General features: G+C 44.9%; 1 long non-coding RNA gene across 1 annotated transcript; it reads left to right on the top strand.

The window, feature by feature from the left end:
• Positions 1-18,161: 18,161 nt before the first annotated feature.
• On the top strand, positions 18,162-30,303 carry LOC138528732 (uncharacterized). The gene is made up of 2 exons (XR_011284215.1): positions 18,162-19,002; positions 28,645-30,303. It is a non-coding gene; the product is annotated as an uncharacterized lncRNA (long non-coding RNA).
• Positions 30,304-72,089: the final 41,786 nt, after the last annotated feature.

Below are 72,089 nucleotides of genomic sequence, written 5' to 3'. Positions count from 1 at the left end.
CAAGCTACCCTTTGTCCATAAGGGCCTTTGATGAACTAAATGCAGGACGGGGGGAGAAAAATGAGTCCCAAGGGATGCTAATCCAGACTGGGGAGATGTGGAGACTGAGCTACCGCCGCCCACCATCTCATCCCAGAACCAACAGCAAGAAAATCCCCTGGTTCAAACCCATCCTGGTGACTGCCTCCAAAAAGGGGGGAGGGGGGTGGCCCAGAACTGGAACCAGGGGAACCCACAATGGCTCTGATTTCCAGTTGCCAACTTTTTCTTTCAGATCCCCAAGACTCTCCACAGAATTCTGCCCAAATCTCTTCTCTTGCAATGTCCAAAACCAGAAAGTTAGCCCACCAGTTGTCCAAAAATGTGCATTATCTGTTCCCCCTTGAGGAGAAGGAGGGAAGATACTATGCCCCGGTACAAGTACAGGGGCAGGGTACAATTTTGGCACTGGTGGACACTGGATCCCAAGCTACCCTTCTGTCCAAAAGGGCCTTTGAGGAACTAAATGCAGGAAGGGGGGAGAATTACCAAATTCCTCTCACCTCTCTTCCTGGACAACTGCAGAACTTTGACGGGAAGGAAATTCCTGTTGAGGGGACTGCAGATTTGGACATCAAAATTGGGCGACACAAGGTGAAACACTAGGTCATAGTAGTGATTCCAGAGGGCACCCCTTGTTTACTAGGGAATGACCTCCTGAGAAGGTTGTCACCCCTAATAGATTGTGTAAACAAGGTCCTCTGGACCCAGACTAGCCGACCAATAAAATTAAAACAGAGTGTCAACCATGTTAGTTTAAACGGCACCTACACATGGTTGAACAAAAATCAGACCAAGTAGAATTTCCCTTCCAGAACAACCAAATTCCAGACGTGACAGTAATAGTAGTATGACAACAGACTGGTGATGGGGGGTCCTCTCTATTTCTGAAAATCAACCTTCCTTCCAGTTTAAGGTGGTATTCCACACTGGAAGGAAACAGTCTGAAATTCTTCACTAATCCACAATCAGAAACTCCCACTCCTATAGTCCAGAAAGATGTGAAATCAGCTCAGAGCCTGGCTGATATTCAGCAAATTGGAGATCAGTTGTTCATCCCTGTTCAGTTAAATGATGGGAAGGACTCTGTCCTCGCTCGAGTGTGTGTGAACAACAGTAAGAGCTTCATCAGCGAAGCCATGTTCCGCCAACTCCCAAAAGATCCAGCCATTCCCACATTCAAACTGATAGACAAATGGGAAATGGACCTGGAAGCACCTAATTCCAAACATCTCCTGCCAAGCAGGTGTATGCTCAAAATCTCCATTGGCAACAAGAGCATAGTCCATGACTGTTGGGTCGTGCGAGACGTCACTGCCACCTTTTACTTAGGCAGAGACATTCTCAATCGCTTCGCCATTAGTTTGGACCTAATAAACTTCAAAGCTTGGTCCCGATTAGCGGATAATCCCATGGGCTTTTATGATCCAGAAAAAGCATTTAGGTCAGCTCAATTGCTACCTTATGCAGTTGAAATTCAGATTAAAGAGGAAGTCACCATCTCAGAAAGGACCCGACAATTCTCCCTGGAAGTGAAAGTTAAAAGAGGACAAAAATTGAAAAACGCTGATGCTTATATTCATCTAAATGCTTCTCTCCAACAACAAAGGTTAGGGGTAAACCCAACACCATTAGTCAACATAGAACATGACACCATTCCAATAGAGGTGGATAACAGCGACTTACAGAGTATTACTCTAGCCGCAGGCACCATCATTGGAATGGCGGTTGATGACCGACATTTCTCCATTGATTTAGGAAATGAACTGTTAGGACAAATCCCCAAGGACTGTTTTGACAGTGACAGTGATGACAATACAACACCAGACAGGATTTTCACCCGGCATGGGGGGAACTTCCTGGTGTACACTTCTTGCCCTTATGGTAAGGAAGATGTGACTTGTGACTTCAGAGGGGATGAGGTGATTTTCCAGGTCCATGAGGGCTGCCTTTCCCACCTGAAGCCTCCAGTCCAAATCAGCACTCTGACCAGGGACTTCTCCACCCAGCTGGAGGAGGCCGCTGAGATAGCAAAACCAGAAGTCTCTCCAGGCTTCAGGCAGATGGTGGAAGAGAGAGTCAACCTGGCTGATGCCTGCGTGACTCTGGAACAGAAGCAAAAGTTGAAAAAAGTTTTCTTGGATTTCCAAGATCTCTTTGCGGTAGACTCATATGACTGTGGTCGCACCGACATCCACACAAAAACAATTCCCACGGACCCTGGCATGACTCCAGTGTTTGTGAAGCAATATTGCTTGCCTCTCGCATCCATGGAGTCCCTTACTGAAATAATTAAGAACCTCCAGTCCCGGGGAATAATCCGTCCAGTACACAGCACCTTCAATAATCCGGTGCTGGGAATATTGAAGCCAAACGACCAGTGGAGACTCTGCGCCGACCTTAGGGAGCTCAACAAACGGGTCCATACTTCCCGATGGCCTCTGCCCTACATTGACCCAGGGCTGGCCCAGATTCAGGGGTCACAGGTATTCACAGCAATGGACCTGACCAATGGATACTGGACCGTGCCTGTCAGTAGGGAGGACCAATACAAACTGGCTTTTACCTTTGGGGGCCAGCAGAACACATGGACCGGACTCCCTTCGGATACCTCAACTCCGTCAATCAATTCAACATTTTCCTACATAAGGCCATGCCCGACCTGGGTGCGAGGGGTAACCTGGCTTATGTAGATGATGTCCTCATCAAAAGTTCATCTGTGGAGGAACACATAGCGGAGATCCGTTATGTTCTGACACAGTTGATGGCCGCCGGAGCAAAACTTTCCTTTCAGAAAGCACAGTGGTGTAGAACCTGTGTTAATTTCTTGGGGCATGAGATTACTCCTCAGGGTCTCTGTCCCCATGAAAAGAAAGTGGAAGCACTTCAGAAACTGAAGGATCCCACAACTCTGCCGGAACTAAGGAGCCTCCTTGGACTGACTAATTACAGCAGAAAGTTCATTGAGGGCTACGCAGAGATCACCAGACCCCTGATTCATCTCTTGAAGGGGGGGGTCAAGTGGGAATGGGGTCCAGAACAATCCGAGGCAGTAAGACAACTCAAGAGAAGCCTCTCACAAGCGCCTTGCCTAGCTTACCCTGTCAGAAACAAGGAGTTCTTCCTGGAGACAGGGTTCTCTAATACGTGCTTGACGGCAGTATTATACCAAAAGCATGACAAGGTCAATAAAGTAATCTCCTATGCGAGCAAAACTTTATCCTCTGTGGAGGAAAAATTCAACGATTGTGAGAAGGCACTCCTGGCAACGGTGTGGGCATTGAAGAATTACAGCCCGTTTATCCAGGGGAACACATCATAGTGGAGACTCCACACCAGCCTCTGCAATATCTCCAAAGTGACAGAATCCGGGCCGGAAATGTGAGTAATGCCCGAATTACTTCCTGGTTTCTGTCAATGCAAGGCTTTCCTGTCGAGGTCAGATAAGGCCAAAACAAGAAGAGTCCCCTCACGCAAGGTCTGGCTGACTTGCATGATTGTGCCTGAGAAAACTGTCTCGAGGACGAAAGTCTAAAAATCAAGGACAACATGGAGGCATACCTTAATTCCCCACACAAAGTCTTTGAAGAAGACAAGTGTGAGGGAATGCCCACTGCCTATGTGGATGGATGCTCTTACCATGTTGACAACAACGGGGAGAAAGAACTGGTGGCCGGCGTAGGGAATGCATGGGTGAATGAGTCCCCAGAACCCTCCGCTGGATACAAAATTGGTCCCCGAAGTAGTCAGGTGGCAGAATTGATGGCTGTGCATCAAGCCATCCTCACTGCTGTCCAACATCAACTCCACGAAGTTGTCATAATCACAGATTCGGATTATGTACGGAACGGGTTTGTGGAGCACCTGGTTAATTGGAAAACCAGAGGCATGTTATGTGCTAATAACAAACCCCTGAAACATGAGAAGCTAATCCAAAATATTGATGATCTGGTCACATCGAATGGGATGACCATCTGCTGGAAAAAGATCAAGGGTCATTCCAAAGTAGAGGGACCAGGCAAAACTGGAAATGACTTAGCTGATCAGCTGGCCAAAACCGGGGCCATCCAAGGGGATCTAGTAGAAATAGAGTCCCTGTTGGGGGAAATCCAGGTCACTGCTATCACTAGGTCCCAGACAAATGCTCACAATGATCTTTCAACTGCACAATGGAGTAAGGAGACCCCTGATGCTGATTTAATTACAGCTCAGAAGGGGGATCCAATAATTGGTAAGTTTTACCAACACACTGAGGACCCTGAGAACTTTCCCCTGACAGATACCGATTACATTGGGAAGGAGGACCTTAGAGTGTTCATGAAATGTCCAAAGATGTTCTGAATCCAAAACGGTTTGTTGGTAAGGAAATCCCAAGCTGGCCATGATCAGTGGGTGGTTCCTACCTCATTCCGAAGCCTGATGTTAAGTCACGCCCATGATGCGGCAACCGCCGGTCATAGGGGGTTTCGCACAACACTGGAAATCTTAATAGAGGTTGCATACTGCCCACACATGGGGCAGGACCTCGACCAATATTTGAAGGGGTGTCTTGTGTGTGCACAGTTTCAGCCATCATCTCTCACACACTGTGCACCTCTCCAAAAGTGGGGGATGACACTGCCATGGTCAGATTTGCAAATCGACTTCGTAGGCCCTGTAATTCGCTTGTCTAGAGGAAACAAGTACATGTTGACCGTTACATGCTTGTTTACCAAGTGGGTGGAATGTCTCCCAGCCCCAAACTGCAAGGCAGAAACAGCAGCTGCCCTGATGATTAACCACATCTTTTCCCGTTTTGGTCTACCTCAAAGGATTGAGTCGGACAGAGGTAGCCACTTCACCAGTGAAGTAATGACAAAGATGTGGGAGATACTGGGGGTTAAAAGGAAGCTACATATTGGTTACCGGCCAGCTTCTTCTGAGCAGTAGAGAGATACAACCGAACCATTGTGAGCATATTAAAAAAGTTTGTGGCAGATTCTGGGCCAAGTTGCGATATCAGATTACCTCTGGTCCTAATGGCCATCAGATCTACCCCTTCATCTGCAACTAAAATGCCACCATTTGAGTTGATGACCAGACGCAAGATGGTTCTTCCCCAGCATCTGCTCGACAGGACCCAAGAGCAGACACTGATAAATGCCTCCACAACTCATGAGTATGTGGAGAATTTAAGGAAAATCATTCAGCATGCTTTTGCCTATGCTCAGCGGAATCTAGAAAGATCAGCTGAGAGTATGAAAACGCACATTTGAAAACCAGCAGGAAGGAATATGATGTGGGAGACCGGTTCTATCTATACAATTTCCAAAGAAACTGGGCCAAACAGCGAAAATGTTTGCCTACATGGAAGGGACCCTTTGAAATTATAGACAAGATCTCCCCTGTTGCCTACAAAATCTGCATCCCCAAAGGTAATCTGGCGGAAGGGGAGGATAAGTGGGTCCATATTAATCAGATGAAGTGTTGCCATCCCAGGCACACTCTGCAACAACTGGAGGAATCCACTGGAATCCCAGAGGGGGCCGCTCCAGAGAAATTCAGTTCCAACCCTAAAATATTCCACGTATAGCATATAAAATTCTGTGATTCTTGAATATATATGTTCTTGTCTCCTAATAAAAAAAAATGTATATGATCATATCTTCTGATTTATAAAATGTATATGTTCGCCACACCATTAATAGTGGTGGAAAAATGTCTAGGAATGTGTATTGCCGCTTTGCTTTATCATCCTAGGAGAGATGAAACCATGGAGACTGACCAAGGAGAACGACCCAGGGACCAGGAGCAAAGATCCGAGGGGCCCGGGGTACCGCCCAATATTCCCATCAGGACCGGCGAGGAGAACCGATCGATCCAACCGGATGGAGGAAAAGATGCAGAACTGTGCCATCTACAAAATTGGGAGAAGATGATGCGGACATACCAGCGTGTGGATCAAAACATTCTTTGCACCCGACTCCTCCTCGACTCAAATTCAAAGTGCAGTCGGGCGGGGGGGTTTGTCAAGGGTTTTGACCCATGTTGAATTATTAGACAGGGTAGATGTGGGGATGAGCTGTCGCCGTCCATCATTCTATCCCAGAACAAAACTAAATCAATAGACTGGGTGGATGTGGGGATGAGCTGTTGCCGCCCATCATTCCATCCCAGAACCAGGAAAACCGCGCGGTTGTGCGCACACCATAATGGTTGTCTAACCTGCCACCCACCAGTGCCAGCATGAGGGACTGGAAGCGCCAGGGGTGAAAGGTGGTGTCAAAGGAAAAATAACAGTGTTGTTAGACTAAAAGCGCCTTAAAATCACTTTTGTTTTCCTGAATGCAAGCTCAAAGTGCCGATTTCAAACATTGCAGGAAATTAAAAAATCTCAATGAACACCAGCAGACATTTGGCAGAATGTATTCTTGTGTGCATACAAAATCTGGAAAGATGGAGAGCCCAAAACAATGTTTATAACGAAACTGGCTGAGCTGTGGATGTCAGCAGCTTAAGTGAAATTGGACTAAAACCACTAAAATCGAAATGTTTAAATTAAATGAGTGACCTACTTTTGAGTGTCACATAGTTTGCAACTGTTAAATGTCATGGTTCTGAACTTAGAATCAGCATTCTAGCTGCATGTGTAAAAATTGTAAGTTTGATTTAAACTGGGAACAAACAGGACATTTAGCTGAAGCTTGGCTTAAAGAAATTGAATTCTGCCTGACAACTACCCCCGACAGGAGTTGAACTGGCTCAACAACTCTTCCCAGGCCTGGCTGCATCCTGCTGCCCCCACCAAAAGGAGATCACACCTCTCTGATTAAATTAAGGGAGGGGTACCTTCAGACTGCAGGAAGTTGAACAAAGCCCTGTCCTGGGCTCAGGCACATGTTATATTTAGGGGGTCATAAAATGGCTTCCCCTTTTGAGAAACTGGGAGGGGCAGTGTCTGTGAGAGCCAGCTGAGCTTGGGGGAAGTGGATAAACCAGTTATTCCACCATGTGATGTGGGAAGCCACACCCCTTTTTTGACCAGGGCATAATTTTAAAAAGATAGATAACTCATAGTGCGGACTGGTCAAAATTATATAAATAATATCATTATTCTTGGGATTTTTCCGTGCACATTTTAAAAGGCGTTAGGACTCTGTACCATGTTCTGAGGCAGAACCCCGCTATTTATTGATATTGCAGACGCTATTTATTGATCATTGGCCAATTCCTCCTCTCTCCCTTGATTGGGGGAAGGAAATGTGAGTCAGAGTGATGTTGTAGGTTTTATGTTCTGAGGATCCTTCCCCTGTCAAATTGCACACAAATCTATATTTGATCCAAATACACATTTATCTATGTACCATTTTTCTAATATTATAGTTCCAGTTAATATATTTTCTGTAGTACCAAACCATCCGATCCCTGTCTTTGTACGATGTCGTGTCCACTTTTGACAGAATTCTGCCCCTTTTCATCCAGATAACGACCTTTAAACCTTTCCTGATTTGACACAACTGTACACCCCCCTTCTACACATATTCCACTAGCAATGTCCAAAACCAGAAAATTAGCCCACCAGTTGTCCAAAAAAGTGCATTATCTGTGCCCCCTTGAGGAGAAGGAGGGAAGATACTATGCCCCGGTACAAGTACAGGGGCAGGGTACAATTTTGGCACTGGTGGACACTGGATCCCAAGCTACCCTTTGTCCATAAGGGCCTTTGATGAACTAAATGCAGGACGGGGGGAGAAAAATGAGTCCCAAGGGATGCTAATCCAGACTGGGGAGATGTGGAGACTGAGCTACCGCCGCCCACCATCTCATCCCAGAACCAACAGCAAGAAAATCCCCTGGTTCAAACCCATCCTGGTGACTGCCTCCAAAAAGGGGGGAGGGGGGTGGCCCAGAACTGGAACCAGGGGAACCCACAATGGCTCTGATTTCCAGTTGCCAACTTTTTCTTTCAGATCCCCAAGACTCTCCACAGAATTCTGCCCAAATCTCTTCTCTTGCAATGTCCAAAACCAGAAAGTTAGCCCACCAGTTGTCCAAAAATGTGCATTATCTGTTCCCCCTTGAGGAGAAGGAGGGAAGATACTATGCCCCGGTACAAGTACAGGGGCAGGGTCCAATTTTGGCACTGGTGGACACTGGATCCCAAGCTACCCTTCTGTCCAAAAGGGCCTTTGAGGAACTAAATGCAGGAAGGGGGGAGAATTACCGAATTCCTCTCACCTCTCTTCCTGGACAACTGCAGAACTTTGACGGGAAGGAAATTCCTGTTGAGGGGACTGCAGATTTGGACATCAAAATTGGGCGACACAAGGTGAAACACTAGGTCATAGTAGTGATTCCAGAGGGCACCCCTTGTTTACTAGGGAATGACCTCCTGAGAAGGTTGTCACCCCTAATAGATTGTGTAAACAAGGTCCTCTGGACCCAGACTAGCCGACCAATAAAATTAAAACAGAGTGTCAACCATGTTAGTTTAAACGGCACCTACACATGGTTGAACAAAAATCAGACCAAGTAGAATATCCCTTCCAGAACAACCAAATTCCAGACGTGACAGTAATAGTAGTATGACAACAGACTGGTGATGGGGGGTCCTCTCTATTTCTGAAAATCAACCTTCCTTCCAGTTTAAGGTGGTATTCCACACTGGAAGGAAACAGTCTGAAATTCTTCACTAATCCACAATCAGAAACTCCCACTCCTATAGTCCAGAAAGATGTGAAATCAGCTCAGAGCCTGGCTTATATTCAGCAAATTGGAGATCAGTTGTTCATCCCTGTTCAGTTAAATGATGGGAAGGACTCTGTCCTCGCTCGAGTGTGTGTGAACAACAGTAAGAGCTTCATCAGCGAAGCCATGTTCCGCCAACTCCCAAAAGATCCAGCCATTCCCACATTCAAACTGATAGACAAATGGGAAATGGACCTGGAAGCACCTAATTCCAAACATCTCCTGCCAAGCAGGTGTATGCTCAAAATCTCCATTGGCAAAAAGAGCATAGTCCATAACTGTTGGGTCGTGCGAGACGTCACTGCCGCCTTTTACTTAGGCAGAGACATTCTCAATCGCTTCGCCATTAGTTTGGACCTAATAAACTTCAAAGCTTGGTCCCGATTAGCGGATAATCCCATGGGCTTTTATGATCCAGAAAAAGCATTTAGGTCATCTCAATTGCTACCTTATGCAGTTGAAATTCAGATTAAAGAGGAAGTCACCATCTCAGAAAGGACCCGACAATTCTCCCTGGAAGTGAAAGTTAAAAGAGGACAAAAATTGAAAAACGCTGATGCTTATATTCATCTAAATGCTTCTCTCCAACAACAAAGGTTAGGGGTAAACCCAACACCATTAGTCAACATAGAACATGACACCATTCCAATAGAGGTGGATAACAGCGACTTACAGAGTATTACTCTAGCCGCAGGCACCATCATTGGAATGGCGGTTGATGACCGACATTTCTCCATTGATTTAGGAAATGAACTGTTAGGACAAATCCCCAAGGACTGTTTTGACAGTGACAGTGATGACAATACAACACCAGACAGGATTTTCACCCGGCATGGGGGGAACTTCCTGGTGTACACTTCTTGCCCTTATGGTAAGGAAGATGTGACTTGTGACTTCAGAGGGGATGAGGTGATTTTCCAGGTCCATGAGGGCTGCCTTTCCCACCTGAAGCCTCCAGTCCAAATCAGCACTCTGACCAGGGACTTCTCCACCCAGCTGGAGGAGGCCGCTGAGATAGCAAAACCAGAAGTCTCTCCAGGCTTCAGGCAGATGGTGGAAGAGAGAGTCAACCTGGCTGATGCCTGCGTGACTCTGGAACAGAAGCAAAAGTTGAAAAAAGTTTTCTTGGATTTCCAAGATCTCTTTGCGGTAGACTCATATGACTCTGGTCGCACCGACATCCACACAAAAACAATTCCCACGGACCCTGGCATGACTCCAGTGTTTGTGAAGCAATATTGCTTGCCTCTCGCATCCATGGAGTCCCTTACTGAAATAATTAAGAACCTCGAGTCCCGGGGAATAATCCGTCCAGTACACAGCACCTTCAATAATCCGGTGCTGGGAATATTGAAGCCAAACGACCAGTGGAGACTCTGCGCCGACCTTAGGGAGCTCAACAAACGGGTCCATACTTCCCGATGGCCTCTGCCCTACATTGACCCAGGGCTGGCCCAGATTCAGGGGTCACAGGTATTCACAGCAATGGACCTGACCAATGGATACTGGACCGTGCCTGTCAGTAGGGAGGACCAATACAAACTGGCTTTTACCTTTGGGGGCCAGCAGAACACATGGACCGGACTCCCTTCGGATACCTCAACTCCGTCAATCAATTCAACATTTTCCTACATAAGGTCATGCCCGACCTGGGTGCGAGGGGTAACCTGGCTTATGTAGATGATGTCCTCATCAAAAGTTCATCTGTGGAGGAACACATAGCGGAGATCCGTTATGTTCTGACACAGTTGATGGCCGCCGGAGCAAAACTTTCCTTTCAGAAAGCACAGTGGTGTAGAACCTGTGTTAATTTCTTGGGGCATGAGATTACTCCTCAGGGTCTCTGTCCCCATGAAAAGAAAGTGGAAGCACTTCAGAAACTGAAGGATCCCACAACTCTGCGGGAACTAAGGAGCCTCCTTGGACTGACTAATTACAGCAGAAAGTTCATTGAGGGCTACGCAGAGATCACCAGACCCCTGATTCATCTCTTGAAGGGGGGGTCAAGTGGGAATGGGGTCCAGAACAATCCGAGGCAGTAAGACAACTCAAGAGAAGCCTCTCACAAGCGCCTTGCCTAGCTTACCCTGTCAGAAACAAGGAGTTCTTCCTGGAGACAGGGTTCTCTAATACGTGCTTGACGGCAGTATTATACCAAAAGCATGACAAGGTCAATAAAGTAATCTCCTATGCGAGCAAAACTTTATCCTCTGTGGAGGAAAAATTCAACGATTGTGAGAAGGCACTCCTGGCAACGGTGTGGGCATTGAAGAATTACAGCCCGTTTATCCAGGGGAACACATCATAGTGGAGACTCCACACCAGCCTCTGCAATATCTCCAAAGTGACAGAATCCGGGCCGGAAATGTGAGTAATGCCCGAATTACTTCCTGGTTTCTGTCAATGCAAGGCTTTCCTGTCGAGGTCAGATAAGGCCAAAACAAGAAGAGTCCCCTCACGCAAGGTCTGGCTGACTTGCATGATTGTGCCTGAGAAAACTGTCTCGAGGACGAAAGTCTAAAAATCAAGGACAACATGGAGGCATACCTTAATTCCCCACACAAAGTCTTTGAAGAAGACAAGTGTGAGGGAATGCCCACTGTCTATGTGGATGGATGCTCTTACCATGTTGACAACAACGGGGAGAAAGAACTGGTGGCCGGCGTAGGGAATGCATGGGTGAATGAGTCCCCAGAACCCTCCGCTGGATACAAAATTGGTCCCCGAAGTAGTCAGGTGGCAGAATTGATGGCTGTGCATCAAGCCATCCTCACTGCTGTCCAACATCAACTCCACGAAGTTGTCATAATCACAGATTCGGATTATGTACGGGACGGGTTCGTGGAGCACCTGGTTAATTGGAAAACCAGAGGCATGTTATGTGCTAATAACAAACCCCTGAAACATGAGAAGCTAATCCAAAATATTGATGATCTGGTCACATCGAATGGGATGACCATCTGCTGGAAAAAGATCAAGGGTCATTCCAAAGTAGAGGGACCAGGCAAAACTGGAAATGACTTAGCTGATCAGCTGGCCAAAACCGGGGCCATCCAAGGGGATCTAGTAGAAATAGAGTCCCTGTTGGGGGAAATCCAGGTCACTGCTATCACTAGGTCCCAGACAAATGCTCACAATGATCTTTCAACTGCACAATGGAGTAAGGAGACCCCTGATGCTGATTTAATTACAGCTCAGAAGGGGGATCCAATAATTGGTAAGTTTTACCAACACACTGAGGACCCTGAGAACTTTCCCCTGACAGATACCGATTACATTGGGAAGGAGGACCTTAGAGTGTTCATGAAATGTCCAAAGATGTTCTGAATCCAAAACGGTTTGTTGGTAAGGAAATCCCAAGCTGGCCATGATCAGTGGGTGGTTCCTACCTCATTCCGAAGCCTGATGTTAAGTCACGCCCATGATGCGGCAACCGCCGGTCATAGGGGGTTTCGCACAACACTGGAAATCTTAATAGAGGTTGCATACTGCCCACACATGGGGCAGGACCTCGACCAATATTTGAAGGGGTGTCTTGTGTGTGCACAGTTTCAGCCATCATCTCTCACACACTGTGCACCTCTCCAAAAGTGGGGGATGACACTGCCATGGTCAGATTTGCAAATCGACTTCGTAGGCCCTGTAATTCGCTTGTCTAGAGGAAACAAGTACATGTTGACCGTTACATGCTTGTTTACCAAGTGGGTGGAATGTCTCCCAGCCCCAAACTGCAAGGCAGAAACAGCAGCTGCCCTGATGATTAACCACATCTTTTCCCGTTTTGGTCTACCTCAAAGGATTGAGTCGGACAGAGGTAGCCACTTCACCAGTGAAGTAATGACAAAGATGTGGGAGATACTGGGGGTTAAAAGGAAGCTACATATTGGTTACCGGCCAGCTTCTTCTGAGCAGTAGAGAGATACAACCGAACCATTGTGAGCATATTAAAAAAGTTTGTGGCAGATTCTGGGCCAAGTTGGGATATCAGATTACCTCTGGTCCTAATGGCCATCAGATCTACCCCTTCATCTGCAACTAAAATGCCACCATTTGAGTTGATGACCGGACGCAAGATGGTTCTTCCCCAGCATCTGCTCGACAGGACCCAAGAGCAGACACTGATAAATGCCTCCACAACTCATGAGTATGTGGAGAATTTAAGGAAAATCATTCAGCATGCTTTTGCCTATGCTCAGCGGAATCTAGAAAGATCAGCTGAGAGTATGAAAACGCACATTTGAAAACCAGCAGGAAGGAATATGATGTGGGAGACCGGTTCTATCTATACAATTTCCAAAGAAACTGGGCCAAACAGCGAAAATGTTTGCCTACATGGAAGGGACCCTTTGAAATTATAGACAAGATCTCCCCTGTTGCCTACAAAATCTGCATCCCCAAAGGTAATCTGGCGGAAGGGGAGAATAAGTGGGTCCATATTAATCAGATGAAGTGTTGCCATCCCAGGCACACTCTGCAACAACTGGAGGAATCCACTGGAATCCCAGAGGGGGCCGCTCCAGAGAAATTCAGTTCCAACCCTAAAATATTCCACGTATAGCATATAAAATTCTGTGATTCTTGAATATATATGTTCTTGTCTCCTAATAAAAAAAAATGTATATGATCATATCTTCTGATTTATAAAATGTATATGTTCGCCACACCATTAATAGTGGTGGAAAAATGTCTAGGAATGTGTATTGCCGCTTTGCTTTATCATCCTAGGAGAGATGAAACCATGGAGACTGACCAAGGAGAACGACCCAGGGACCAGGAGCAAAGATCCGAGGGGCCCGGGGTACCGCCCAATATTCCCATCAGGACCGGCGAGGAGAACCGATCGATCCAACCGGATGGAGGAAAAGATGCAGAACTGTGCCATCTACAAAATTGGGAGAAGATGATGCGGACATACCAGCGTGTGGATCAAAACATTCTTTGCACCCGACTCCTCCTCGACTCAAATTCAAAGTGCAGTCGGGCGGGGGGGTTTGTCAAGGGTTTTGACCCATGTTGAATTATTAGACAGGGTAGATGTGGGGATGAGCTGTCGCCGTCCATCATTCTATCCCAGAACAAAACTAAATCAATAGACTGGGTGGATGTGGGGATGAGCTGTTGCCGCCCATCATTCCATCCCAGAACCAGGAAAACCGCGCGGTTGTGCGCACACCATAATGGTTGTCTAACCTGCCACCCACCAGTGCCAGCATGAGGGACTGGAAGCGCCAGGGGTGAAAGGTGGTGTCAAAGGAAAAATAACAGTGTTGTTAGACTAAAAGCGCCTTAAAATCACTTTTGTTTTCCTGAATGCAAGCTCAAAGTGCCGATTTCAAACATTGCAGGAAATTAAAAAATCTCAATGAACACCAGCAGACATTTGGCAGAATGTATTCTTGTGTGCATACAAAATCTGGAAAGATGGAGAGCCCAAAACAATGTTTATAACGAAACTGGCTGAGCTGTAGATGTCAGCAGCTTAAGTGAAATTGGACTAAAACCACTAAAATCGAAATGTTTAAATTAAATGAGTGACCTACTTTTGAGTGTCACATAGTTTGCAACTGTTAAATGTCATGGTTCTGAACTTAGAATCAGCATTCTAGCTGCATGTGTAAAAATTGTAAGTTTGATTTAAACTGGGAACAAACAGGACATTTAGCTGAAGCTTGGCTTAAAGAAATTGAATTCTGCCTGACAACTACCCCCGACAGGAGTTGAACTGGCTCAACAACTCTTCCCAGGCCTGGCTGCATCCTGCTGCCCCCACCAAAAGGAGATCACACCTCTCTGATTAAATTAAGGGAGGGGTACCTTCAGACTGCAGGAAGTTGAACAAAGCCCTGTCCTGGGCTCAGGCACATGTTATATTTAGGGGGTCGTAAAATGGCTTCCTCTTTTGAGAAACTGGGAGGGGCAGTGTCTGTGAGAGCCAGCTGAGCTTGGGGGAAGTGGATAAACCAGTTATTCCACCATGTGATGTGGGAAGCCACACCCCTTTTTTGACCAGGGCATAATTTTAAAAAGATAGATAACTCATAGTGCGGACTGGTCAAAATTATATAAATAATATCATTATTCTTGGGATTTTTCCGTGCACATTTTAAAAGGCGTTAGGACTCTGTACCATGTTCTGAGGCAGAACCCCGCTATTTATTGATATTGCAGACGCTATTTATTGATCATTGGCCAATTCCTCCTCTCTCCCTTGATTGGGGGAAGGAAATGTGAGTCAGAGTGATGTTGTAGGTTTTATGTTCTGAGGATCCTTCCCCTGTCAAATTGCACACAAATCTATATTTGATCCAAACACACATTTATCTATGTACCATCATTTTTCTAATATTATAGTTCCAGTTAATATATTTTCTGTAGTACCAAACCATCCGATCCCTGTCTTTGTACGATGTCGTGTCCACTTTTGACAGAATTCTGCCCCTTTTCATCCAGATAACGACCTTTAAACCTTTCCTGATTTGACACAACTGTACACCCCCCTTCTACACATATTCCACTAGCAATGTCCAAAACCAGAAAATTAGCCCACCAGTTGTCCAAAAAAGTGCATTATCTGTGCCCCCTTGAGGAGAAGGAGGGAAGATACTATGCCCCGGTACAAGTACAGGGGCAGGGTACAATTCTGGCACTGGTGGACACTGGATCCCAAGCTACCCTTTGTCCATAAGGGCCTTTGATGAAATAAATGCAGGACGGGGGGAGAAAAATGAGTCCCAAGGGATGCTAATCCAGACTTGGGAGATGTGGAGACTGAGCTACCGCCGCCCACCATCTCATCCCAGAACCAACAGCAAGAAAATCCCCTGGTTCAAACCCATCCTGGTGACTGCCTCCAAAAAGGGGGGAGGGGGGTGGCCCAGAACTGGAACCAGGGGAACCCACAATGGCTCTGATTTCCAGTTGCCAATTTTTTCTTTCAGATCCCCAAGACTCTCCACAGAATTCTGCCCAAATCTCTTCTCTTGCAATGTCCAAAACCAGAAAGTTAGCCCACCAGTTGTCCAAAAATGTGCATTATCTGTTCCCCCTTGAGGAGAAGGAGGGAAGATACTATGCCCCGGTACAAGTACAGGGGCAGGGTACAATTTTGGCACTGGTGGACACTGGATCCCAAGCTACCCTTCTGTCCAAAAGGGCCTTTGAGGAACTAAATGCAGGAAGGGGGGAGAATTACCGAATTCCTCTCACCTCTCTTCCTGGACAACTGCAGAACTTTGACGGGAAGGAAATTCCTGTTGAGGGGACTGCAGATTTGGACATCAAAATTGGGCGACACAAGGTGAAACACTAGGTCATAGTAGTGATTCCAGAGGGCACCCCTTGTTTACTAGGGAATGACCTCCTGAGAAGGTTGTCACCCCTAATAGATTGTGTAAACAAGGTCCTCTGGACCCAGACTAGCCGACCAATAAAATTAAAACAGAGTGTCAACCATGTTAGTTTAAACGGCACCTACACATGGTTGAACAAAAATCAGACCAAGTAGAATTTCCCTTCCAGAACAACCAAATTCCAGACGTGACAGTAATAGTAGTATGACAACAGACTGGTGATGGGGGGTCCTCTCTATTTCTGAAAATCAACCTTCCTTCCAGTTTAAGGTGGTATTCCACACTGGAAGGAAACAGTCTGAAATTCTTCACTAATCCACAATCAGAAACTCCCACACCTATAGTCCAGAAAGATGTGAAATCAGCTCAGAGCCTGGCTGATATTCAGCAAATTGGAGATCAGTTGTTCATCCCTGTTCAGTTAAATGATGGGAAGGACTCTGTCCTCGCTCGAGTGTGTGTGAACAACAGTAAGAGCTTCATCAGCGAAGCCATGTTCCGCCAACTCCCAAAAGATCCAGCCATTCCCACATTCAAACTGATAGACAAATGGGAAATGGACCTGGAAGCACCTAATTCCAAACATCTCCTGCCAAGCAGGTGTATGCTCAAAATCTCCATTGGCAACAAGAGCATAGTCCATAACTGTTGGGTCGTGCGAGACGTCACTGCCGCCTTTTACTTAGGCAGAGACATTCTCAATCGCTTCGCCATTAGTTTGGACCTAATAAACTTCAAAGCTTGGTCCCGATTAGCGGATAATCCCATGGGCTTTTATGATCCAGAAAAAGCATTTAGGTCAGCTCAATTGCTACCTTATGCAGTTGAAATTCAGATTAAAGAGGAAGTCACCATCTCAGAAAGGACCCGACAATTCTCCCTGGAAGTGAAAGTTAAAAGAGGACAAAAATTGAAAAACGGTGATGCTTATATTCATCTAAATGCTTCTCTCCAAAAACAAAGGTTAGGGGTAAACCCAACACCATTAGTCAACATAGAACATGACACCATTCCAATAGAGGTGGATAACAGCGACTTACAGAGTATTACTCTAGCCGCAGGCACCATCATTGGAATGGCGGTTGATGACCGACATTTCTCCATTGATTTAGGAAATGAACTGTTAGGACAAATCCCCAAGGACTGTTTTGACAGTGACAGTGATGACAATACAACACCAGACAGGATTTTCACCCGGCATGGGGGGAACTTCCTGGTGTACACTTCTTGCCCTTATGGTAAGGAAGATGTGACTTGTGACTTCAGAGGGGATGAGGTGATTTTCCAGGTCCATGAGGGCTGCCTTTCCCACCTGAAGCCTCCAGTCCAAATCAGCACTCTGACCAGGGACTTCTCCACCCAGCTGGAGGAGGCCGCTGAGATAGCAAAACCAGAAGTCTCTCCAGGCTTCAGGCAGATGGTGGAAGAGAGAGTCAACCTGGCTGATGCCTGCGTGACTCTGGAACAGAAGCAAAAGTTGAAAAAAGTTTTCTTGGATTTCCAAGATCTCTTTGCGGTAGACTCATATGACTGTGGTCGCACCGACATCCACACAAAAACAATTCCCACGGACCCTGGCATGACTCCAGTGTTTGTGAAGCAATATTGCTTGCCTCTCGCATCCATGGAGTCCCTTACTGAAATAATTAAGAACCTCGAGTCCCGGGGAATAATCCGTCCAGTACACAGCACCTTCAATAATCCGGTGCTGGGAATATTGAAGCCAAACGACCAGTGGAGACTCTGCGCCGACCTTAGGGAGCTCAACAAACGGGTCCATACTTCCCGATGGCCTCTGCCCTACATTGACCCTGGGCTGGCCCAGATTCAGGGGTCACAGGTATTCACAGCAATGGACCTGACCAATGGATACTGGACCGTGCCTGTCAGTAGGGAGGACCAATACAAACTGGCTTTTACCTTTGGGGGCCAGCAGAACACATGGACCGGACTCCCTTCGGATACCTCAACTCCGTCAATCAATTCAACATTTTCCTACATAAGGCCATGCCCGACCTGGGTGCAAGGGGTTGTAAGGATATTTGGCATGTTACAGCACAAGTAGCATTACAGCACTACTGCACAAGTAGCATTACAGCACTACTGCACAAGTAGCATTTTTTTTTTTTTGCAGCACCACCACAAGGGTGCGGTGCATTGCTATATGGGTTAGCAGATTAACAAGGAAAGACAGGCTATTCAGTCAAAAAACGATTTTAATATATAAGATGCAAAGCTATTTTACAGTTAAAAGCACACGTGTTCATTTAAAAATGCACACTATTTTTCACCTGAAATGCCTATATTGCTAGAGACACATTTGAAAATTAACAGCTAACATATTAACAATTAACCTGACTAATAAAACCTTATTTTAATATAACCCACTAATAAAATGTGTTCTCTACTGCAGAATTAGGCATACTTTGAAAACCATTTAAATGAGTGTGCAGATTTTTCTCTTCTCTGCCTGATTATCCGTGTTGTTGTGCACAGTAACGGCAGGAAGGAGGAAGTCAGATTTGCAACAATTGCAAATGTATAAGCGAAGCTATTGTTGAAAAGTAGGAGGATGAGAGATGATGGATTTCATTGGAACACGTCATAAAGAGGGCTGAGAGGAAAGTTTTAGTGGGCAGTAGCAGGGAAAAAGACAGGCAGACATCTTTCTGCACTACTGGGGAGAAGACCTGGCTGTGGGGGTGTCCTGCTGCAGTCGAGACTGGGGAAAGCTGAAAGAATTACCTTTCCACTGGCAGAGGCAGTCCTATCTGAAAAAGCTGAGAATTCCAGGCAATGACCCCGGCTTGAGAAGGCAAGCGTTCCTTTTTATTGGAGTTACGCCAAGAGAGCCACATTCACAGAGAGAAGAATCTGAACAGATAAGGTAATTACCTAACTGGGGGAGCTGTGTGTGTGCACGAAAGTATGCAGTCAGTTTAGAAAAATGAAAGTCCCGTGCGTGTCTTTATCAAGTGCTAATGTTGCAATTTAAGTTCTGTTCTCCGCCACTATAATTGCAGTGTGTCATTGAAAATGCTTTGATTGTTCCCTTTTATTGCTGTAAAAAATGAGATCATGCCTAAATGTAAATTTTATAATACAGAAAATATTTGAAAACAGACGGGTGGTTTATTTTCTATTTACCATTACAATGCCAATGATGTGGGGAGATTTTTAAACAGTGCAATGGTCATTTTAAGACAGATGTGTGTATGTCAGAATCAGTATGAATAATTGTGAATGACTGTAGTATAACTTGTTGGAGGTACATGAGCCAACGGGAAGAGAGACTCTCTGAACATAGCTCCCTACCGTATATAAGGTAGTGGAAATTACCACAAGACTACCACATATAGCTCTCTGTCGTAAATAAGTCAGTGAGTTTGCCCATGGTGGCGCACCAACACTATCCCTGGAAATTGTGGTTTCCCTAGAATGCAGGTCTGAGGTCTCTCTAGTGATCACACGAAAAATCTAAGCGAAGATAAGGGATTCTGGACATTGGGGCCACAAATAAAACAAGGGAATTATGCTCACCAAAATACCACCAACCACGTATACCAAATATGCAGGTCTGGGTGCTGAAATAATGCATGTCCATTGTATTATTGTTGCACATGGCCAAATCTGAATACAAAGAGTGATTATTGCTAAGTTATTTCTCGGCGGTAATAAAATACCGTCAGGCCCCAAATCTCCACAAAATACCCTACACATTTATGGTGCGTTGCAGGCCGGGAAAGTGATCATAGAGTACCTACTGGGCGTGGCAAGCGTGTCTCACACTGCCATTTGCACATTAAAGGGAACCCATTTTATAATAGCAGTGTGCCACTAAAAACGAATTTCAGAATGTCACAAAGGGAAACCACATTCTCAGATCTAGTGCAATATTTAGAGGCAAAGTTATTTGCACATGGGAATTGGTCTTCGAACAGTACCTTAGAATGGAGTAACCGCATTCAGGGTGAGGTGCAGAAAGAAAAACTAGACAATATTTTTGCAGAAGGCAGCATAATTCAGGTCTGCCTTACAAGATTATTGAATGCAGCCGATAAAAGTGCAGAGAAAGACTGTTTAATACGGCTATGCGGCAAAATATGGTTTATTTTAAACAAGTCACTGCGAATGCAAGAGAATGATACTCAGCTAATTAACAGGTTAAAGACTGAATTAGATGGGGCAAGTAAAAATCAGGAAATGTTGAGAGCAGAATTGGATGTATGCCAAAAAGACATGCAATTAAAATGCAGAGACTTTGATACTCAGTTATCCAAAAGCAAGAAACAATTTGAAGATAGTGAGCAAGAATTGACACACTTAAAAGCCTTAGTGGATCACATTAGGCAGGATAAAGATGAGGTTGTTTCAGAAATGCAGATTTTACAAAAAGAACATTGCGAAAAAGAAGGTGATCTCCAGAGTGTAGAACAAGAAATGATTAAAATGATTCAAGAAAGAGACAAAAGAAATAAAGAGTTCAATGAATGCCAAATTCAAATGTGTGACATGCAGGAGGCAATTAATAAAATGAGTGATGAAAATAATTATTTGCATGATGAAGCCAACAGACTCCTTAAAAAGTGTAAGGACTTAGAACAGCAAATGTGCATTCCCAGGTCACAGGAGAGGCGGCAGGGTACCACATTCAATGGAGTGGAGGTGAATTCTAGCTCTGCCCAAAGAGCTAGTGCCCCAGTGACTGGGCCGGTGACTGAACTTGGTTGCAGCGCCCTTGGGGGATTTGATACTCCCATTGGGGGCAGCCACCAATCTCATACACCTGAAAACAGGATTGAATCACAAAATAGTGCAATTCCATGCATTGCAACAAGTAGCCCCATAAAAATAATGAAATCCATTAAAGCCCTGATCAAACCATTTAAAAAGGGAGGTGAATGCTGCATTGAGGATCACTTAGAAGCGGTGCATGACATTTTTAAAGCGCTCCAGATACCTAAGGAACAGTACAGACAATATTTTCATTTAACTTTAGATGCCCCGACGGCCAGCATCATAAGGGGATTAAATGAACAGCAGAATATGACATGGCTGGAGTTTGAAAAAGAAATTAGGCGTCATTTTTCTCCTTTTCAGTCATTGCAAGAGGCAAAGAAAGTTGCGTACACTATTACTGCTGGACCTAATACATCACCTCGCCAATTTTTACAAGACTTAAAAAGAGCATTCTCTCGCTTTGATGTATCTTTTGACTCAAATTCCAATGAGTTTAAAACCGCATACTTCTATGGGCTACAGAAAGACATCATATCCCAATTGGTCCGTGAATTTGACCGTGACAAGTCCCTTGAATGGATTGTACATCAAAGCACCAAGCTATATGAGGTACTCTATTGTCAGGGTAGAGAAAGTGATAAAATGAAAGATACTAGGCCTAAATCTAAAGAACCCTCAGCCACAGTAATGGAAATCAGGTCAGCCAAAATGTCCCTTGAGTCTGCTCAAAGCCAAGGTAAAAATAATGTGACACCTGAACAAAGGGGTAATCAACAAAGATCGCCATTGCCTGTACCAATGTTCCAATCACATGATCCTAGTAATAGAGAGAGCTACATCAGCCCTAGATATTTAGGAGATAGACCCCGGGTAAGATACCGGTCTGATATGGCAGGTATGAACAATAACCAGAGACAAAATCAAGATCAAAGAAATGATGGTCCCTACCAGTCATTGGGGACACAGAGCAGATTTGATCCCAGCACCATGATATATGGTAATCAGGATAGGCCCCGATATGTGGATCGATTTACTGATAATGGAAATCAATATAGGGGCCAGTACCCACAATCTGAGAGACAGGACATGAGGCAAAACGTGAACTACAGTCCACGCCAGTACAATGATTCCCCACCAGGGGACTATAATCAAAGGATGGGTGCAAACCGCTCCCCTCCACAAATGAATCAAGAATTCAGAAACCATCCCAACCGGTATCAATCACCTGAGAGGTATCAGAATAGATCCAATCAGGGGGAAAACAACCAATATCGACCTAGGCCACAGAAAGAGGATCCTAGAGAGGTGGAAAGGTTCCAATGCCTTGAGGCCCAAGTGAAAATGTTAGCTGAGCAAATAGGAAAGCTCTATACAGCGCAAAAACAACCTTCCAAAGAGGGGGCTGATGGCCATAGCAATGACCGGGGGGCTTCCGAAAAGTGACTAAGTACTCATGATAACTGCAGTGCCAAAATGACAGATTGCTCTGATATAACTTTGCATAACGACTCTGAGATGACTAATGGATTAAAAATGAAAGTACCAGTAAATGAAATTGTGACAGAAAGTGCAAATACTTCTAAAAAAGAGGTACGGTTTAACTTAGAGCTAAATAAAACAGTAAAGATTTGCACAAATGAAAAAGAAACATTAGGAATTCCAAAAGAACAAAGGGACAGATTTAAGAAAAATGACTCATGCATGGGGAATACCAGTGAACAGGGAGTAAATGGGGATGCCATAGCTCCTTCCCTGGGCAAGCAAAACAATTACCAAACACAGACAGAAAAAGGAAATACTCACAAGGAGGGTACAAGTCAATCACCTGAAAAATTCTTTGAGCCACATATTTTTGAAGAGGCTGAAAGGGCTGGTATTACACTAAATGATCACAAATGCACAGAATTAAAAAATGACAAATTGCTGAATGATGTTGTGACACATGTTCAGTTGGAAGGTTGTAATGTGGTCTCTGATGTTACCCAGATGGATGGGCGAACGGTGGCCACACTCCAAAAAACCTCTGAACATGGAGAAATGAATAAAATATCTCGCACAGAAATGGGTAAAAAGGAGGGAAAAATGTCTTTTCATTTACCAATGTGCTTAGCCAAAAGTGAAAAAGGCCTGAGAAAGGTGAGCCCTGAAATCAGTAAGAATTCACATTTCTTATGTGTATTAGAGGAAGTTGAGGACAGATATTATGCACCCATCACTGTAGAAGAAAAATGCCACACCTTTGCTATGATTGACACTGGCGCACAGGCCACAATTATGTCCAAGGAGCTGGTAAAGAGTATCAATGAAGGGAGGCCTCCACAGAGTCAGATCACAGTGAAGGCAAATCAAGGCCCAGTGCATAACTTTAATGGGGAGGAGGTGCCCATCATAGGTGTAACTGAGGTTGACATAAAAATAGGAAAGCACAGAATGAAACAAGAGGTATTGATCACATCTATTTGTGAAATTCCATTTCTGATGGGGACAGATTGCCTGAAAAGATTGTCTCCTCTCATAGATGGGGTGAATGGAGTGCTGTGGTCCTTAACCAAAAAACCATTGAGGCCTAAGAAACTAAAATCACAAAACAGCAATATAAAAGAATGTCACACCGTTGCCAAAACAAAGGATGCTGTGGAGGTATATCTACAGAATAGCTGCATACCTAGTGTCACTGTTATATTAAGGTGTCAAGACAAAGATCAGAGCGACAATGAAAAACTACCTGTACAAATATACTTGGACCCAAGGAAAGATTGGCAGACTGCCATAGACGAACACACATTACGTTTCTATTTAAAAGAGAATACATGCAAACAGAATATTGTTCCTAAAACAGATTCAGAAAAACACATTACCACTCTGGCAGAGATACACATGGAAGATGAGCAACCATGGGTTCACGCTGGTATAAATGATTATCTTAAAACAATAAAAGCCACTTTAGCGCTTGAACATGAAAGGAGTTTCATTAATGAGAAATTGTTGCAAAAAATTATGGAGAGGGAAGAAATCCCGAAATTTAGGATTAAAAACCAATATGTTTCTGGGTTGGACAGTCCAAACTTTGAAAACCGAATTACAGGCAGATGCATGCTTAAAATTAGCATTGGGCAGAAAGCAATTTACCATAATGTATGGATAGTGAGTGGAGCACAAAATGAATTTTACATGGGCAATGACATCATGCACAGAATGTGTATGGTGTTAGATTTCCTTAATCAAAAAATATGGTCGCGCCTAGGTGGGCCGGCGCCTGAATTTGAAGACAAAAGAAGGGCTTATCATTGTGCACAACTAGTTCCTTATGCAGTCGAATTACAGATGAGGAAAAATACTATTATTCCTGCATTTACAAAACAGTTTGCAATAACACTGAAATGCAAAAATGGACAGCAGATGAAAGGCTCTGATGCATTTGTATGCCTGAATGAATCCATAAAACAGCAAGGCCTGGATTATGAATACATTCCATTGGTAGACATTGGTGAGGGATCTGTAAAAATCATGGTGAATAATAAAGGTTGTCAGGATATTCATTTAGAGGAAAACTCCCCATTAGGAATGGCCATACAAAAATCACATTATACGGCAGATTTAAATAACATGGTGATTGGGAATATTCCTGAAAAATATGTAGATGCCAAGGGCGAGTTGCCAGAACACCTGGACTCTCAGCCCAAAGGAATGTTTAAAATTCATTCTGTGTATCCTTATGATTCAAATGAGACAGTGTGCTGCCATCAAGAGGATTGCATAATATTTAATTTAAATGAAAATGAAACAGGAAATCAGCCCATTGAAGTGGAAGCTGATATGCCAAAATATTTGAAAGTGGCAGCTCTACAAAAAGACACAGCCACACAGTTAGAGGAAAGCGCTGAGATTCCTTTACCAGAAGAGTTTCCAGAATTTTCCAGAATGGTAGAAGAGCAGATCTCCTTAGCGGATGCATGTAACAGCGATGAGGATCGACGCACTCTGAGGGAAATATTTATGGAGTTCAAGGATGTATTTGCAAAAGATGCTTATGATTGTGGTTTAACTGATTTACATGTGGCCACACTACCTGAAGGTTGTAGCAGAAATCCAGTGTTTGTACGCCAGTATAGACTACCGCTGGCATGTTTAGAATCATTGGCAGAGATTATTAAAAATTTGGAATCACGGGGAATAATTAGGCCCATTCATAGCACATCCAATACGCCTATTTTAGGTGTGTTAAAGCCAAATGGTCAATGGCGGCTGTGTGCAGACTTAAGAGAGTTAAATAAAAGAGTACCAGTATCTAGATGGCCACTACCATTCATTGATCAGGGCCTAGCTCAGATACATGGTTCAAATGTATTTACCACGTTAGATCTCACATCTGGATATTGGTGTGTGCCATTGGCAGAGGAGATACAACACCTATTTTCCTTTACATTTGACAGGACTCAATATGCCTGGCTTAGAGCTCCGTTCGGGTACATCAATAGTGGGAGTGAATTTGGCATATTTTTGAGAAAGGCCATGCCGGATGCAGCGGAAAGAGGGACAATAGTTTATGTGGATGATGTCTTGATAAAAAATGAAAACCTTAAAAGCCATTTTGATGAAATAAGACATGTGCTTGGCCAATTGCAGAAAGCAGGCGCCAAAGTATCTTTGCAAAAAGCACAATGGTGCAAGAAAAAAGTGAACTTTCTAGGGCATGAAGTGACTGAACATGGGCTAAATCCACAAAGGAAGAAAATAGAGGCCATACAAAGATTAAAAGATCCTAAAAATGTGAAAGGAGTAAAAAGTTTATTAGGGATGACAGGCTATAACAGAAAGTTCATTGAGAATTATGCAGAAATCACTCAACCATTGACTAAACTGCTTAAACTAAATACTCCCTGGAAATGGGGAAGAGAGCAGTCTGATGCAGTGGCTAGATTGAAGGAATGTCTTGTAAAGGCACCATGTTTAGCATACCCCATAAAGGACAGGGATTTCTTTATAGAAATAGGCTTTTCTGAACATTGTATGTCAGCAGTGTTATCACAAAAACACGATTTGAATCACAAAACCATTGCATATGCAAGTAAGGCATTTTCCCAAGTTGAAATGAAATTTAATGAATGCGAAAAGGCCCTATTAACCACTGTGTGGGCGCTACAACATTTCCGCCCCATTGTTCAGGGAGAAAAGGTGATTATTGAAACAAATCATCAACCTTTGCAATTTTTAGAGAGTAAAAGAATTAGATCAGGCAATCTAGCGCAATCCAGAATCACTTCATGGACGCTGGCATTACAAGGTTTTCCCGTAGAAGTAAGATATGGACAAAATAAAAAGAGCCCAATTGCTCAAGGGTTAGCTGACTTACATGACTGTGCAGCTGAACAAATAACAAATGAAATGGATGTGGAAGCTAGTTTGCAGGAGTTTGAACAATCACCACACAAAGCTTTTGATGAAAAAACATGCAAGGATTTGCCAACTGTATATGTGGATGGTTGTGCTTTTCACATTGAAAATGACAGTAATAAACAATTAGTGGCAGGAATAGGAAATGTCTGGTTGAAATGTGAAGGCGTTCCTAGTATAGGGATGAGGATTGGAGATAGGAGCAGTCAGGTAGCGGAATTGGCAGCCATCTATAAAGCAATTGCTACTGCAGTTGATAAAAAGTTCAGTGAAATTGTCCTGGTGACTGATTCTGACTATGCACGGAATAGCTTTGTGGAGTATTTGCCTGGTTGGAAAGCAAGAGGCATGATTACATACAACAAAAAGCCACTTAAACATGGAAAAATGATACAAGCCATAGACAAATTGGTGTCAGAAAATAATTTAACAATATACTGGAGAAAAATTCGTGGGCATTTAAAAACACCAGGAGAGGATAAGGAGGGAAATGATAAGGCAGACCATCTGGCTAAGATTGGGGCTGTGATGGGAGAATTGCTACCTATTGATTATTTAATGGGTGAAATACAAATTGATGCAGTCACACGTTCTAAAGCACCAAAGGAGGTAGATCAACCGGTGGTGCAGTGGAGTCATGACACGCCAGACCAAGATTTGATTGAGGCACAAAAGAATGATCAAATTTTGGGAATCTATTATAATCATTTGATAGATCCTGAAAAAAATCCTTTAACAGAAAATGATTGTATGGGAAAAGAAGAGTTGAGGGTGTTATTAAAGAACAAAACACGAATTAGATTACAGGATGGACTCATGATTAGAGAGTCCATAACAGGGCAAATACAGTGGGTAGTACCCCTTTCATTCAGAGGACTAATGCTACACCATGCACATGATGCCATAACTGCAGGCCATAGAGGTTCACAAAAGACATTAGAAATACTAAAAGATTATGCTTACTGGCCACATATGTCCCAAGATGTGGAATTATATACTAGAGGATGTCTAGTATGCGCCCAATTTAAACCTGCTTCACCAATGCATAGAGCACCATTGATGAAAAGAGGCCTAACTCTCCCATGGTCAGATTTGCAAATAGACTATGTAGGTCCTTTAAAAAGGTCGAGCAGGGGACACCGCTATATTCTGAGTGTGGTATGTTTGATGTCAAAATGGATTGAGTGCATTCCCGCACCAGATTGTAGTGCGCAAACAGCAGCCACATTGCTGGTGAACCATGTGTTCTCAAGGTTTGGGTTGCCACAAAGAATTGAGTCAGACAGAGGAAGTCATTTCACAAGTACTCTAATGAGCAAGGTATGGCAAATACTAGGTGTGAAAAGGAAACTACATATCGCATATCGGGCGGCGTCTTCAGGTACAGTTGAAAGAAGCAATAGGTCTGTTGTGGACATTTTAAAGAAATTTGTGGCAGAAGCAGGTTCCAGCTGGGATTTGCGTTTACCATTGGTTTTGATGGCAATCAGGTCGACTCCTGCCAAAGCAACAGGTGTTAGCCCCCATGAGGTCTTAACAGGTAGGAAAATGGTGTTACCACAACACCTACTATACAGAACACATGAGCAAACTCTAGTGAGTGCATCCACAGTTCATGAATATATTGATGAAATGAGGAGGCATTTGCAACATGCATTTGCTTTTGTGCAGAGAAATCTGGAAAGAGCTGCTGACAGTGCTAAGTCATATTATGACAAAAAGACATCAGTAAAGGAATACAATGTAGGGGATCAGGTGTACAAGTTTCATTTTGGAAAAAGTAAACAGAAAAATTCTAAATTTCTGGCAGCCTGGCAGGGGCCATTTCAAATTATAGATAAAGTCTCTCCTGTAGTGTATAAAATTTTGAAAAATGAAGGTGAAACAGCAATAGAGCAGTTTGTCCATGTAAATCAAATCAAACCATGCCATCCCAGACATGAGATCAGGCAGCTTGAGCATGTGGAAACGGATAGAGTCCATTGAGAAAATAAATGGGTGTAATCAGGAGGCAGTGACAAAGAAGTTAAAAAAAAAAAAGTTGATTGTTATGATGGCACATAAACACTGTAATATATGTGAAAATATATAATATAAATAAATAAATAAATAAATATATAATATAAATAAATAAATAAATAAATATATAATATAAATAAATAAATAAATAAATGCACATATAACGGAAGCTCGTGGTTGGTGTACAGAGAGAAAGTGTATTAAATATTGAATGCTGTTTTATATGTGTTTGTTTTCTTTTAACTTGTGTTTAATTTCAGAAAAAAGAAAAAAAAAAAAAGAAGTATTTTTACCAAGCATGTTTTATTTTTGGCAAAAAGGTGGAAATTAGTATTGTGCTATGTACTTAATCTGTTTATTTTCTATTTTGATTTAGACAATTAACATTATTTGATCGGAGGTTCCGGGATCAGAGGCCACGGGAGACGATGGAGTCCTGGAGTCCCCTGGATGAAGACCAAAAGATGCCTGCCTCCAGGTGGAGGTGAAGACAAAATAACCGGAATACCAAAAGAGATGAATACTGTGGATTCAAGATTGCCAAGATGAAAGAGTACTCGAATGAACCGAATAACATCGCTGGTCGGGACATACCAAAAGAGACAAAGCAAAAGTTCCGGCATATGAAGTTCCACGTATTTATTATTTTAATTATTTATTTTAACTTGTTATATTACTTATTTGTTTTAGTTAGTTGTTTTATTTCATTGTTTTTAATTGACTTGGAAAATTTAAACTTAAAGTAATGCCACTTCCACTGAGAAGGCAAATGTGGAACATTTTATGAACTGATGGACTCAGATGAAATGTTAATTGCAAATTTTCATTGATGCACATGAATATTCATTTTGTTGGATTGCTATATTGTAAAAATAAAAATAGAACAAGTTGTTTTTAGGAATTGGCTTGGATTATAGCCAAGTTCTAAAAACAAAAGGAGGGTATATGTAAGGATATTTGGCATGTTACAGCACAAGTAGCATTACAGCACTACTGCACAAGTAGCATTACAGCACTACTGCACAAGTAGCATTTTTTTTTTTTTGCAGCACCACCACAAGGGTGCGGTGCATTGCTATATGGGTTAGCAGATTAACAAGGAAAGACAGGCTATTCAGTCAAAAAACGATTTTAATATATAAGATGCAAAGCTATTTTACAGTTAAAAGCACACGTGTTCATTTAAAAATGCACACTATTTTTCACCTGAAATGCCTATATTGCTAGAGACACATTTGAAAATTAACAGCTAACATATTAACAATTAACCTGACTAATAAAACCTTATTTTAATATAACCCACTAATAAAATGTGTTCTCTACTGCAGAATTAGGCATACTTTGAAAACCATTTAAATGAGTGTGCAGATTTTTCTCTTCTCTGCCTGATTATCCGTGTTGTTGTGCACAGTAACGGCAGGAAGGAGGAAGTCAGATTTGCAACAATTGCAAATGTATAAGCGAAGCTATTGTTGAAAAGTAGGAGGATGAGAGATGATGGATTTCATTGGAACACGTCATAAAGAGGGCTGAGAGGAAAGTTTTAGTGGGCAGTAGCAGGGAAAAAGACAGGCAGACATCTTTCTGCACTACTGGGGAGAAGACCTGGCTGTGGGGGTGTCCTGCTGCAGTCGAGACTGGGGAAAGCTGAAAGAATTACCTTTCCACTGGCAGAGGCAGTCCTATCTGAAAAAGCTGAGAATTCCAGGCAATGACCCCGGCTTGAGAAGGCAAGCGTTCCTTTTTATTGGAGTTACGCCAAGAGAGCCACATTCACAGAGAGAAGAATCTGAACAGATAAGGTAATTACCTAACTGGGGGAGCTGTGTGTGTGCACGAAAGTATGCAGTCAGTTTAGAAAAATGAAAGTCCCGTGCGTGTCTTTATCAAGTGCTAATGTTGCAATTTAAGTTCTGTTCTCCGCCACTATAATTGCAGTGTGTCATTGAAAATGCTTTGATTGTTCCCTTTTATTGCTGTAAAAAATGAGATCATGCCTAAATGTAAATTTTATAATACAGAAAATATTTGAAAACAGACGGGTGGTTTATTTTCTATTTACCATTACAATGCCAATGATGTGGGGAGATTTTTAAACAGTGCAATGGTCATTTTAAGACAGATGTGTGTATGTCAGAATCAGTATGAATAATTGTGAATGACTGTAGTATAACTTGTTGGAGGTACATGAGCCAACGGGAAGAGAGACTCTCTGAACATAGCTCCCTACCGTATATAAGGTAGTGGAAATTACCACAAGACTACCACATATAGCTCTCTGTCGTAAATAAGTCAGTGAGTTTGCCCATGGTGGCGCACCAACACTATCCCTGGAAATTGTGGTTTCCCTAGAATGCAGGTCTGAGGTCTCTCTAGTGATCACACGAAAAATCTAAGCGAAGATAAGGGATTCTGGACATTGGGGCCACAAATAAAACAAGGGAATTATGCTCACCAAAATACCACCAACCACGTATACCAAATATGCAGGTCTGGGTGCTGAAATAATGCATGTCCATTGTATTATTGTTGCACATGGCCAAATCTGAATACAAAGAGTGATTATTGCTAAGTTATTTCTCGGCGGTAATAAAATACCGTCAGGCCCCAAATCTCCACAAAATACCCTACAGGTAACCTGGCTTATGTAGATGATGTCCTCATCAAAAGTTCATCTGTGGAGGAACACATAGCGGAGATCCGTTATGTTCTGACACAGTTGATGGCCGCCGGAGCAAAACTTTCCTTTCAGAAAGCACAGTGGTGTAGAACCTGTGTTAATTTCTTGGGGCATGAGATTACTCCTCAGGGTCTCTGTCCCCATGAAAAGAAAGTGGAAGCACTTCAGAAACTGAAGGATCCCACAACTCTGCGGGAACTAAGGAGCCTCCTTGGACTGACTAATTACAGCAGAAAGTTCATTGAGGGCTACGCAGAGATCACCAGACCCCTGATTCATATCTTGAAGGGGGGAGTCAAGTGGGAATGGGGTCCAGAACAATCCGAGGCAGTAAGACAACTCAAGAGAAGCCTCTCACAAGCGCCTTGCCTAGCTTACCCTGTCAGAAACAAGGAGTTCTTCCTGGAGACAGGGTTCTCTAATACGTGCTTGACGGCAGTATTATACCAAAAGCATGACAAGGTCAATAAAGTAATCTCCTATGCGAGCAAAACTTTATCCTCTGTGGAGGAAAAATTCAACGATTGTGAGAAGGCACTCCTGGCAACGGTGTGGGCATTGAAGAATTACAGCCCGTTTATCCAGGGGAACACATCATAGTGGAGACTCCACACCAGCCTCTGCAATATCTCCAAAGTGACAGAATCCGGGCCGGAAATGTGAGTAATGCCCGAATTACTTCCTGGTTTCTGTCAATGCAAGGCTTTCCTGTCGAGGTCAGATAAGGCCAAAACAAGAAGAGTCCCCTCACGCAAGGTCTGGCTGACTTGCATGATTGTGCCTGAGAAAACTGTCTCGAGGACGAAAGTCTAAAAATCAAGGACAACATGGAGGCATACCTTAATTCCCCACACAAAGTCTTTGAAGAAGACAAGTGTGAGGGAATGCCCACTGTCTATGTGGATGGATGCTCTTACCATGTTGACAACAACGGGGAGAAAGAACTGGTGGCCGGCGTAGGGAATGCATGGGTGAATGAGTCCCCAGAACCCTCCGCTGGATACAAAATTGGTCCCCGAAGTAGTCAGGTGGCAGAATTGATGGCTGTGCATCAAGCCATCCTCACTGCTGTCCAACATCAACTCCACGAAGTTGTCATAATCACAGATTCGGATTATGTACGGAACGGGTTCGTGGAGCACCTGGTTAATTGGAAAACCAGAGGCATGTTATGTGCTAATAACAAACCCCTGAAACATGAGAAGCTAATCCAAAATATTGATGATCTGGTCACATCGAATGGGATGACCATCTGCTGGAAAAAGATCAAGGGTCATTCCAAAGTAGAGGGACCAGGCAAAACTGGAAATGACTTAGCTGATCAGCTGGCCAAAACCGGGGCCATCCAAGGGGATCTAGTAGAAATAGAGTCCCTGTTGGGGGAAATCCAGGTCACTGCTATCACTAGGTCCCAGACAAATGCTCACAATGATCTTTCAACTGCACAATGGAGTAAGGAGACCCCTGATGCTGATTTAATTACAGCTCAGAAGGGGGATCCAATAATTGGTAAGTTTTACCAACACACTGAGGACCCTGAGAACTTTCCCCTGACAGATACCGATTACATTGGGAAGGAGGACCTTAGAGTGTTCATGAAATGTCCAAAGATGTTCTGAATCCAAAACGGTTTGTTGGTAAGGAAATCCCAAGCTGGCCATGATCAGTGGGTGGTTCCTACCTCATTCCGAAGCCTGATGTTAAGTCACGCCCATGATGCGGCAACCGCCGGTCATAGGGGGTTTCGCACAACACTGGAAATCTTAATAGAGGTTGCATACTGCCCACACATGGGGCAGGACCTCGACCAATATTTGAAGGGGTGTCTTGTGTGTGCACAGTTTCAGCCATCATCTCTCACACACTGTGCACCTCTCCAAAAGTGGGGGATGACACTGCCATGGTCAGATTTGCAAATCGACTTCGTAGGCCCTGTAATTCGCTTGTCTAGAGGAAACAAGTACATGTTGACCGTTACATGCTTGTTTACCAAGTGGGTGGAATGTCTCCCAGCCCCAAACTGCAAGGCAGAAACAGCAGCTGCCCTGATGATTAACCACATCTTTTCCCGTTTTGGTCTACCTCAAAGGATTGAGTCGGACAGAGGTAGCCACTTCACCAGTGAAGTAATGACAAAGATGTGGGAGATACTGGGGGTTAAAAGGAAGCTACATATTGGTTACCGGCCAGCTTCTTCTGAGCAGTAGAGAGATACAACCGAACCATTGTGAGCATATTAAAAAAGTTTGTGGCAGATTCTGGGCCAAGTTGGGATATCAGATTACCTCTGGTCCTAATGGCCATCAGATCTACCCCTTCATCTGCAACTAAAATGCCACCATTTGAGTTGATGACCGGACGCAAGATGGTTCTTCCCCAGCATCTGCTCGACAGGACCCAAGAGCAGACACTGATAAATGCCTCCACAACTCATGAGTATGTGGAGAATTTAAGGAAAATCATTCAGCATGCTTTTACCTATGCTCAGCGGAATCTAGAAAGATCAGCTGAGAGTATGAAAACGCACATTTGAAAACCAGCAGGAAGGAATATGATGTGGGAGACCGGTTCTATCTATACAATTTCCAAAGAAACTGGGCCAAACAGCGAAAATGTTTGCCTACATGGAAGGGACCCTTTGAAATTATAGACAAGATCTCCCCTGTTGCCTACAAAATCTGCATCCCCAAAGGTAATCTGGCGGAAGGGGAGGATAAGTGGGTCCATATTAATCAGATGAAGTGTTGCCATCCCAGGCACACTCTGCAACAACTGGAGGAATCCACTGGAATCCCAGAGGGGGCCACTCCAGAGAAATTCAGTTCCAACCCTAAAATATTCCACGTATAGCATATAAAATTCTGTGATTCTTGAATATATATGTTCTTGTCTCCTAATAAAAAAAAATGTATATGATCATATCTTCTGATTTATAAAATGTATATGTTCGCCACACCATTAATAGTGGTGGAAAAATGTCTAGGAATGTGTATTGCCGCTTTGCTTTATCATCCTAGGAGAGATGAAACCATGGAGACTGACCAAGGAGAACGACCCAGGGACCAGGAGCAAAGATCCGAGGGGCCCGGGGTACCGCCCAATATTCCCATCAGGACCGGCGAGGAGAACCGATCGATCCAACCGGATGGAGGAAAAGATGCAGAACTGTGCCATCTACAAAATTGGGAGAAGATGATGCGGACATACCAGCGTGTGGATCAAAACATTCTTTGCACCCGACTCCTCCTCGACTCAAATTCAAAGTGCAGTCGGGCGGGGGGGTTTGTCAAGGGTTTTGACCCATGTTGAATTATTAGACAGGGTAGATGTGGGGATGAGCTGTCGCCGTCCATCATTCTATCCCAGAACAAAACTAAATCAATAGACTGGGTGGATGTGGGGATGAGCTGTTGCCGCCCATCATTCCATCCCAGAACCAGGAAAACCGCGCGGTTGTGCGCACACCATAATGGTTGTCTAACCTGCCACCCACCAGTGCCAGCATGAGGGACTGGAAGCGCCAGGGGTGAAAGGTGGTGTCAAAGGAAAAATAACAGTGTTGTTAGACTAAAAGCGCCTTAAAATCACTTTTGTTTTCCTGAATGCAAGCTCAAAGTGCCGATTTCAAACATTGCAGGAAATTAAAAAATCTCAATGAACACCAGCAGACATTTGGCAGAATGTATTCTTGTGTGCATACAAAATCTGGAAAGATGGAGAGCCCAAAACAATGTTTATAACGAAACTGGCTGAGCTGTGGATGTCAGCAGCTTAAGTGAAATTGGACTAAAACCACTAAAATCGAAATGTTTAAATTAAATGAGTGACCTACTTTTGAGTGTCACATAGTTTGCAACTGTTAAATGTCATGGTTCTGAACTTAGAATCAGCATTCTAGCTGCATGTGTAAAAATTGTAAGTTTGATTTAAACTGGGAACAAACAGGACATTTAGCTGAAGCTTGGCTTAAAGAAATTGAATTCTGCCTGACAACTACCCCCGACAGGAGTTGAACTGGCTCAACAACTCTTCCCAGGCCTGGCTGCATCCTGCTGCCCCCACCAAAAGGAGATCACACCTCTCTGATTAAATTAAGGGAGGGGTACCTTCAGACTGCAGGAAGTTGAACAAAGCCCTGTCCTGGGCTCAGGCACATGTTATATTTAGGGGGTCGTAAAATGGCTTCCTCTTTTGAGAAACTGGGAGGGGCAGTGTCTGTGAGAGCCAGCTGAGCTTGGGGGAAGTGGATAAACCAGTTATTCCACCATGTGATGTGGGAAGCCACACCCCTTTTTTGACCAGGGCATAATTTTAAAAAGATAGATAACTCATAGTGCGGACTGGTCAAAATGATATAAATAATATCATTATTCTTGGGATTTTTCCGTGCACATTTTAAAAGGCGTTAGGACTCTGTACCATGTTCTGAGGCAGAACCCCGCTATTTATTGATATTGCAGACACTGTGTTTAAGCTAGACAAATGAACATTTACTGGAATATGTGTAGAAGGGGGGTGTACAGTTGTGTCAAATCTGGAAAGGTTTAAAGGTCGTTATCTGGATGAAAAGGGGCAGAATTCTGTCAAAAGTGGACACGACATCGTACAAAGACAGGGATCGGATGGTTTGGTACTACAGAAAATATATTAACTGGAACTATAATATTAGAAAAATGGTACATAGATAAATGTGTGTTTGGATCAAATATAGATTTGTGTGCAATTTGACAGGGGAAGGATCCTCAGAACATAAAACCTACAACATCACTCTGACTCACATTTCCTTCCCCCAATCAAGGGAGAGAGGAGGAATTGGCCAATGATAAGTGAGAGGGGCAGGTTTAGTTATGAGCAACGCACACACCCACTTTCTAAAGACATAAAAAGGACCACTGAAAGACAGGCAGGAGATTCACTTTCCACTTTCTTGCGGGACGCTTTGCCGGGAGACTCCAGACTTCAAATCCATCAACCTCCAGAGACCAGAGATCCAGAGAGACCAGAGATCCAGAGAGATCAGAGATCCAGAGAGACCAGAACTGTGCAGTGCTGAGAGCAGAACCAGAGACCAGACCGCTGTGAAGAACCGCTAGCAGAAGTCCAGCCAATCCTGACCCGATCGGTGACGAAGCCATTCCTGTCCAAAAGATAGTGTGAGTACTCCAGGACTGTGCCAGACTAATCTCTTAGTTTAAAATAATCTAATTAAAATTATTTTAACCTATTTAGAACTACCTCATAGGAATCGTGTGTGTCATTCTGTCCTTTTTAAAGCTGAAAACTGTCACTTTGAACTTTTAAATTTCAAATCCGAAAACTACCTTCACAAAATCGTCCGTATCTCCGGAAACGTTTGTGCTAGTAGCGAACCTACAAACGACTTGCTACTCCTTATAGTTCCTCCGTAATTACGCTCGACGCGCGCGATTAAATTTGCCGCTATTTGACATTTTGCACAATTTCAGCCACGTGTAAAAATCAGCAGCTCCTTGCTTTCCTTTGCTAAAATTTGTTTTAACCTGCTAGTTACTCATAGAGCATTGCTAAATTGAGCCTGGACTAATATAATCTAGATATCACCCACCCTGAACCTCTAGAGGGAATTAAAAGCATTTTTAGCATCATTTCACTTCATTGTTGTCACATTCAAAGCATTTTGGTCCTGTGTTTCAAATTTCTACCTGTTTTCCTCTAAGCTTGCTAGGAGGGAACTGAATTATATTGTTTGTATTCCTGAGAACTGTATGCTCTCCTTTTCATCTCCTTACATTGCATCGGGGGGGGGGGGGTGAATTGTTCAAGAAAAAGTGATCATATTATCTTTTGGTTGAAAACATATCAAGTTATTTTCTGTACTGTATTTCATTCATCATTGTGTTTCCTTGAACCATATAAAGCATTCTTTCCCACCTTATTCTTCTGTTCCTATTCACAAGTAACCAAGAACTGTGCTACTGTAGGATTACCTCTTGCTGATTACTGCACATATTCACAAGTGTACTATCCATTATCAATTTATTTATAGAAGTGTGATATATATATATTGTTTAATTTTTCAAATAAACCTTTTACATTTGCAAAACAAGCCTACTGCTTGGCTCAGTGGGGTCAAGGGGGATTCTAAGAGAGGGGTGTTATACAAGGGTTCATCATCCAGATTATAACTGTAAAAATACATAAATAAAGGCTTCCCTTGGGCATCCCAGACAAGGCACTGACTTAGTGGGATTGCTTGATTGGAGTCACTTACACCATGTATTCATCACGTCCCATTGTCAACGTGACTGGGACGTGGCCCAGATCCAGAGTTTTCCTGCAATGCGGCAGTAAAGGAATATATAGACAGCAGGTGCAGCACTCCTCAACATCCGATGTAGATGTATCATCTTTTGAGTAGCTGTTGCCCTTTTGCTAATGTGTTGTGTCTTGTCCTTCTTGGCCTGTTTTTGCTGGAACTTGGATTGCTGCTTGGATTTCCCTTATTGGACTTGTTTGCCATCTGCAATGGATCTTTGTTTTTTTGAATCTCTGCCTGTCTTCTTCGATTACTGTTGGAACATCATTTTGGATAATGCCTATTGGAATTATGTGTTGCTCAGACTTTTAGAACCAAGACCTTGGATCCCATTTGACCTTTGTTTTTTTTGTTTTTTTTGCCTTCCTTAGATGTTTCCTTTCTCCATTACTTGCTACCTTTGTGCCGCCTGGTTATTAGCAGCAGCGTATTGTGACTTTCTGCATTCATCTGGCAACGTAGCGGCAGGTGTTTACTGGCCGATGGGCTGACATTGCACTTGTATGAGGTCTACTGTGTTCCTTAGATTCAGTTGATTCATTCTACAGGTTGTAGAAGGCAATTGGGAGTCTGGAGAGAGGCAGTGGATTAATCGGGGGCTATATATTTATTGATGTGAATTGTTTTTCTCTTTTCCTCCCTGTACAGCCTGGGAGAGTCCCCCTGACCCCCTCTTCGGCCTTTTCACCTGAGCCTGTAGCCATCATGTCTTATCATTCATGATTGCTGCGCTCTCGAGAGGAAAGACTGATAAGGGGAGCCACTGACTCAGGCTTTTCCATGTGATAGAGGCAGTGGGTTCTTGATGCATAAGGACAACAGCTAAGGAGAGCCATAACATGTTTTTCCCCCTCCCCCTATCAAGGGTAAGATTTGTGCTTTGAAGGGAGTTGTTTCCCAGTCACCTTCAATTGAAAAAAGTGCGATAATACAAGTACCAGAATCCTTAGAGACATCAATGTGAATTAACCTGAAACACCTGAAAAGGAAATGTAACTAGACACGCCTGAAAAGGAAAAGAAACACAGCCTCCCTGATGATTGATGGAGTCAAGAAAACATTTGGAGGAGTAGACAATTTGTTGCTACAGCAGGAAAACTTGACTTGGAACCAAAGTGCACGCCATGCCATCATTCTTAACACTATGTTCCAGGAGTCCCGGGTTTAAGAGGCTGCAGCACCAGGGCCATCATGCCTCACTATGGAGAGCCATAAACATGGTTTTTGGCCTTCCCCTTATCAAGAGTAAGATGTGTGCTTTGGAGGGAGTTGTTTCCCAGTCACCTGCAATTGAAAAAAGTGTGATAATACAAGTACCAGAATCCTTAGAGACATCAATGTGAATTAACCTGAAAGACCTGAAAAGGAAATGTAACTAGACACACCTGAAAAGGAAAAGAAACACAGCCTCCCTGATGATTGATGGAGTCAAGAAAACGTTTGGAGGAGAAGACAATTTATGCAATGGAGATCAATATTGACATGTTGCCACTCATAATGAGCAAAAACATGTTTTTACAGTTACACATAAAGAACCAAAAAAAGTTATAAGCATGAATGAAATAACAATACAACTTAATACACAGTAGCACAATATGAATTTACCACAAACATCCTAAAACACAGGAGCATCATCACTAACAATAACATAACGTGAAGATGAGGAAGCAATAGCATTCATTTCATGAGTAGGGGTAAACATATATGAGTATATATCAAATTCTTGTACATCTACGCTGTAATTACCAAATGATATGGGAAACATTTTGACAATTATATCCTTGGCAATACATAGTATCCACACATCCACACATTTTGTATTTTCACTAAAATCATGATTTGAAAAGTTAACGTCTGTTTGCTCTGTAAATAGACATTTAACAATGCAATGTTTTATCTTGTGTCTAGTCTGTCCTTGATTTCTTGCAATTCACTCTTGTGTTATCCTTCCAATTGCTCATTCATGGTGTTTACTGCTGCACATCATGTATTTGTTTAAAACAATGACAAGAATGCACATTAACCATTTGCATATTAAATAATTGTTACATATTGTTTTTGTTTCCTTTCATGAACCATATCTTAAACCTATTGTACTAATCAATTGCTTTGTAAAGTATGGAATAGGTTTCCAAATGTAAGGCCAAAACGTGTTCACACTATGAGATTACATGTTGTGTTATCTGGAAACTGACCTGAAAATCTATGGGTGGTAGACAGGGGGTGCCCTTTTGACCTTTATGTACTTAGAAATTGCCTGGAATAGCATCAATCAGAGATCTACAGTACCTATGCCATGCCAAAACCCCCACAGGAGCTGGAATAATGGTGCCTTTTCATCCACCCAAGATATCAGGTGCCTCAAAAGAACATCTCAAAGGATTCTGGAGGATGACTCTTTTAGGGATAAAGGTCAATAATAGACAGGGTTCTGTTCCCTTCTTAAAACTCGGGTACACCCCAGATGAAGTGGGTCATAATTATATAGACTGGGGAATAATATCTGCAGGTCCTCCAATCAACTGTAGACATACATTCAACGATTTAGACTGATGTGTCTCAGTTGAATAAAGAGGGTTTTTTTCTAAGTAAAATAATTATTCCATTGTCAGACCACTTTGGAAATATCACTACTTAAATGTCCCATCTTATAAAACCAGGTTCTGGACATTTAAGAAATATACCTTTTTATGTTCTTATGATATGTGTTGTGTATGAGCCAATCGTGGAGATGATAAACCCACCCGATATGAAGAGGCTGACTGAGAATCCTTCCCATTTCTCATCTATTTGATGTGCAGCATGAAGGAAGGCTAATTCTATGAAGAGAAACACACTGCGGTAAGATGGAGGGGGGAGGGTCATGGCCAGATGTGCCTTATTTTAGTAGTGTTTATCAGGTGACTTTGCATATAAACAATATGGACTTTGTACATTGAGAGTTAAGGAAAGGGATTATGAAATAACAATGCTGGTACACACACACCTGTCAAATAAATTAATATGTTCAGAAGTACAAACAATTTGTATGAAGAGTGACCGTGTCCTTTCAGTATAATATTTTAAAATAACATTCGGTATGAAATTCCATACCTGACAGCAAGTGCCCCAGCAAGATGCCTCGGACTGTCAACGCACAACAACAAAGCATGTACTGAAGGGCAGACACCCATCTAAATGCTTTGTGTTTCACATGTCATAATTTAGACATTGCAAACAGGATAACCCGGCCAAAGGCCACTGGCCATCACGACCAGACTTCAAGGTGTGATGATCAGGGTGATTGATTCTCAGCAGCCATACTTCTGATTGCCACCCATGGAGTGGCACTGATGCTGAAGGAGCAGTCTAATGTTCCCCGATACCACAATGCTCCAAACCACGTTTGTGAGTGAGCTGTGTGACTACTCATGCGTTTTGTAAATGGCGTACTACTGCATATTGTAAATATACAATAATCTACTTGGTACAATATTATATTTAATGTCTCAATGTAATTTCATTCTTTTATTTTTCAGAATGCAGATGGACTGGGGGAAACTATATCACAAGTGACAGATCAACGTGTTCATGGAAAAACAACTCAAATGCAGCCTCTAGTTCCGCTAAACAAGGTCTTTTTTACAATGCTGTGTATGTCTACAGTTGAGTTCAGTGAGTGCACCTACTCGTAAATATCCTCATCCCAGATACGTCGGGTGTGTTTACTTCCCGTGGAACTGCATTGTATGTTTCTAAAGTGTATGCTGTTTGTGCTTAATTATTCACGAATTTCTGGTGAATGGAAAGCATGCTTGAGGACAAGCATAGCATTTAAATAAATACACAATATGTTCATGCTCATATACAAATGCTATTCAGGTTATCTATGAAAGGGCTTGTAGAATGCTGACTGCAGTGGAAACAAAAGGACGTAGGGATACAAGCTTAGGTTAAGGTACAACAGTTCTTATGCCAGGGACAGAGAGTGTAGTAGTTTTCGGGGAGTGTATCAACTACTGCCCTGCTCTGTAGTGGGCATCAGTACATGACTTGCACTGCAATTATGCCAATGTAACGAAGGAGGCAGGATCACGGTTGAACTTGTGTTTGCAGCACTAGATACACCCAAAATGAAATATATGTGTTCAAATTGGCTGGGAATGACGTTCTAAATGTCCCTCAAAAGGGACACAGCCTTGCTGGAAATACCTCTTTTCTAATTCTAGTGAAACACGTGACCTTATATTTACATCTTGAAAACCCTACTTGCACCAAGTAGACTTTCAACCACCAACTCCCAAACAAAAAGTCCCAATTCATTATCTGCCCCTTTCACAGATCACCCCGTATCAACAGAAAGAAGTTAGAACATGTTAATGGAAGTTCATTGCTGAGTTGTTGGTTGGACAATCTTACAGAGAAAGTATGTTCCCCCAACACATGTGTCAAAATGATTGCAGACCTTCACGTTCCTAGGTTCAAGTAATTAGACCGATCTCTCGTATGCTTTGCGGTAAGGGTGTAGCTCAAAGGTTTGCAACCCACGGCTCTCCTTATGCTTTGTACTATGACTACTATGATCCCCTCTCGTTGGCTTTGCTGGCTGCAGGTGATTGTAGGTGTATCCAAAAACAACTGAGAGATAAAGGATTCTGACCTCTGATGTGCCGAAACCTCTGAAACAACTCTTACGTAATGTTGCAGGAAGCCCGGGTCCTGGAGGCAGCAGCACCGGGGGTTCTCATGCCCTCACTTTGGAGAGCCATAATCATGGTTTTTCCCTCCCCTAATTTTGGGTAAGATGTGTGTGTTTGGAGGGGAGTTAGTTCCTGGTCCCCTGAACAAAACATTGTGCCACCACTAAAAAGATCAGAATTCCTTGAGACTGTAATTATAAAAGACATTGGGAACAGCTGAAAAGAAACAAAGCCTCCCTGAAGAGTGTTGGAGACTCAAAAGTACTTGGAGGAGCAGAACTATTGTGCATTTGAACTGGCAGTTGGGATTTAACCCTGGTATATTTTTTGAACATTTTGTGGCAGTTGGGATTTAACCCTGGCATATTTTGTGAACATTTTGTGGGATCCAACCCTGTTACTACTTACATTTGGGATTTAACCCTGTTATTTTTTAACATTGCTGGGACCAAACCCTCACTTTTTCTTTTTTATAATTCTATTATATGGCCTAGAAGCTAAACCGCAATTGTGGGACTTGAATTGGGCTAAAGAGGAGGGCAGAATCTGGAAGAAATCTCTAAATCTGCCATGGAATACATCAGGAGGAAAGTTGAGATTTGAACTGGGCTTAAAATCCCTGAACTGCGTAGCAGAATGGAAGTTGGTATTCCTTTACAGGGAAATTGCATATCCAAAAAATGGCTCCTCATACGAGGAGATCAAAAACATCATAACCAACTGAAATCTAGGATCCTGCAGGGACTAGAACAGAAAACAAAAAAAGCACTATCCATAGCAGGCCAAAGCCTGGAAACATTGGGGAAAAATCCTCTGAAAGTAAAAAAAGAGTTGGAAACATTAGACTGGATAGAGACAATTGGGAAAATAAGATCATCAATCCCAGAGAACACTTTCCTGGTCATCGATAAGAAAATGGGAACCCTTTATAGATACCTAGAAAAATTCCCAGATGAAAAGATCAGGAACAACTTTCTCAGAGAAAGACTAAATCTATTACCCACAGGGGAAATACTGGAAATGCAAAATCAATCTAAACGGGCAGTACAATTTTGTGAGAGATGTGCGATCCCAAGGAACCAGTCCCTGAGACATCTACTGCTTGATTGTAAAGGAACATGGGATCGAAGAGTAAAAATATTAGGAAGATTCGTAGAAAGAACTGATTGGCTGTTATAAGAAAACACTTGGCATAGAATAACAGCAGGGCATGAAACACAGCTCACAGCAGAAGTGGTAAGATTTCTCCAATCAATAAACTTGATGGACTGCAACATCTCAACCAAAAAGAAAGACTGAAGAAACAAACATAGACCAGCACTATCGGAAATGTAATGATCTGCCAGAAAACTTGTTGGTTTAATAACAAATGAAATCAATTTCAACATCTTTATTACTTGGAGGGGGAGCGGGACATTCAAATAGAAATAAGTGATATAGCTGTCTCAGTATGGAGATCTTCATAAACCTTATAACAAACATGGCCCCCAATGAACTGTGAAAGAGAAAGGAGGAAAGTTCGGACTCCAGAAAAGTTTTTTTTCTTCTATTTGCTTTTCTTTTTTTTTCTCTTTCCCTCTCCTCATCTTCCTCTTTAGTTTTAACAGACAATGATTTATACATTTTATTTTGGAAGGCTGAACATCAAATTGTAAAGTTTTTTTATTTTTATCTATTGTATGTAGACTGCAAACCAAATACAATTAAATAAATATATATATAGATCACATAGAAATATGAATACAATTTGAAAGCTCTCAGTACACTTTCTATACAAACATACAAAGGACTTGAAGAAACACACATGATGGGGACAACATGTATTCAGCCTAGGTTGAATATCATGTAGGACTGAGGGCTGCTTTCAACTGTGCTATCGCATGCTAGACATGCACGAGGCAAAAATACAATTAAAAGGTGAAGTGTGTTTGCATCAAAAATAGTGTAACATTTAAAAGTGTAATATAACAGTTGTACCCATACAATCTTGATAACCCAAAGGAAGCTTTACAAGCAAAGGACAATATAATGTGTTGTTTCAGTACTTTCTTTTTACTCTTTTTACAATATAGCAATTCAGGAATCAGCGCCTTGATCTGACTGAGGAAGTATTAACTCAGTTAATTAACTGTTATTCAGGTGTACATCCTTCCATGAAACTACTGGTGCAAATGGAATAATAAATGTCTGAACAATCAATGTCATACCCACCACCCTACAAAGTGTAAACACAATTGCATTCTGTGTGGTACAGTAGATAAAGCAGGGACTTTGACCCTCCACATATGCATTTAATGAAATAGTGATCCGTGGATATATCCTGTTGGATTACAGAAATTGAGTGCACTATGAAAAACCTCTGTTTTTAGTTGGAAAAAATCAGTGACATTCTCTTTGATATGACTTTAAGCAAGCATGTTCCATAAATTGAGTACACAGAAAATGGCATGAATAAAAGCAAACCATGCTTTCTTGTTACTGTGAAATGGAAAACATATGATGGGTTGAGCTAATCGTGTCAGAATCAAACAACTCTGCCTCCTAAATTACTATCAGTCAGGAATCTGCCCCAGGTGTAGCATCAAAACTGCCACGGTCCATGTGGTGGATGATGCCCTCCAAATCATAGATAAGTGTGACTCATGCCTCCTTATCCTCTTTGACCTCTCGGCTCCATTCAACACAGTCGACCACCACATCCTTCTCTAACTTCTTGCTGACAGGATGGGATTCTCTGGCACTGTCCTTAAATGTTTTACCTCCTACCTCTCAGGCAGACAGCAGGCTATTCAAATGAACGTTTTGCATTCTAACTGACTCCACGTCTCCTACAGAGTCCCGCAAGGATCCACCCTCTCACCAATCCTTTTAAACCTTTACATTGAGTCTTTGGGCACTCTCCTAAAGGATCCCAATACATCCATCCATCAATACATGGTCGATAATCAGATGTACAAGAGAGTAAATAGTGTGTATTACATCATTCGTCTCAGCAATTAACACACCATTATCCAGTCCTGGATGCCGACTACCTACCTCAAACTAAACCCATCCAAGACTGAATTTGCCCTCATCGGTCCACCCACTAAAAAAAAAAAGACAAACAATGGCTCATTGATATGCGCCTAGAAGGATCTGACTCTCAATTCTCACACTCAACACAATCCTTAGGCCTCACCGTTGACAGCATACTGTCATTTCGAGAAACACATAGCCAAGAATGCCCAATTAGCCTGTCTCAGTATCTCTACCCTTTCAAAAAATCATTCCCTTTATCCCTCTGCAGGACTACCAGACCGTACTGCAGGCCCTTGTGGTCTCGCACATCGATGGGGGGAGTGCTCTCCTGACAGGTCTCCCAGCTGCTCAGTTGGCTCTCCTAAAACAGTCCACCACACTGCAGCACATCTTACTGTGGAGTATTTTTATCCACACCACTGCACCACACTGCACCCCTTTGCCAATGGGGAAAGGAAATTATCAAGAATGGAGGCAATAACCCCTGTGCGCACTAAGTCTGCAAAATTGCGCAGAGTCCATAACCCACCAAAAGAGCTGCATGCCCGGCCACATACACCGGCAAAGTGTTGTAAAAGCAGGAATCACTGCTGACATCTGTCATCAATGCTGTCATCTGTCATCACTGCCATCATCTGTCATCTGCCATCTGTCATCTGTCACTGGAAACAAGCCCACAGAATGGCTAAAATCTGAAAATGCCCCTCAATACAGTTAACTAATCAATGGCAATCTTCAAAGTGCTGTTTTGGTGAATTGTTGAAAGGCAAGTGTGCTGAAATCATGGATCCTCAGGCAGACAGAGGAATCCAGGTATCACAGCCTGACAGCTGCCTAAAGGAATTGGCTGTAAAACTTAGCTTAAATATATTTTTATTGTCCTGAAAAATTGCAAAATCCACTATTTAAAGCATTTTGGTGAAGGGTTAATTCTTTTAAAAGGTTTAAATCCTTCATACACTGGGATTATATTTTATATGTGAACTGAAAATATTTTAATGTATAGGAATCCAGTCTGAACCCATTCCACATGTGAACTCTGATCTGACAGGGCCTGACATGGGAAAACTGACATCTCTGTTGACACTCCCTTGAGAACAGGAAGGCTAATGTCTGTTAATGGTTCACACATAATCCCAGCAAGCCATTTAATGGGGCTGCATTAGACATTTGTCTGCGGGCTGACCAAATAACAAAGGACATGCTGAGAATTGGCCTCTGCATGGAGGAGCAGGATGTGGGGGAGGTTTCTCAGTGAACTTCAAAGGACTGGCCATCTGCTCACTTTTTAAGCAAGAAAAAAAAACCTGAATTTGATTTTGAATGGAAATTACTTGTTTTGCCTGAGAACGTTATGCCATTTAACATGACAGCCAAAATAAGTAGACAAGTGAAAAATACAAACTTATAAATCTGAACTCATGCTAGACAGTTGAAGATGTGGTATTAATGTTGCAAGCTTAAAATTGTATGTACACAATCCACTGATCAGCGCCCAGAGATGTGTCAAATTAGATATGATTAATCCAAAGTGTTATGGGTAAAACTGATAGAATCTATAGAATGACCAATACAGCTCTCACAAAGTTGGAAATTGAATGTAAATGTAGACAATCAAATGTGAAAAATATGTGTCTAATTTTATGAGGTTGCATAATGGTAGAAATGTACATTTGTGCAAAAGTATGTTTTGGGTAAGAATTTAGGTGGGAGTTCCTAAATCCTGTCATAAAATGACAGCTCTGTTTAGGCTGTCAACCAAAACAAAGTGCACACCTGTAGCCACTCACAGACATGGGGATGTGTTTTGAAGTTCTGCACATGCCATAAAATGTGTAATGAATAAATATAGGATTTTGGCTAGACATAGACACACACTGCTTCCAGACAGACTGCTTCCAGAACACCCTGCTTCCAGAACTCATCCAGATGTCCATGCAGCACCTTATTGCAGAACTTTTCAAATGGCAGCTGACTCCAGAATTATTTGAAAGATCCAGATTTCTTTGCAGAATCCAGATTTTAGCATTGCAGAATTATTGCTAGCCTGACCCAATTGCAAAAATCCCAAACTTGAAGGGACTTAATCTTAATTCAGCTTGGCTGGCTACCATTAGGCCTGCCCGCTGAAAAAGTGCATCCAGCTATCTACCATGTCCAGTAACCAGAAGGGGCCCTTCCAAATCCAGTCTGAGGTGCAGTCCAAAATTGACCAGAACCGCTCGCTGATCCAAATCCCTACAGAAGTGCCCTGTGCCAGTAGACCAGACCTAATTCATTAACCAGAGCTGACAGTCCAATTTAATAACTTATTCTGTAAGTATTAATAGGAAGAACAGTGACCCATAACATATATGCATTGTATGATCCCACTCTCAAACCCATCCCATCTTTAATTCAGAACCATAGTATTGTTAGAACTATCCTTGCGCTGACTTTTCTCTCATCTGTGTTACTAAACCATATGTCCGTATTGATTTGATTAAGAAAAGTAACTCCCAAACCAAACAGAAAATAGAGTACCACGCATGAATAGAGTTATGATTGACTGTTAATAAATGATTCCTGTGTGGCATTCTCTTTTCGTTGTCCTTAATATAGTATAATAAAACCTATCTTTCATTTTTAAACCCGAATTTCTGTTTTCCATTATCGCGCCTATTTTGCAAAAACGCCTCTCACGAAAACCTCTATAACTCCCTGAGTTTTTACGATAGAAGTGAAATTTCAACTCCCACTTGTACCTAACATCCTTAGCTATCTCTAGAACTGCAGTTGACCCGTTATAGCAAAAATCGCACACGGAAAAGTTTGCCGCAAATGGACATTTTGATAAGTTTTACACGTGTGAATTAACTTAAAATTGTTTCCCGCATTGACTTTGAGATTCCAACTGTTTCCTTTTGATTAGATCATTGCTGGTGTTTGCTTGCATCTGTCCAAAGTGGCTCCCATAAAAATGTATAATAATTTAAGCATTTTTGAACATATTTGGTGTTTTTTCTCAGCCAATTGCAAAGCCATCTGACAGTTGAAAAGTCAATTCCGTTTTTCTCTTGTATTTAGAGGGGAAAAGTGGGAGTGATATTCTGTTTGATTTGTGTTATTCCTGAGTACCTGCTCTCTCCTCACATCTAGTTAAATTGCCTATTGGTGGGTTGAGGGGTGTTGCAGGGGCAACCCCTAACCATAAGTGCTATCTGTTCTAAACCAGTCCAAAAGTATTCTTTTCTTTGCTGCATAGTTTTTGGTGCTCATTACTTGATTCCTAGTGCATTAAAGACATTATTCAGTGTTCTGTCACCACATTGGTGATTGTTGTTACTTATTAAAATATATTATGATTTAAATTCTAAATACATAAATAAATATTTACCTTTGTAAACTAGCCTGATTCCTGGTTCAGTGTGACCGGGGGGGTGGGGCTTAGGAGAAGGGTGTGATATGAGTGGTATATCGTTCAGAATATTGAATTTATAGATAAAAATAAATAAGGTTTTTATTTGTGCACTACATGCTGGGCGAGACTTGGGTGTGTGCCAGAATGAAATCACTTACATTACTACAGGAGCACAGAAATTTAGCCATATTAGCCCCATCATACAGAAACTACATTGGCTTCCACTCCAAGCCAGGATACTGTTCAATACTGCATCTATCATCTACAGAGCAGTCATATGCAGCACGCAGCATACCTGGCAACTAAGCTGGACATATCTTGTGGCACACTCTCTTTGTACAGCAAATCAACCAACCGGCTTGAATCTAAACCTGTCCACAAAGAGAGGACCAACAAACAATCCTTCTCTTGTCAGGCACCCTTCCTCTGGAACTCGATCCCTGTGTTGGCTCGGAATGCCCCCACAATTCTCCAATTTAGCAAATCCCTGAATTCATGGCTCTTTCTTACAACACCTGACCAAGGACAAATTCCAATGGATGCACATACCGATGCACACACCTCACAGTAGTATGCTACTGTTAAGAGATGGCAGCCCACAAGCACTCAGATATCAGTTCACCATGTTTAGAGCGTATGATGGTCACCTGAGCATGTGCTTGAGATGAATTTTAAATAACAAACTTATCCTCACTTTGTCTCAAGGTGTGTTATTATTTACTTTATTTATTTATTGAGAATTTGTTAGGCGCCTATACGACCAAATTGTGTTTCCAGGTGTCACAAGGCAAACGTGGGGAAGGAAATAGGAGAGTAAATTAAACAATAGTAAAAGCAGTAAATAATCAAACAATTGTGGTACTACTAGGCCTTGTGACATTCGTATGAGCAAATGCAATGATGAGGAGTACAGGGGAGGGTTAGAGGATAGGTGGGAGGGGCAGGTATGGGCAAGTGCTGTGTGATCCCAGGAGGGGACATGCCAGGGTCCAGGGGAGGAGGCCACTGGCTAAGTGTGAGGGTGAAGGTGTCCCAAGGGGGGGCATAGCCACCCAGCTGGGGACCCGATGGAAGTGCAGAGGGAGGGTTGGTGCTGATGTTGACTGGCTAGAAGTCCTGGTAGCCTGTAAGACTCATGAAGGACCAGGTCTCCAGTCTCAGCTACGGTGGCGAAATTAGCAGGGGAGGTGAGAGGAAAGGAGGAAGAAAAAAGGATAGTTTTAAGATGTTTCTAGAACTTGAGGATGTCTGGCTCAAATCTGAGAGGAGCAGGGAGGCTGTTCAAAGAGAGAGACATACTCCCCACTCTCTGTTTGGAGACGTGTTTGATCAGCAGCTGCCACTTCACCATCATAGCTCACCCTGTTCTCTGTTGGACGTTCGATGACCTGTGACTCCTGCCTTAAAGGGAGGACAATCAAGAAGGGCCGTTGATTACCTGATGAGGAACGCTACAACGCCAGGTACTTTGGGGTTGCAGAATTATTGGGAAGTCTCTTGTGAACAATATATGGACTGGACTTGTATCTTTATTCTGCAGGTTGCCCAGGTGGGGGGATCTCCACACAGAGCTGTGTTTAACGGTAGTGACCAGTTTTTCTGCCAATTGTTCTTATCAACTGCTTTCCTCTTTTCTCTATTGTTGGTTTCCTTTACAAACTGATGTGTGTGCCATTTAACCGTACAGTTGATGCACATTAAAGAGTTCTAATAGTAATTGTTGTACGAAGTAGACTTGTATATATTTGCCATTTTTAGATAACTGAGTACAAAGTGCATTATCGTGATATTGTATATAACCTTGAATATTAATTATATAAATACTGTGTTTTAACGGTTACAGTGTGCAGACATTCCTTTGTGGGTGCTTGGGGACTACACTGTACTTAAGAACAAGCCTGCATCACCTCCTGAGAAGCTAGGCCTTGATTGCTCGACTACGTTACCAGAAATAGAGAATCTTGTATGGGGTCCTCTGTGCCTCTCCTCTACCATATAGAGAGCAGAAGTACAGACGCCCCCCCTCCAGTCTTTACACAGAGTCAGTGGGAGAGTCCAAAGAAGCGGTCGGAGGGGGATGAAGGTGGACTTACACTCACTTAATTGTTCATATGATGGCAAATGAGTCTGGCAGCACAGGAGGTGGCTTGGGCAGAGGGCCGAGGGGACCCAGGTGGGAGTAGAGGAGAGAGTGGTCAGACCAAGAGAGGGTGTTAGTGAGTGGGTCAGAGATAGGGATGTCTGCAGCGTTGAAGGCATCAAGAGTATGTCCGGCTGAGTGGATTGGTCTGGAAGGAAGAATGGTAAGGGAGAGGGACTCACATATGACAAGGAACAGTGAAGTGCCAGAGTCAGGAGAGTAAAGATGGATATTGAAGTTTCCAAAGATGAGGAGATTAGATATAGAGGTCAGGACAGAAGAGGTGAGGTTAGCCCATTCAGCGAGGAAAAGAGAGATAAGGCCAGGTAAACTGTAGATGGTAGCAGGGGTAAGTGACAGGTAGGAAAGACACTGAGCCTACAGCCGAGGCATTCAAAAGAGGAGTAGGATTGAGTAGGCATGATGGTAGCCGGGACCCACTCAGCGAAAATCAGGGCCTCTACATCTCCAGGCCGGTTGGGCCTGGGTTTGGAGAGGAGCTTGTAGCCTTGGTGAAGGAGAGTGTCAAGGGCAGTGACAGTGCGGGCGTTAAACCAATTGTCAGTAAGGATGAGGACATCAAGATCAAAGTCTTCAAGGAGAGAGAGATGTCAGAGGAGTGTTTAATAGAAGAACAAACATTTAGAGTGGCTAAGTGAAGCTAGTTACCACCTTTGAAAGTCTTCTGGGGGTACAGGGGCGTGGTACTGCCATTGGTGGTGGTGAAGAGGTTATGGGAAAGGAGGAAGGAGAAGTAGCAGGAGAACGGAGGAAGTTAATGAGAGAAAGTGGCACCGGTTCACATGGAGAAAATTAGGTTGAGGACCTTGGGCCATGACAGTGCCATTGTTATAGATGTCGATTGATTGATTGATTGATGTTTATTTGTATATCGCCTATACACAAACAGGGTAATTCATGGAATAAATTTGCCCCGAAAAGGGGAGCGCAAGCATGAAAATCGCAGCGTATGTGTGCAAAAGCCGCGCACGCAGCCGTTCATTGATTCATGGAATGCGCTGCGCTTGTAAAACCTGGGATGTGCGCCAAATCCATGGGTGGCGCACGCAGCCGCACATGTCACTAAACGGCTTGCGCGACACGCACAGGGAAAATGCACATTGTGTAGTGCACACAAGAAAAGTGGGTGGAACAAGGGGCATAACACGCAGAATGGGGAACAATGTGTGAAAATGTGGGCGTTATGGGGGAAGTACGGCATGTAAATGCTCGTAACGCCCACATGCGCGCTAACAACACGTATTCATGGAATCGAACGGGGGAAACCCGTGCGCCAAAAAAGACGTGCTAATCCAGAAACACGTATGCCAGCAGGAAGCAGGCGTAAGCGGCCCCGCACAGCATAAAAGTGCACGCAAACAACAAACAAGCTCATACGCTACGATGAATATACCGTTCCTCGCAGCAGTGGTCGTGGGACACCTCAGGAGTAGGAGGATAGCCAGTCCCTGCATTTTTTTACCAAGGACCAGCCTTTTTGGGATGCCTGATGACCAGGTGTATGGGAGGTACAGGTTTCCCCCACTAATAATCCTAGAACTGGTCAGGCAGTGGGAGGATGACCTCACATCCCCCACGCTGTTCTCCCAAGCACTGAGCCCCTTGGAAAAGGTGCTCAATGTACTGCACTTCTTGGCTACTGGGTCATTTCAGCAGACAAGTGCCATAGTTGGGGGTGTCTCACAGGCCACGCAGTCACGCTGCCTACACCAGATTTTGGCCGTCATGACTGCACGCCCCTGAGTCCACAGGTACATATACATGCCCAGAACACCTGCAGAAAGTCAGGCTGTCATCCAGGACTTTTACAGGATGGCACACCTCCCCAAAATGCTAGGTGCCATTGATTGCACCCATGTGGCTCTATGACATCCCAGAGCCACTGAGCACATCTATCGAAACTGCAAGCACGGGCATTCCATCAATGTGCAGTTTGTATGTGATGCCAGGGGAATCATCACCTCAGTATATGCCAACTATCCAGGGTCCAGCCATGATAGTTTCATATTCAGAATGTCACCCCTAAACCGGGACCTGGAAGCTGGGCGGCATGGCGACAAATGGCTAATTGATGAGTATAAATGCCTCTGCAGATACATGCATGTCAGACACTGAGAAATGTAAAAACCCCACTAATGACAACCATTATCACCTCCCCAGGGGACAGTGCCTACCCTCTGAGCACCTACATGATGATGCCAATTCGGAACCCCACCACACCACCCGAGGTAAGATATAACACAGCCCATATTGCAACCCAGGGCATAGTGGAGCGCATATTCGGAGTACTGAAGTCACGCTTTCACTCCCTTGACCGCTCTGGTGGGCAGCTGCTATATGCGCCCCCAGTAGTGTGCAGGATCATAGTGGCAGCATGTGTCCTGCACAACATTGCAAGCCAGCGGGGTGTGCCGGTGGACATGGTGGCGCCCCCACATCCCCAACCACATGCACGCCCGCTGCGCATGGGAGGTGAAAGGGAACGTGGTGTGGCAGCCGCTACCCAGCTTGTGGCAAATTACTTCACCTAAATTCCCACCCCTGCTGAGTGCACACTGGCCTGGCACATACCAGCTGACAATCAATGATGATGACAAAAGGGACAGTCAATTGTCACAACCATACCACCCTGAGATTGTTCACCTGGAAGTGTTACATTGTGTGCTTGCTTAGCTACTTAAAGACACCCAATGCTGTGTCAGTAAAAGGCACACATTCATACAGCATGAAGGACTACCCCCCTGCAAAATACTACATCCAAATAGTGGCATGTCACCCAACCCCTCGCCATCTCAGCTACCCAACACACCATGGCATGGCATGCAATGTGAAAGCAACCAAATGAATGCACAACACATGACACAAGTGTCACAAAGTGCACTGTCCCAAATGGAAACAGGCCAGAGACAATTTCCTCTCAGTAATAAAAAAAAAACAACACACGTGAGGAAATACTTACCAGCAAGACAAAACATCAGTACAGGATCCAAAAGTGGCAACATATGACAGTAAAAAATTAAAGTAGTGCAAGTGTCACAACCTGACTAAGGCAGCACATCGACCCCTTCCAACTGCGGAGTGTTGCTGGTAGGCAAATGTGGCAGTGTACTGCATACAACATGAAGTGCATCTGCAAAGGAGACGGGCTCGTTAAGACATGAAGAAGCTACATGTATATAAGGAAAAAGTCCTGGATGTAAAACATCCACCACGCAGTGGAGAAATGAACAACAATCCCCACTAGGGATGTATACACAGTTTGGACTACAGACTGCGCACAAAACTTATGGGAGCCCAATGTCTCTGTGTAAATTACTGTCACTTGGTCACACCCTTTGCGAGCCCATGGAAAGGGAAGCAAGAGGGGTTTGTGTGTTAGGAACCCAAGTTTCTAACCCAAAGACAGGACAAGCCTGCATGTGCCCAGCTGGAATATACAGTGGATGCCTACGGGAGCTACACAAAGCAACACAATGTAACATTATTTCACAATTTGAAAGAAAATGGTTATGAACAAAAATGTTAATGCAAATCAAAGATAGAAAAAGCAAAAGTAAATGTAAAGTTAAACAAACAAATTAAAATAACAAAGTAAAAATCAGAAGCATAACCAAATAAAAATAAATATATATGAAAATGAAAATAAGAAATCAAGATTGAAAAAAAGGAAAATAAAAAATAGAAATAATAAGAAGAATAAGAAATAAAGATAACAAATGTATTGAATACAATTTTCATTTAGCAAATTGGAATGAAATGTAAAAAAAACAAAATAAAAATAAAAAATGGCCATGTGTGGACCGGGGGCCACCCAGGAGGAATGAGGTACAGGGTACACCCCAACACCCACATGCGTGGATGTTGAGGAAAAAGGAAAAACCTCCATGGGCTCATGGTCTGCACGGCTATCCTACAGTGGGAGAACTGCCGTCGCTGTCATCACCCTCTGGTGCTACATCAGAAGGTGGGCATGATATGGGAGGCAGACCATGCAAAGCCCTGGCATGCTCCTGCATGGCAGCAAGCATGCAGGTCTGAAAGGTTTGGTTCTGCAGGATGATGGCACGGAGATCCCCATGCAGCACCTCACGGGTAGCACGCATTTCTGCCTGCATGGCCTCGTGTGATGCCCAGATCTCCTGACGGGTTGCCTGGAGCTCAGCTGAGAGTGTACATGTCAGCTGCACCAGCTGCTGTTCTGACCTTGTACTCCGGGACACCTCAAGTTCACACAGAGTATCTCTGAGGGACCTGTGTTCTAACCTCAGGGTATCCCTGTGGGCATGTGACTCTGCAGATACGACTGTGCCAGAGTCTCCAGTCCAGCCCGTCAGTCCCTGTTGGACGCCAACATGTCCTGCCTGAGTAAGTGGCAAATGGACTCTGTTGCCTGCTGCTGGAGCTCCACCTGCCTTTCAGGGAAGAGAATGGAAGTGGTCACCCTATCCACGGCCTGTGCCATCATCTCACACAATGCCCCCTGTTGTGCTATTATTGTGTACATGGAGTTCTCCCACACAGTTCTCCCACACAGTATTGCATGGTGGCACACGGCCACTGCGTTGGCGGGCACCACACCTGTTTGGGGCAAGGTGATGTGCACCTTGTTGTGCTGGCACTGCCTGAGGCTGCAGGACTGCATTCCTCCTTTGATCTGCTAGCCCAGGAACAGGAGCAAATATTGTGGAGTGTGACCCTGCATCCGTAACTGCCACAGGCGGACTTTCGAACACTGAATGCCCCATAGAGGGGTCTACCCCCAGTGCAGGTGGGTTAATAGAACAGCATCCCTGCCAGAAACACTCACCTGCGACGGGACATATGTCTCAATGTCCGATTCAACACCTGAATAATGGGTTTTCACCCACCACCACCCCACATCCTCCCCTGGTGCCCAGTTGTGGCTGTGAGTACTCCTGCCTCTGCGCCATCTCCTCCTCCTCAACAGCATCAAGTGCCTCATCACCTGCAAAAACATAAAAGAAAAGTAATTAAATCAGGCATGAGCACCATGGCCCACATACTTAGGCATGAAGAGGCAGACATCCGGAACATAAATGACACATGTCACACATGACAATAACTCTGGCATGCATGCAATGGCAATGAGTTGGAAGGGGAGGCAAAAAGCAGACAGTGAGGACTCCAAGAAGGAAAAGCAACACATGTGCTGCATGCTGGAAAGCACTGGCATCACACATCAGCCTGTGAGTGGCATGGACAATCCACATACATGACACATATCAGCACACAGATGGCACATAGCATAGCCATGGCACATTTGATAAGGACACCCAGATGGTAGCAAATCAGTACTGTCACCCATCCATGTGAGATGGACATCATGAAATTGAACATGCAAAATAGTGTGACAAAACATGCATGTGGCACACGCTGGAACAAAGCCAGTGTTCACAGATGCAGTGATGGCAGGCACATGGTTACATCAATGGTTGGTCACTTTGACATGACAGAAGACAACTGTCATGTTGAACATTCAAACAGGGCCCCGAAGTGAATGTGTGCAGGCCATGTGTAGGTGCACATTACTCAATCAGGCTGATTGATGAAATCATTCCCATAATAAGGTAACAAATGTGGGCCATTGTGGGGTGTAATCCTTGTCCGAAGTATGTCACATCTAGGGCAGAACAGCACAAAAATATGTGGTCAAAATGCTAAGGATTTCATCAATCAGGCAGAATGAACAGGAAAACAGTATGAACAATGTTGTGGCAAGATAGCAGTTGAAGGGCAAGTGCAGTAATCAGGGGCTAATTGTGTACTGCGGTCAGAAGGGATAATTGAAAACCCAAACCCTAGGCCGGGGTATGGTTTGGAGGCACCACATGGGTGACCCATAGCAGTCATGACTACACAGCCTCACCTGGCACTCAATCAGAACACATCACCCAAGCAACATACACATGGTTTGCACACACATGCATGGCCACTCACCGGACATTGCCTCAAGATCTGGTAGGTCTCCCACGCCTTGGATCTGATCCTCTGTGATGAAGCCAAGAGCCATATACTCATATTCTGTGAGTACTTCCTCCTCTGGTGGAGATCACCTGCCAGTCACCAGAGTAGAGGCATGATTGGAAGCAAGCTTGTTCTTTTCTCTGCGTTTGAGGTCATTCCACCGCTTAGAGCAATCATCAGCTGTGCGCCTCACAAATCCAAGGGAACTAATGTGGTCTGCGATGCACTGCCAGTGGGCCCTACGTTGAGCAGTTGTAGTCTTGCACCCTGCAGTCACCAGCATTTCACGGCCATGGGTCGACACGAAGCCCACAAGTGCGTCTAGTTCTGCATCATTGAAATTACGCTTCCTTGATGTGCCGGAGGGGGGAGCCGTGTCTGAGGTCCCAGCCTGTACCGCAAGAGCACCCTTCTTCCTCTTGGAAGGTGATGCGGACCCTCTGTGGCTTAAGCTGCTCTGTTTGGTAACGGCTGAAGTGTAGGTGGACTGGGCACTGGAAGTAGCCAAAGAAACAATGACAAAAGGTCTCACTGCAGGCACTGGCTGCTGAGTGATGTTGGCAGGACCAACCTCGGTGTGATGGACTTGGACCAACACTGTCCCGGCTGGGAGACTCGGAGCTGGGGTGGATTGAGCTGCAGCTGCCCCTGCAGCCTCCTCACCCTGGCTACTTGGGGCAGCAGATGACATTGCTGCCCCAGATCCACGGGGCCTGGGGATAGCAACTTTCACTGCCACACGTGGCTTTGAATTGGTGACATGGAAGTCAGCCTGGGAGTCATCCTGTGCCGGTTCGATTGACAATATGGGCGGGGTAAAAAAGGCCAGAGCTGGGATGGTGTCGGCTGCATCTCCCCGACCCTTTGGGGGGGCATAGGTGTCCCTGATTGGTCATCCACACACTGGCCTCTTGGGCCACCCTGCACATCCTGGCCACATTCCCCTACCGCACCCACCTCTTGGAGGTCGGCCACCTTTGCCTCCCTTACCGCTTGGTCGCCTCCCAACCGTGGCACTGATGTTCTTGTGTGAATGGAGGTACAGTAAACAATTGTCTGGGCAATTGGGGTGAAAGGGGTGGGGTACTAGATGGAATACGTACCCTAGTGCTCTAGCAAGGCTGTCTGTGACCGCTGGAGAAGATGACGGGTCATGCAACACTCAGGCACCCCTAAAACAATATTTAATGTGCATGCGTCCCCTGGTAGCTGACGTGTGTGGAATAGAGAACCTGCACTACGCTGTGGCACCTAGAAACACAAAAATAAGCGTACGCGTGGTACATGCAGGCTACAATGACCTCTGAATGGGTACGCGACACACAGGGACAACCACAGTTGAAAAATACGTGCGTGACTCACCGTCTACCTGGATAAAGAACGTGAAAAAGACGCACGTGTGCGCATTGGCAACACCCCTACCAAAAGAAGAATTGAATGCTGTCTGAGTATACAAGGAGTATGAACTGGAACCGTTGTGAATTAATCATGTGTGAACCGACAAGAAGTACAAGAATCACCCGCTCGCTCTCCACAAAAAGCACGTAGAAGAAAATGGCATCCTACGTGTAACTTTTAAACCAGCCCACACGTGCGACGTCACTTACGCACGTACGCGCTAAGGGCCTTTCCTCCAATTACACGCAGTGACACCTAGACGTGCAGTTTTTGCACGTGTACAATCAACATGCACCCGTGTTGAGGGAAATTCCCTTGCGTGTTATGTCACAGATGCGCTTACGTGCTAAGGACCTTCCCTCGAATTACACGCTGACGAGCAGTTTTTGCACGTGCCAAATCACTCCGTATCAAGCTGGCCATTCAACAACACACAGAAGACCAAGCTCCTTCCCAGAAGGCCATTTTCCTCCCCCCCAGAGCCCCAAGCACGCACCCATTTGCTATCTGCTGCTGCCTGCCTGCCTGCTGGCCACATGCCCTGCTATTTGTTGCCTGCACTTCAGCCATCTGCAGGGGTCCAGTTGCTGTGACCACCCCTGCTGGAACAAAAGACTCCCGACTGGTATTCCATCACTCCACAGCCCTGCCCCAGGACCCAGTTGCCCACCCACACCTGCCTCGGCGGTTGTCATGTCAAGGGAAACACCATCGGAGACCACTGGCAACCCCCAGCCAGAGAGGCAGAGGGCTACCAGCTTCAGTGCCGCAGATGCCCTCTTCGGAAGTTCACACGCCGACAATAAAGGATGGAAGAGGATATGGATGGACATCATGGCTGCCATCAACGGGGGGGTGGCAGCCCGCGACATGCAACACGTCCGGAAGCACTGGGAGGACTTCAGGTCCAGGACCCTCAGCAAGACCCGGCACCTCTTGAAGGGAAAGCATGCAGATGGGTGCCGGGTCTGCCTTAGCAACATCAAGATTAGGGTCCTGGAACTCATAAACCCAGCACTCCACCGCCAGATCCTTCAGAGGCAGACCCGTCCGGAGTCAAGCGGTAAGTGACCATGCCTACTTATTGGACGCTGTGCATGTGGAGGTGTGGCATGAGTGTGCAAGGTGGACATATGTCTTGGAAGGCCCATGTATGGATGTGGATGTACAGGGACATGAGCTTGCCGCATGTGAGTCCAGTCATGTGTGAGGCACATCAATGGTGTATGTGTTCAAATGCATGGTGCCCAAATGCATGTGTCGGTACACACATGTTTTCAATTATGTGGATGTACTGTAGCATGGTTGTGGTGTGACACATGGATGCTGCTTCCACCTTCATGTATGTGCACAATGTACATGTGCATGTGTGTGTATTTGACATGTGTGCCACTGTGATACACCATGGATGCATGTGACACCGACATGTAGGAGGCTGATCGGCAGATGTGACATGGGTGCCGATGATTTAACTGTGACAGGTGGTGGAGATGTGCAGATGCATGTATGTCTGGTGGCGTTTGTGCATGTGTTTGGCACTCCCCATGTTGCATGTGACGTCAGGATAACCTTTGGATGCTCATGCTGTTGTATGTGTATGGATGGTGCTGCCTGATGCACCATTCCTGTTAATGTGCGCATATGTGTGGGTTGACATGATGTGTGTTGGGGAGTGTGATGCCATGTGTGAAGTTTGAGACTGCCACTCATCTGCAACTGTCATGTGTGTATCAGACCATTGTACAGTGCCCTGATGGCTCTGTTCTGTCTCTCCCTGTCTACAGCGTCAACTGATGAAGAGGGCAGAGACGGTGTTGTGGAGCAAAGCGGCAGGGATCCCACCGCCAGCTGGAGACGCGAGGCCCAGCTCCCCTCCCATGTTGTCATCTTATCGGGGAGTGAGGAGTCTGGTGCCGCATCCGTGGCCGCAGCTGCCGAGGGTAGGTCCAAGAGGCGGAGGTCGGAGGTGGACTCCTCGGCAGCAGAAGGGGCAGCTGGGACCCCCCAGGGTCCGATGGAGGAAGATATCACAGAGTCATCCAGGTTGGTGGTGGGTTTGGTTGAGGAGGAGGCCGTGAAAGGGACACACACAGGGTCTGGAGGGGGGATTCCACTGGTGCTAGTGGTGCAGTCCAGGGGCAGGGACAGGAGGAAGCAAAGGCCGCCGAAGAGGTGCCTGTGTGTAATCCTGCCCCCGATCCTGTGACTGCATCATCCCGCACCAGTAGGGATGCCTTCGTCCAGACCCGTTCGCAGGGAGGGGATGCGCGAACAACAACTGGTCTTCCTCTCCCTGCGGACGTGGCAATCCGGGACCGCGTTGAGCCTGTCCTGGCTCGGGTGGCGTTGCGTCAACGAGGCATCCGGGATGACATGCAGGGTTTTCGTGAGGACTCTGCATGTTATTTGGGATGCCTCATTGACTGCGTCGACCTACTAGGATGGGTCACCAGTGCTGGGTTCCTCCGTATGCTGGACCTTGTACCGACCCTCTACTCAACTGAACCCCTTATGTGCCAGTCGTCCTCCGTGCCATCTTCCGGACCATTTATCACCTGGGTACCCTGTGGAGCTGCCTCTGACCCAGGGGCCAGGCTGGTGGAGGACACATCCCTGCCACAGTCGGGAGTCAGAGGTCCAGCAGGGGTGGCCACCCCAACAACTGGACCCCAGCAGGAGGAGGATGTGCAGGCATCAACAGGCAGGGCACATGCACGGCAGCAGTAGGCTCAAGGTGGGAGCGATGATGGCTCGGGACCATCAACATCAGAGGGGCAGGCATCGGCCGGAGGGCAGGAGGACCCTGGATTGGGAGTGTCTTCCGCGTGGCAGCAGTTGGGCCAGCAAATAGATGCAGAGCAGCAGCGGGCAGAAGAGGCATGGCTCACTATGGTCAGTGTGGAGAACTCCATGCGCAGGGGGCTGAGGTGGGCTGAGTGCCTCGAGGAAATTTGCAGGGAGTTGGAGGTAGACATGGCATTATCCCTGCGAGACCTCGGGGCCAGGGAACAGATCTGCCTCCAGGACGTTGACCAGGAGTTTGATGATGCCCTGACCCGGGAAATCAACAAGTGAGCCGTAGGACTTGTCCGCTGCCATTGTATATAGTTAATTAGTGTTAGGTTTCCTTTATATTTTCTTTTCATTTGGGGAGCATGGACTATGCCCCACATTTTTGTATATAGTTGTTTATTAGGTAGGGTTTTTTGTAGGTTTCATTTGGATTGTTGGGCTCATGGACCCTGGATTTGGAAATTGTATATAGTTGAAGACTGTTTTGGACTTCATTTTTTTCAGTTTTTACCATGGAGCAATGGATTTATTTTTTCATTTGGATTTTGTTTGATGGACGAACCCTTTGGAGACATTTTCATTTGGATTTATTTTGATGCAGCATTCATATATTTTATTTCATTTATTTTGGACATGCAGCCTTTTGTTTATTATTTCTATCATTGTGTGATTTTCTTTCTTTCCCTTGGTTTTATTTTGAATACATTTTGGTTTCATACTTCATTTGTGTGGTATTCTCTCATTGGTTTCATGCATGTCGAGATGTGGGTTTTCTCATTCACTTGCACCCATTGTGTGTGTGTGACGCACATGTATTGATGTGCATACTTGCCATTTGGAATAAATCATGTAATGGGGATTTCAATGTGGGGTGGATGGAATACTTGGTTGAGTGTTTGGACTGGGGTGGCGTGGGATGGGATTTGTGGTGGCCATAAGGGCCATGTGTGTGGATCGTGATGACGTGTTGTGGGGGGACATGAGTCGGGGCCTGTTGGCAGATGCCCCTCAATGCTGGGTGGGTGGGGGAGCAGGGGGACATGAGTCGGGCCTGATGGCAGGTGCCCATCAATGCTGGGAGGGTGAGGGTGCAGGGGGGCAAGAGTCGGGGCCTGCTGGCAGGTGCCCGTCAATGATGGGTGGGTGAGGGTGCAGGGGGACATGAGGGTTGTAGGGTAGTACCCTGTGGTGTGGGCTGCCTGCAGGGCATGGGGAGGAGGGAAACCACACACCCAGGACTGCACACAATGCCAAATCGCATGTAAAACTCCCTGCGCACCCCTCAGAATACACGTACCCCTCTCGCACTAGCAAAATCGCATGTAGGACTCCCTGCGCACCCCTCAGAATACACGTACCCCTCATGCGCTAGCGAAATCATGTCTAAAACTTCTCGCGCACCCCTCAGATTACACGTACCCCGCTCACACAGGGCCTATCACGTGTGAAACTCCCCGCGTACCACACAAATACACATACCATGCTTGCACAGGGCCTATCGTGTGTGAAACTCCCAGCTTACCCCACTCTCATTGGTTTCATGCATGTCGAGATGTGGGTTTTCTCATTCACTTGCACCCATTGTGTGTGTGTGACGCACATGTATTGATGTGCATACTTGCCATTTGGAATAAATCATGTAATGGGGATTTCAATGTGGGGTGGATGGAATACTTGGTTGAGTGTTTGGACTGGGGTGGCGTGGGATGGGATTTGTGGTGGCCATAAGGGCCATGTGTGTGGATCGTGATGACGTGTTGTGGGGGGACATGAGTCGGGGCCTGTTGGCAGATGCCCCTCAATGCTGGGTGGGTGGGGGAGCAGGGGGACATGAGTCGGGCCTGATGGCAGGTGCCCATCAATGCTGGGAGGGTGAGGGTGCAGGGGGGCAAGAGTCGGGGCCTGCTGGCAGGTGCCCGTCAATGATGGGTGGGTGAGGGTGCAGGGGGACATGAGGGTTGTAGGGTAGTACCCTGTGGTGTGGGCTGCCTGCAGGGCATGGGGAGGAGGGAAACCACACACCCAGGACTGCACACAATGCCAAATCGCATGTAAAACTCCCTGCGCACCCCTCAGAATACACGTACCCCTCTCGCACTAGCAAAATCGCATGTAGGACTCCCTGCGCACCCCTCAGAATACACGTACCCCTCATGCGCTAGCGAAATCATGTCTAAAACTTCTCGCGCACCCCTCAGATTACACGTACCCCGCTCACACAGGGCCTATCACGTGTGAAACTCCCCGCGTACCACACAAATACACATACCATGCTTGCACAGGGCCTATCGTGTGTGAAACTCCCAGCTTACCCCACTAATACACTTACCCCGCTCGCACAAGCCCTATCGCATGTGAAACTTCCAGCGCACCCCCAAATACAAGAACCCCGCTCGCACAAGGCCTATCGCATGTGAAACTCCCCGCGTACCTCCCAAATACACGTACCCCGCTCGCACAAGCCCTATTGCGTGTGAATATTCCTGTGCACCCCCCGAATACAAGTACCCCGCTCTCGCCTGTAGTATCGCGTGTGAAACTTCTGGCGCACCCCAAGATACACCTACCAAGCTCACACAAGGCCTATCGCGTGTAAAAGTCCTCGCGCACCCCTCAGAATATACGGACCCCGCTCGCACAAGGCCTATCGCGTGTGAAACTCCCTGCGTACCCCCCAAATACACGTTCCCCGCTCGCACAAGCCCTATCGCGTGTGAAACTTCCCGTGCACCCTCCAAATACATGTAGCCCGCTCACGACCAAGGCCTATCACATGTGAAACTCCCTGCGCACCCCCGAAATACATGCAGGCACCGCATCCACCATGGCGAGGCCCAACAGGCAGCCCCCTCACCCTCCCCATGCCCCGCAGGCAGCCCACACAATTTACCTGGCACGAGCGAGTATGCGTATTCCGAGGGGTGCACCAGTACATTTTCACGCTTTTGGGTGCCGTGAGCGGGTTGCGCATAGTATTTTCACGCAATTACAGTGTACCGGTCATGTAAGCTGGTGCAGGGTTAGCGCGCCCCTTTGCGCTGCATTAGGGATTTCAATGTCTTTTCCTTGTGCAAGGGGCGTTCTTGGGGGCGTAATTGGCACTGCGGGATGTTCTCTGCGCCAGCACTCAAAATGGCTTGGGAATTCCATGAATGCGCGGTGCACCAGAAAGCTGTTTAGTGCACATGGCTGGCGCATGTTGGCGCACGCTCCCTAGCTGCGCTGCACGCGTGCGCTGCCTCTGCGCTGAAATCTATGAATCACTCCCAAAGTGTTTCAAAGCGCTTCAAGGAGGGAGGGAACATGGGAAAATACAATTACATTCTTACAGGTCCTTGAAACAAATCAGAATGTGAAAATAACTACATATCATATCAGATAATACAAGTGCAAGGAACAATAAGGGAGAGGAGAGGGAGGAAAAAATGGAGAACAAGACTAGCAGTAACATTACTATGCCTGACGACAATTGTTGCAGTGCATGAATGACAAGAGGAGGGGAGTAGGGGACGACTGGGGGAATGGAGTGAAGGGATATGGAGAGGAACAGAACAAGTGGCTCTCTTAAAAGGTCAATGCCAATTCAAGGTAGTGCTGGGGAGGAAGTGGGAGGAGAAGAAAAGGAGGGAAAGGGGGAGAACTGACGAGCTATTATCAGAGGTCAAGGGACAAATGATAAGAGTAAGTGCTGAGAAATAATTGAAAAAGGGGGGACAGGGGAGGGCAAGATGGCTGCAAAAGGCAGGGAACTACAATTACTGTGCCTGACGGCAATTGGGGTAGTGCCGGTAAATTGACAGAAGGAGGGAAAGGAGGAGATGGTAGGGGAGGAGAAGATGAGGGGAGGGGGCATAAGGCACTAAAAGGCAAGCAGGGGGTGAGTGAGGGGCAGAGAAGCACTCACGGGGGGCAAGTGGTGGGGGGCTTAGAGATTCAAGGTGGGCAGAAGTGGTGGATGGGCAAGGAGAGCACTCAAGAGAGTAGCATGGGTCAGGTGGGGGACTTGGAGATGCTCATTGGGGCAAGGGGTGAGAGGGGGCTAGGAAACACTCACAGGGCTGAGGGGGCTTGGGGAAAATCAAGGGCAAGGGGCAGGTGGGGGGACTTGGAGACATCACAGGGGTCTGGGGTGGATGGGTGGCAATTGGAGACAATCAGGGGGGATGGGGTGGGGGACATGGAGATACTAACAGGGGGCTAGGGTGGGGGGGGAGCATGGAGAAAAATAGTCTGAGAGGGCGAGGAGACACTCAATGGAGGGGCTGAGGGAGGGGGGCTTGGGGACGTCACAGGGCCTGGGAAGTCATGGAGACACTCACGGAGGGGTTGGGGGATGGAAGGGGGCTTGGAGACATCACAGGGGCTGGGGAGCATGGAAACATGCACAGAGGGCTGACGAGGGTGGGGGAATTTGAGACATTCAAGGGGGGATGGGGTGGGGCATGGAAACAAGCACTGATGGGATGGGGAGGGTGGGGCACTAGGAGACATCACAGTGGCTGTTGATGATGCGCCTAGAGGATTAGAAGTAGGCCAAGAGCACTTCCTTTCTCTTGCCACCATGAATGGGTGAAGAGGAAAAAGGAGAGCGGGTTAAAACCAAATTGGGCCTCCAAAGTTCTGGGGAGGGGACAGTAAATAGGATGCCAGTAATAGTCTGCCTGGAGGAAGCATTGAGGTAGGTGTCAGCAATAGGTATTGGATTGTATTGTATTGTATTTGTCATTTATATAGTGTAAGATGATTCAATTCAACACTACAGCTAAGTCAATGCCTAGTCTGGGATACTGAATGGAAACCCTTTTGATATATCTTTATGTCCAGTTCATGAGTTCTGGATGACTACCCCTATATAACACCCCTCTCTTGGAATCCTCCTGACCCCACTGAGCCAAGAAGTAGTTCTGTTTTGCAAGTTTAAAAGGTTTATTTGAGAAAAATTAAAGAATATATATATATCACACTTTTATGATAAATTAATAATTAATATCACACTTCAGAACATGAGCAGTTAACAACAATGGGTAATGTTCTACTAACAAACTGATTGGGTTACTCAGAAGTAGTATAAAGGATGAGGTAGCACGCTTGAGAATAGGAACAGAAGAATAAGGTGGTAGAGAATGCTTTATCTAGTTTCAGATGGATGCAATGTTGAATGAAAATGCAATAGAGAAAATACTCAATATGATTTCAACAAAACAATGTAATCACTTTTCTCTGGCAATCCACCCCCCCCCTTATGCAATGTAAGGAAATGAAGAGGAGAGCACACAGTTCTTAGAAATGCAATCAAAGGTAATTCAGTTCACCCCAGCAAGCTTAGACTACAGAAGTTTGAAACACAGGCCCAAAATGCTTTTATATGTGCTGGCAATTAAGTGAGGAATATGCTGAAAATAGTTTTGATTCCCTTCAGGAGGTTCAGGGTGAGTGGTATCTAGTTAATATGAGTTCAGGCTCACTCTAGCAATGATTCAGGGATGGTTCTTAAGAGGCAAACTAAATTTAGCAGTTCAGGCAAAAGCAGCTATCTTTTTACAAGTAAAGAAATCGGGCCAAATCGCAAATCACGGCAAAATTCGCGAATGCGTGAATCGTGATCGCGGAGAGAGAAGAAGTCGGTACTAGGCTTGTTGGAAAAGTAAGGTTCTAAGCTTTCAGAGGAAAGTTAAACCAAGTTTCTAGCACAAATGGTTACGGAGTTATGAACGATTTTGTGAAGGTTGTTTTTCGGATTTGAAATTTTAAAAGTTCAAAGCGACAGTTTACAGCTTTGCAGCTAGAAAATGACAGGTGACAGCTTTGCAATTGACAGGTGACAGTTAAGAGGCAGTTCTGGTTAGATTAAAATAGTTTGGATTAGATTATTTTAACTAAGAGGTTGGTTCTGCACAGTTCTGCTAGGTACTCACAATATATTTTTGAAATAGGCCTCGCCACGGATCTGGTCAGGTTTTGGACTGGACTCCGGTTCTGGTCTCGGCACTTCACAGTGATCTGGGTCAGCTCTCTGGTTCTGCTAACAGCGGTCTGGTCACTCTGGATCTCTGGCCTCTGGTTCTGGATACTGCTCTGCTTTCTCTGGGTACAGCACTGCTTCTGGATCTTTCTGGCACAGGGTTTTAGGCCAGAATCAACAGCTGGGTCCGGCTGTGAATAGTCTGCAAATGATTCTTGGGCCTGCTGACAAATACTTTTGCTTGCAGTGGGCCTTCTTGGTTCAAAGTTCTGTAGTCTCTGTTTAGCTTGGAAGTCTAAGTGTAGGATCTCTGGATGTGAAGTCGTCGGTCAGCATGCTCTGCAGCAAATGGAATTGAATGTCTCTACCTGTCCCAGCAGTCTCTTTTTATGTGTTTTGAAAGTGGGTGGAGAGGCCAGCTTTCTAGGCCCAACCCCTTCTTACTTGTCATTGGCCCAATTCTCCCCTCTCCCATGATTGGGGGAAGGAAATGTGAGTCAGAGTGATGCTGTAGGTTTTATGGGTCAGAGGATCCTCCCCTGGTCAGTTTGCCCACAAATCTATATTTGATCAAAATACACATTTCTCAAATACATAGTGGTTTGTCATTGCATGTACATATTACCTATCACATGAGGTAGTCTCTGTCCCAAATCTGCTCTTCCTGAGGGCTTGCATTCAAAAATGACAACTTATTTTCGATTTTAGTGGGTTATGCAACCTTGGTTCTTCATTAAAAGTTATACACATATACACAGGCTGTCCATACCTACTCCAGTAAATTCCCATATCTCTAGCTTAAACAGAGAGTATGTGGTGTCAATAAATAGCGGGGTTTTGCCCTAGAACATCACACAAATTGGAGTTTGGGCTTGAATCGAAGGTACATTTTTTAAATTAAGGCTCTCAAAGTTATACATTCCTGTCATTTGATTACAAAGAGTTATCAGTATTTTTATAAACTGCATTTTTTGCTTTCAATTCAGTTCTCAGAGTGTTGGAGTCCGTCTCCAAGACTTGGGTGGGTCAGTGATCACATGTGTCTTCTGCTGGGAGCTCTTTGTGTACAGTCAACAGTCAACATCAGCATATTCTATTCAAGTGCAAGAGCCTATTGTGTGGTCTCCAGGAGGCTGCCAGCCAGTCTGCCTTCTATCAATCAAGAGGTCATGTGAGATCCCACTCCTGGTGTGAATCTCTGGAGGTGAGAGGTTTCCCAGCCTTTGGCCTGTTAATTAAATCAGATTGTCTTCTGGGAACAGCATGTGGTTAAGATTTTAATTAACTCCCAGCCTTTGATGTAGAGGCCTCTCCTGCAACTCCTGACATGCAGTTTCCCTGTCAGAGTTTAGACCGCTAGCGCCGCCTTGAGGATTTTGTTGGTACTGCATCCATTTTTCGGATCTTTCTTGGATTAATGCATTCCAAACAGGAATGGTTCTTACATGGTAGTAAATAATCCTTGCTTAACATTGTTTTGATGGGGCTCCTTACAGTAAAATGGTTATGTGGAACCCCACAAAAGGGTTGAATCTTTAAAGTGGTCCGATGAGCCACGATTTCAGCAACTTTTTGACATCAGTAACAGTGGATTTTTTTTAACAAAGATCTTTCTTTACACTGGTGGGTGGCAAGTTAGGTAACCATTTTGGTGTGCACACAAACTGCGTGGTTCTCCTGGATTCTGGTGCACATGTAGGCTTTTTGGCCATCTTGGATTTTCTAAGCCCACAGCACCAAATGTTGCAGCATGATAGCTCAAACGTGGGTCAGGACACCCAACAAGGCCCCCCCACCCGACTGCACTTTAAATTTGAGTCGATGGGGAGTCGGGTGCACAAAAGGTGATGACCCACGCACTGGTATGTCCGCATAATCGTCTTCCAATTCTGCAAATGGCACAGTTCAGCATCTTTTCCTCCATCCGGTATTGATCGATCGGTTCTCCTCGCCGGTCCTCATGGGAATATTGGGCGGTACCCCGGGCCCCTCGGGTCTCTGCTCCCGGTCTCCGGATCGTCCTCCTTGGCCAGTCTCCAGGTTTTCTTTCCCCTAGGACGATAAAGGAAGAGCGGCAATACCTATTCATGGACATTTCTCCCCCACCATTGATATAGTGGGGTGGAATATATATTTTAGAACTCAACAGATATGAACATGCACATTTTTTTTAAATTAAGAGACAGGAACACATAAACTTGAGAAACACAGAATTTGATAGGCTATATGTAGGATCTTTAAGGGTTGGAATTGAATAACTCTGGAGCTGTATCCTCTGGGATTGCAGAGGACTCCTCCAGTTGCTGCAAGGTGTGCCTGGGATGGCAACACTTCAACTGGTTTATGTGGACCCACTTGTCTTCCCCCTCTGCCAAACCGCCTTTGGGGATGCGGATCTTGTAGGCCACAGGGGAGAACTTGTCTATAATCTCAAAGGGTCCCTTCCATGTAGGCAAAAATGTGCGCTGTCTTGCCTGGTTTCTTTGGAAGTTGTATAAATAGACCCGGTCCCCCACCTGATATTCCTTCCGGGAAGTTTTCAGGTCATAGTGGGTCTTCATGCTATCAGCTGATCTTTCTAGATTCCGCTGAGCATAAGCAAAAGCATGCTGAAGGTGTTTCCTTAAATTCTCCACATACTCATGAGTTGTGGAGGCATTTATCAACGTTTGCTCTTGGGTTCTGTAGAGCAAATGCTGAGGAAGCACCATCTTGCGTCCAGTCATCAACTCAAATGGTGACATTTTGGTTGCAGATGAAGGGGTAGATCTGATGGCCATTAGGACCAGAGGTAATCGGATATCCCAACTTGGCCCAGAATCTGCCACAAACTTTTTTAAGATGCTCACAATTGTCCGGTTGTAGCGCTCTACTGCTCCAGAAGAAGCTGGCCTGTAAGCAATGTCTAGCTTTCTCTTGACCCCCAGTATCTCCCACATCTTTGTCATCACTTCACTGGTGAAGTGGCTACCTCTGTCTGACTCAATCCTTTGAGGTAGACCAAAATGGGAAAATATGTGGTTAATCATCAAGGCAGCTGCCGTTTCTGCCTTGCAGTTTGGGGCTGGGAGACATTCCACCCACATGGTAAACAAGCATGTCACAGTCAACATGTACTTATTCCCCCTAGCGGAGCGAATCACGGGGCTTACAAAGTCGATTTGTAAATCTGACCATGGCAGTGTCATCCCCCTCTTTTGGAGAGGCACATGGTATGTGAGGGATGATGGCTGAAATTGTGCACACACAAGACACTCCTTCAAGTATTGGTCGAGGTCCTGCCCCATGTGTGGCCAGTATACAACATCTCTTAAGATTTCCACTGTTGTGTGAAACCCCCTATGACCGGCGGTGGCCGCATCATGGGCGTGACTTAACATCAGGCTTCGGAATGAGGTAGGAACCACCCACTGATCATGGCCAGCTTGGGATTTCCTTACCAGCAAACCGTCTTGGATCTGGAACATTTTTGGACATTTCATCAACACTCTTAGGTCCTCTTTCCCAATGTAATCGGTATCCGTCAGGGGAAAGTTCTCAGGGTCCTCAAGGTGTTGGTAAAATTTACCAATAATTGGATCCCCCTTCTGAGCTGTAATTAAATCAGCATCAGGGGTCTCCTTACTCCATTGTGCAATTGAAAGATCATTGTGAGCATTTGTCTGGGACCTAGTGATAGCAGTGACCTGGATTTCCCCCAACAGGGACTCAATCTCAATTAGATCCCCTTGGATGGCCCCGGTTTTGGCCAGCTGATCAGCTAGTTTTGTCTGGTCCCTCTACTTTGGAATGACCCTTGATCTTTTTCCAGTAGATGGTCATCCCATTCGATGTGACCAGATCATCAATGTTTTGGATTAACTTCCCATGTTTCAGGGGTTTGTTATTAGCACATAACATGCCTCTGGTTTTCCAATTAACCAGGTGCTCCACGAACCCGTTCCGTACATAATCCGAATCAGTGATTATGACCAGTTCGTGGAGTTGATGTTGGACAGCAGTGAGGATGGCGTGATGCACAGCCATCAATTCTGCCACCTGACTACTTCGGGGACCAATTTTGTATCCGGCGGAGGGTTCTGGGAACTCCTTCACCCATGCATTCCCTACGCCAGCCGTTGTTGTCAACATGGTAAGAGCATCCATCCACATAGACAGTGGGCATTCCCTCACACTTGTCTTCTTCAAAGACTTTGTGTGGGGAATTAAGGTATGCCTCCATGTTGTCCTTGATTTTTAGACTTTCGTCCTCGAGACAGTTTTCTCTGGCACAATCATGCAAGTCAGCCAGACCTTGCGCGAGGGGACTCTTCTTGTTTTGGCCATATCTGACCTCCACAGGAAAGCCTTGCATTGACAGAATCCAGGAAGTAATTCGGGAATTACTTACATTTCCGGCCCGGATTCTATCACTTTGGAGATATTGCAGAGGCTGGTGTGGAGTCTCCACTATGATGTGTTCCCCCTGGATAAACGGGCGGTAATTCTTCAATGCCCACACCGTTGCCAGGAGTGCCTTCTCACAATCGTTGAATTTTTCCTCCACAGAGGATAAAGTTTTGCTCGCATAGGAGATTACTTTATTGACCTTGTCATGCTTTTGGTATAATACTGCCGTCAAGCACGTATTAGAGAACCCTTTCTCCAGGAAGAACTCCTTGTTTCTGACAGGGTAAGCTAGACAAGGCGCTTGTGAGAGGCTTCTTTTGAGTTGTCTTACTGCCTCGGCTTGTTCTGGACCCCATTCCCACTTGACCCCCCCCCTTCAGGAGATGAATCAGGGGTCTGGTGGTCTCTGCGTAGCCCTCAATGAACTTTCTGCTGTAATTAGTCAGTCCAAGGAGGCTCCTTAGTTCCCGCAGAGTTGTGGGGTCTTTCAGTTTCTGAAGTGCTTCCACTTTCTTTTCCTGGGGACAGAGACCCTGAGGAGTAATCTCATGCCCCAAGAAATTAACATGGGTTCTATACCACTGTGCTTTCTGAAAGGAAAGTTTTGCTCCGGCGGCCCTCAACTGGGTCAGAACATAACGGATCTCCGCTATGTGTTCCTCCACAGATGAACTTTTGATGAGGACATCATCTACATAAGCCAGGTTACTCCTTGCACCCAGGTCGGGCATGGCCTTGTGTAGGAAAATGTTGAATTCATTGCCGGAGTTGATGTATCCGAAGGGAGTCCGGGTCCATGTGTACTGCTGGCCCCCAAAGGTAAAAGCCAGCTTGTATTGGTCCTCCCTACTGACAGGCACAGTGCAGTATCCATTGGTCAGGTCTATTGCAGTGAATACCTGTGACCCCTGGATCTGGGCCAGCCCTTGGTCAATGTAGGGCAGAGGCCATCGGGAAGTATGGACCCGTTTGTTGAGCTCCCTAAGGTCGGCGCAGAGTCTCCACTGGCCGTTTGGCTTCAATATTCCCAGCACCGGATTATTGAAAGTGCTGTGGACTGG

This window comes from Ambystoma mexicanum, chromosome 7q (assembly GCF_040938575.1).
Source record: "Ambystoma mexicanum isolate Mex_15411 chromosome 7q, UKY_AmexF1_1, whole genome shotgun sequence".
Lineage (NCBI taxonomy): Eukaryota > Metazoa > Chordata > Amphibia > Caudata > Ambystomatidae > Ambystoma > Ambystoma mexicanum.
This window is presented reverse-complemented; position numbering and strand designations above follow the sequence as displayed.